The 60,948-nt window shown below is 42.6% G+C and overlaps 2 protein-coding genes across 10 annotated transcripts; one reads left to right on the top strand and one right to left on the bottom strand.

Moving 5' to 3' along the window:
- The first annotated feature begins 500 nt into the window (after positions 1-500).
- Positions 501-19,565, top strand: LOC129860490 (carbohydrate sulfotransferase 11-like). Its single transcript, XM_055930911.1, has 3 exons — positions 501-1,068; positions 16,912-16,994; positions 18,019-19,565. The coding sequence occupies exons 1-3, from the start codon at positions 975-977 to the stop codon at positions 18,862-18,864; spliced, it is 1,023 nt and encodes a 340-aa protein (XP_055786886.1). The 5' UTR covers positions 501-974; the 3' UTR covers positions 18,865-19,565.
- A 10,745-nt stretch (positions 19,566-30,310) lies between these two features.
- Positions 30,311-53,853, bottom strand: LOC129860489 (solute carrier family 41 member 1). 9 transcript variants are annotated; one of them, XM_055930907.1, is made up of 12 exons: positions 53,753-53,804; positions 50,534-50,582; positions 50,020-50,348; positions 46,133-46,240; positions 44,211-44,282; positions 43,780-43,924; positions 43,452-43,598; positions 36,140-36,284; positions 35,821-35,900; positions 32,308-32,439; positions 31,858-32,009; positions 30,311-31,675 (listed from the first exon to the last, which is right to left on the bottom strand). In XM_055930907.1, the coding sequence occupies exons 3-12, from the start codon at positions 50,320-50,322 to the stop codon at positions 31,502-31,504; spliced, it is 1,458 nt and encodes a 485-aa protein (XP_055786882.1). In that variant the 5' UTR covers positions 50,323-50,348; positions 50,534-50,582; positions 53,753-53,804; the 3' UTR covers positions 30,311-31,501. The 9 variants fall into 9 exon arrangements, with proteins under 9 accessions (XP_055786882.1, XP_055786879.1, XP_055786883.1 ...); XM_055930904.1 differs by lacking the exons at positions 50,534-50,582; positions 53,753-53,804 and adding exons at positions 52,413-52,522; positions 53,038-53,262; XM_055930908.1 differs by lacking the exon at positions 53,753-53,804 and adding an exon at positions 51,599-52,391.
- Positions 53,854-60,948: the final 7,095 nt, after the last annotated feature.

The raw sequence follows: 60,948 nt of genomic DNA, 5'->3' as shown, positions 1-60,948 counted from the left end.
TTTAGAATAAGGGTTAGCTAAAATGCTACAGTTGTTTTTAATGCTAAAAGTATCTTAAATAAAATAGGCTATATTAATTTTGGCTACTCCGTTTTGTGTCAACATGCCATGCCTAAAAGATGAAATAATAATAAATAAATAAACTATTACTGTATTTTCATCCAAATATCAGTTTAAAATCGGAATATTTTTCAATTACACCTCATTTTTACAATTGAAGCGTGAGAAATACCAGCGGGACATTTCACTTCCACCACTTTCGGTGTCATAGAAACTTCTTTACAACGTGTAGGCCTAATGGTAGCATGTAGCCTATGTTGTTTGAATAAAAAATAATATGAATGTAACACAAATATTATTTTCATACTAAGTAAAAGCCTAAAACTGTTACTTTGGTCCCCGGTCATCCCTAAGTATAATACATCTTGGAAGTGCTCAGATATACTAATGTCGGTCTATGTTTCGTATATCTCTGAGGCAAAGCTGTGGTGACAGTCACTGTTACAAAGTATTAGGGTTGGGTGTGACGTCAAGGCACAAGTGCCGCCGACCATTTTTCAGGGAATTTTAAGGTTGACAAAATTGAGGAAACAACAACTGTTGAATGATCGGAGAACTCTGACAAAACAATTCTATCATTTGGGGTTGTCAGGACATGTTTGCGATGAGACATTTCAGCGGAGCAGAAAATATAGATTGAATAATGTCATAATTTATCGGAAACACACCAACAAAGACAACCGACATTGTGTTGCACATTCCAATATTTTCGCGGCTGTTTATTTATTGTTGGATATTCATAGGCATAGGCGAATAGACTAATTGCTGAAGAGGCTGACCTAACGGTGCCACTTCCAACTTTTTCCGCATGAAGGTCCGTTCTTTCCCTTCTTTCGCAAAGCTGCATCAGACGAGCTGCCTCGCATGAGCCACCTCGGGGCGAGTGTTCTGCTCTGCCAGCTCGGGGAATCAGGATGAGAAAACCCAAAGTTGGACGAATGTTTCTGGCGACATGCGTTGGGTCACTTTTTATGGTCATATTGTACTTTCAGAACATCACAAGGCCAGGTAAGTTTCGAGCATCACTACACATCAGGGTGCTATGGGATGGTGCCCAAGATGTTCTTATAGGGCGACCGTTTTGGTGTATTACATACACTGAGTGTAGGCTGTTTTTCATTTGGCTAGTCCCACTCATTTATTAAATATTATATTCAATAAATCGTTTATCACAAGCATCATGTCAAACTGAAATTAACTACCATGTCTGTTGCACAATTTCTCCCTAAATTAGCATGTGTTGAGTTGAGACACAATGGAAGGGGTAAATGGCGGGGCATGAGTAAGAGCACTATGAGTGTGAACCATGGAATGTTTTGGTAGCCCCCTCTGAGAGACCCTTATGCATTCCTGGGCCTTTTTGGACTAGTTTACTCAGCTCTCCTGTGCTAGGGCAGAGGAAGAAGAAACATATACCCTTAAGGGATTGAGTGATACTGCGTGACAGAGAAAGATAGGAGGGAAGATAACCTAACCTAGCCTCACTCCCAGGTTATGTCTGAAGTTTTAACATAATGCCTGAAGTTTTAACAATAGAGAGAATGAAATATAAACCATATATTTCTATGCCACAGTATGCTGTTGTTATACCACATATATGGGGAAAGAACTAAGTAATACGTCCAGGTTCGTCATTTTACAGAGCCTCCAAGAGTAAAAGTGAGCAACCAAGGAAGGGACACTCTTACTACGCTATTACATTATGTCGTAGGATACTTTCTATTTAAACATGAAAGTTTTATAAGAATCATCCTTCCTATCCAACCATCTCCCAGGGGCGGTCTTAGTGATTTTGAGCCCCCCCCCCCCCCTCCAAGCGTGTGCACAACATTTCTCAATGGGTTTTAGAGTAAAGATGTAATTTAACTGTAAATATGTATGACCTTTTAATGTGCCATTAACACAGCTAGTCATGATGTTTTCATCTGATTGTCAAAAAATCTCTTTGTTTGGAAAAAAAAAGGTAGGTTACCGGTGCACGTTCATCCAAAATAATTCCAGCATCCGGACAGTGCACTGTGCACCCTCCGACTTTCCTTCACAAGTGGCTGAAACTATCTCACCAGAAAAAGCACCCGAGTGAGTGAAATAGCCGCCCTCTGTCCGACAACACTGTATGTAGTCCATGTACAGTATGTGATGCTGTCTGGCCCAAAAAAGAGTATGACTTGGCATACATGCATCCCTCTACAGTTTAAGGGTCTGTGGCTGGGTTTCCCCTTAATACAATGTTTTTAGTTTTCGAAATATTTAGGACTAACTTATTTCTTGTCACAAATTCCGAAACGGACTGCAGCTCTTTTTGTTAAGTTTTGCAGTGTAGTAGCTGACATGTATTGTTTGAGTCACCTGCATACATAGACACACTGGCTTTACTCAAAGACTAGACAGCTGCCTAGACAGCTGCCCTGGGGAATGCCTGATTCTACCTGGATTATGGTGAGAGGCTTCAATTACAGAACACCCTCTGTGTTCTTTTAGACGGGAAACTCTAACAGGGGCGGCAGGTAGCCTAGTGGTTAGAGCGTTGGGCCAGTAACCGAAAGGTTGCTAGATTGAATCCCCGGGCTGACAAGGTAAACATCTGTTGTTCTGCCCCTGAACAAGGCAGTTAACCCACTGTTCCTAGGCCATCATTGTAAATAGGAATTTGTTATTAACTGACTTGCCTAGAAAAATGATCCACATTATAGCAGGGGTTGTAAAGCCATAACACACACATTTTTCTAGCAGCAGATTATGATCGATAATGTCAAAAGCAGCACTGGAGTCTAACAAAACAGCTCCCACAATCTTTTGATCATCATTTTGTCTCAGTCCTTTGTGTAAGTGCCATGCATGTTGAATGCTCTTCCCTATAAGCGGGCTGAAATTCTGTTGTCAATTGTATCTGGTCAACAGGGCGTGACAATTCTTTTTACAGTCTATGGTGAGGATGGCCGGAAATCACAGATTAAAACCCCATCAACCAACATATGTTGATGTATTTTGGATATGGTCTACAAATCGAATCAAATCAAATGTTATTGGTCACGTACACATATTTTACAGATGTTATCGTGGGTGTAGTGAAATACTTATGTTCCTAGCTCCAACAGTGCAGTAATACCTACTAACAATACAAAACAATTACAAAAATAAAAGGAATTTAGAAATATAGAAATATTAGAAGGAGCAATGTCAAAGTCTGGAACATAAATAAATATGTACAGTATTCCACATTTTGTTGCGTTACAGCCTGCATTCAACATTAATAAAGTAAAACATGTTTTTAGACATTTTAGCAAATTTATTGAAAATGAAATACAGAAATATCTCATCTACATTCTGTGAGTATTCACACCCCTGAGTCAATACTTTGTTGAAGCACCTTTGGCAGCGATTACAGCTGTGAGTACTTCTGGGTAAGTCTCTAAAAGCTTTCCACACCTGGATTGTGCAACATTTGCTCATTATTATATTATAAAATGTTCAAGCTCTTTCAAATTGTTTGTTGGTCATTGCTAGACAACCATTTTCAGGTCTTGCCATATATTTTCAAGTAGATTTAAGTCAAAACGGTAACTCAGCCACTCAGGAACATTCACCGTTTTCTTGGTAAGCAACTCCAATGTAGATTTGGCCTTGTGTTTTATGTTATTGTCTTGCTGAAAGGTGAATTGATCTCCCAGTGTCTGGTTGAAAGCAGACTGAACCAGGTTTTACTCTAGGAGTTTTGCTTGTGCTTAGCATTAAATTTATTTTATTTTTTATCCTGAAAAACTCCCTAGTTTTTGCTGATTACAACTGTAACCGATGTGAAATGGCTAGCTAGTTAGCGGTGGTGCGCGCTAATAGCGTTTCAATCAGTGACGTCACTCGCTCTGAGACCTGAAGTAGTTGTTCCCCTTCCTTTGCAAGGGCCGCGGCTTTTGTGGCGCGATGGGTAACGATGCTTCAAGGGTGGCTGTTGTCGATGTGTGGCGAGGAGAGGGACGGAAGTTAAACTGTTACACAAGCGTACCCATAACATGATTCAGCCACCATTATGCTTAAAAATATGGAGAATGGTACTCAGTAGTATGTTGTAATAGATTTGCCCCAAACATAACGCTTTGTATTCAGGACAAAAAGTTAATTGTTTAGCCACATTTTTTGCAGTATTACGTTAGTGCCTTGTTGCAAACAAGATGCATGTTTTGGAATATCTGTATTCTGTACAGGCATCTTTCTTGTCACTCTGTCAATTAGGTTAGTATTGTGGAGTAACTACAGTGTTGTTGATCCATCCTCAGTTTTCTCCTATCACAGTCATTAAACTCTGTAACTGTTTTAAAGTCACCATTGGCCTCATTGTGAAATCCCTGATCGGTTTCCTTCCTCTCCGGCATATTAGTTAGGAAGGACACCTGTATCTTTGTAGGGACTGGGTGTATTGATACAACATCCAAAGTGTAATTAATAACTTCACCATGCTCAAAGGGATATGCAATGTCTTTAAAAAAAAACTATCAACCAACAGGTGCCCTTCTTTGCGAGGCATTGAAATCCTCCCTGGTCTTTGTGGTTGAATCTGTGTTTGAAATTCACTGCTCAGCTGAGGGACCTTGAAAGATAATTGTATGTGTGGAGTACAGAGATGAGGTAGTCATTCAAAAGTCATGTTAAACACTATTATTGCACACAGAGTCCATGCATCACATTATGTGTAGGCACATTTTTACTCATTACAAAGGGGTTGAATACTTATTTGTTCATTTTTCATTAATTTCTAAATATTTCCAAAAACATAATTCCACTTTAACAGAATGGGGTATTGTGTGTAGGCCAGTGACAAAACATTCTGAATTGAATCGGTTTTAAATTCAGGTTGTAACATAACAAAATGTGGAAAAAGTCAAGGGGTGTGAATAATTTCTGAAGGCGTGTATGATGGTGTGTAGAGACAGTATATGAATAGAAAAGATGTGTACAGCAGTAGTTATATAGGATGAGCCTTGTCTAGAATACAGTATATACATTTGAAGTGGGCCAAACAGTATGCAAACATTATTAAAGTGACCGGTGTTCAATAACTATGTATGTACTGTTGAAGTCGGAAGTTTACATACACTTAGGTTGGAGTCATTAAAACTCATTTTTCAACCACTCCACAAATTTCTTGTTAACAAACTATAGTTTTGTCAAGTCGGTTAGGACATCTACTTTGTGCATGACACAAGTAATTTTTCAACAATTGTTTACAGACAGATTATTTCACTTATAATTCACTGTAGCACAATTCCAGTGGCTCAGAAGTTTACATACACAACATTGACTGTGTCTTTAAACAGCTTGGAAAATTCCAGAAAATTATGTCATGGCTTTAGAAGCTTCTGATAGGCTAATTTACATAATTTGAGTCAATTGGAGGTGTACCTGTGGATGTATTTCAAGGCCTACCAATTTCAAAAAATTGTAGACCTCCACAAGTCTGGTTCATCCTTGGGAGCAATTTCCAAACTCCTGAAGGTACCATGTTCATTGTAGAAACGATAGTACGCAAGTATAAACACCATGGAACCATGCAGCCATCATACCGCTCAGGAAGGAGACGCGTTCTATCTCCTAGAGATGAGCGTACTTTGGTGCGAAAAGTGCTAATCAATCCCAGAACAACAGCAAAGGACCTTGTGAAGATGCTGGAGGAAACAGGTCTGATGAAACAAAAATAGAACTGTTTGGCCATAATGAACATCGTTATGTTTGGAGGAAAAAGGGGGAGGCTTGCAAGCCAAAGAACACCATCCCAACCGTGAAGCACGGGGGTGGCAGCATCATGTTGTGGGTGTGCTTTGCTGCAGGAGGGACTTGTGCACTTCACAAAATAGATGGCATCATGAGCATCATAAGGAAAATTATGTGGATATATTGAAGAAACATCTCAAGACATCAGTTAGGAAGTTAAAGCTTGGTCGCAAATGGGTCTTCCAAATAGACAATGACCCCAAGCATACACCCAAAGTTGTGGCAAAATGGCTTAAGGACAACAAAGTCAAGGTATTTGAGTGGCCATCAGAAAGCCCTGACCTCATCCTATAGAAAATGTGTGGGCAGAACTGAAAAGCGTGTGCGAGCAAGGAGACTTACAAACCTGACTCAGTTACACCAGCTCTGTCATTAGGAATGGGCCACAATTCACCCAACTTATTGCGGGAAGCTTGTGTAAGGCTACCTGAAACGTTTGACCCAAGATAAATAATTTAAAGGCAATGCTACCAAATACTAATTGAGTGTATGCAAACTTCTGACCCACTGGGAATGTGATGAAAGAAATAAAAGCTGAAAGAAATAATTTTCTCTACTATTATTCTGACATTTCACATTCTTAAAATAAAGTGGTGATCCTAACTGACCTAAGACCGGGAATTTTTACTAGGATTAAATGTCAGGAATTGTGAAAAACAGAGTTTAAATCTATTTGGCTGAGGTGTATGTAAACTTCCGACTTCAACTGTACATAGGGCAGCAGTCTCTAAGGTGCAGGGTAGAGAACCAGGTGGTAGCTGGCTAGTAACAGTGACTAAGTTCAGGTCAGGGTACTGGGCGGAGGCCGGCTAGTGGTAATTATTTAACAGTCTGATGGCCTGGCTATAGAAGCAGTTTTTCAGTCTCTCGGTCCCAACTTTGATGCACCTGTACCTTCTCCGCCTTCTAGATGATAGCTCGGTGAGCAGGCCGGGGGTTGGGTATATTTATCTGTAACCACGTTATCATCCACAGGTTTTATGCGAGGCATACTGTACCATATAAAAAAATATCACAACAGCTGTGATGGAATCAGGAAGTTTCTGTACAATTTTATGAATGCTAACAGATAAATCTTTCGTTTGACATGGTGGGATCTTTGTGCCGGTAAAATGTATTATGCGAGAAATGGCGGTGGTAAGGCCTTTATGCGCAAGTATTAATATAATAACCATTATATCGAAGTAAACTTGGAGTCACACGATGATATGTTGTCTGGTACTCACACTACGACTAGGTTAATGCAGTTTATTAGGCTACACATGAAATAAGTTACGATGAACTTCACAGGGTGGTGAAAGTGCACAGGGATCTTGATGCTCCTTTCCAATAAATATTGAGGGTCGGATTCTGGTGACACGATGATCGATGCTTGATGCTCCTTTCAAATAATTATTGAGGGTCTGATTCTGGTGACACGATGATCGATTCTTGATGCTCCTTTCAAATAATTATTGAGGGTCTGATTCTGGTGACATGATGATTGACTGTCATTTGACAAATACAAATATTCTTGCTCTTATCCATAATAATCTCATCATGTAGACTACCAGTATCTGCGAGCTGTTGGCTAGAGTGCATGTCCCAAGACCAGAGACCATTTAAAAAATTTATTCGGTACATGAAAACTTAAGCGAAAAAAGTACAGTTTTTATCTGCAACAAGATAAACATCAGTGCTTGGTGACATAGTGCACACAAAAAGGTGGAAACTAACTTGTTTCAGAATAAACATATCTGTGTATTTCCCTATAGTGAGTGTCTCTCCTCTGTGGGCAGAAGGATTCACACCTCGGACTTAGCAGTACTATGTCCAGTCTGAGAAAGAGCTGACTAAACGTGTGGGTGGGTGTACACACTTGTCAGTTACTGAAAGGTGCTAGATGCGCCAAGCCTCCTTTACAAGTCAGCTCAATGTGACGTGTGAAATGTGAAAAAAATGCATGTGAAAATAGTTCACGTCTACTTTTCAAACAGGACCTTTGAGCCTTCAGATAATATTTGGTTTGTCTATACTCTCTCCTGACAGTCAAAGTCATGACATCCTTTTCGGTTGAGCGTGTCGTGAGCCCTGTACCATGGACTTAAACGCACATGATGATCAAAAGTCTTTCTCAACTCTTTCATATTTAGATTTTTCTCGTCTTGTTCTAAACCTCAAATACTTCACTGTCAGATATCATTTATATTCTAAATTCTTCTTCTTCTGTGAAAAGCTGACATCAGCGTAACTGAGTTACTGAAGTCACAACAGAAAGTAATTTCAAGCAGCAATGTATTCCTTATGAGATAATGATGTTGAAAAAACTGTAAGTATTTTTAGTTAATAAACACATTTTGCTCACTGGGTTGGGCCCACACACACTTCCATTACTATGCTCTTTTACCATCACACACAAGCAACATCTTCCTACGTTGGCATCATGTGGGTCTTGTCTAGTCAACAAACAAGGCTGGCATATGTCCCAATCCCGCCACATGCCCACGGCACCATAGAAGGCTGAATCAGTCAAAAGCCACACCTGCTGGGTGTTTGTTCTTGCTGAATAAGCCATTGAGAGACGTTAAAAAGTAAATTGCTCACTATTTTAACACAAGTGTGGCCTGTTTATTCCATTTCTGGGGTGCTTTTGCTGTGCAGCTGTGGTCTATGGTCTATACAGCTAGTCTATACAGTTATGTTCTATCTATATAGATACAGTTAGTCTATATAGCTATGGTCTATATACAGTGCCTTCGGAAAGTATTCAGTCCCCTTTTTAAATAAAAAAATCCTCAATAATCTACACACAATAATTTTTTTTAGACATTTATTAAAATAGAAAAACATAACTTATTTACATAATTTTCAGACCCTTTGCTATGAGACTCTAAATTGAGCTCAAGTGCATCCTGTTTCCATTGATCATCATTGAGATTTTTCTACAACCTGATTGGAGTCCACCTGTGGTGAATTCAATTGATTGGACATGATTTGGAAAGGCACACACCTGTCTATATAGGGTCCCACAGTTGACAGTGCATGTCAGAGCAAAAACCAAGCCATGAGGTCAAAGGAATTGTCCGTCGAGCTCTGAGACATGATTGTGTCGAGGCACAGATCTGGAGAAGGATACCAAAACATTTCTGCAGCATTGAAGGTCCCAAGAACACTGTGAGGAACCACCAAGACTCTTCCTGGAGCTGGCCGTCCGGCCAAACTGAGCAATCGGGAGAGAAGGGCCTTGGTCAGGGAAGTGACCAAGAACCCGATGGCCGCTCTGACAGAGCACTAGAGTTCCTCTGTGGAGGTGGGAGAACCTTCCAGCAGCACTCCACCAATCAGGCCTTTATGGTAGAGCGGCCAGATGGAAGCCACTCCTCAGTAAAAGGCACATGACAGCACGCTTGGAGTTTGCCAAAAGGCACCTAAAGACTCTCAGACCATGAGAAACAAGATTCTCTGGTCTGATGAAACCAAGATTAAACTCTTTGACCTGAATGCCAAGCGTCACGTCTGGAGGAAATCTGGCACTATCCCTACGGTGAAGCATGGTGGTGGCAGCATCATGCTGTGGGGATGTTTTTCAGCGGCAGAGACTGGGAGACTAGTCAGGATTGAGGCAAAGATTTTTCTTTCTTTCTTTTTATTTCACCTTTATTTAACCAGGCAGGCCAGTTGAAAACAAGTTCTAATTTACAACTGCGACCTGGCCAAGATAAAGCAAAGCAGTGCGACAAAAACAACAACACAGAGTTACACATAAACAAACATACAGTCAATAACACAAAACAGAAGAAAAATAGAAAAATCTATGTACAATGTGTGCAAATGTAGTATATGGGGCTTTGGTGACAAAACAGATGGCACTGTAATGGCCTCCTCCACGTCTCCTGATGTACTGGCCTGTCTCCTGGTAGCGCCTCCATGCTCTGGACACTACGCTGACAGACACAGCAAACCTTTTTGCCACAGCTCGCATTGATGTGCCATCCTGGAAGAACTGCACTACCTGAGCCACTTGTGTGGGTTGTAGACTCCGTCTCATGCTACCACTAGAGTGAGAGCACCGCCAGCATTCAAAAGTGACCAAAACATCAGCCAGGAAGCATTGGAACTGAGAAGTGGTATGTGGTCACCACCTGCAGAATCACTCCTTTTTGAGGGGGTGTCTTGCTAATCGCCTATAATTTCCACCTTTTGTCTATTCCATTTGCACAAGAGCATGTGAAATTTATTGTCAATCAGTGTTGCTTCCTAAGTGGACAGTTTGATTTCACAGAAGTGTGATTGACTTGGAGTTACATTGTGTTGTTTAAGTGTTCCCTTTATTTTTTTGAGCAGTGTATATATAGATACAGCTAGTCCATACAGCTATGGTCTATACAGCTATACAGGGAATAGTGAAACTGTAGCTTGCATCTTGTGATCTCCACATATCCAATGATAGGAGAAGCTAAAAGATGATCTTTTCAAAAAGAAAAATCTTCTGATTTATCTTTGGACTAATGTATAGAGTAGTGATAACCCACTGGGCACAGTTTAATTCAACATCTATTCCATGTTGGTTCAATGTAATTTCTATGAAATGACGTGGAAACAACGTTGATTCAACCAGTGGGTAGGGTTTAATTTGGTACCTTGACGTTGTTTCGCAACACTGAATCTCCCACTTCTCTGTGCACGGTGCATGTGGCTTCCACAAAAGTGGAAGTCATAATCAGTGACGCAGGCTGATGTGTAGAGCAGATGAGAGGACAGAGATGTAGAGGGGGAAGTGTGTTATATCTTCACATGCAAAGTCACATGCTAGTCACAAAAAATACTTGGTCAGTGACACCTTTCCACGTTTTGTTTTGAGTCAAATGTTTTGAGTCAATATGTATTCAACCTCTGTTATGGCAAGCATAAATAAGTTCAGGAGTAAACATTTGTTTAACAATTCACATAAGTGTCATGGACTCTGAGTGCAATAATAGTGTTTAGCAGGATTTTTTAACAACTACCTCGTCTCTGTACCCCACAAATAGAATTAGCTGTAAGGTCTTACAGTCGAGATGTGATTTTCAAACACAGATTCAACAACAAAAACCAGGGAGGTTTTCTAATGCCTCGCAAAGAAGGGCACCTATTGGTAGATACAATTAAAAAAAAAAAGATGTACACATTGCATATCCCTTTGAGCATGGTGAAGTTATTAAGTACACTTTGGATGGTGTATCAATACACGTAGTCACTACAAAGATACAGGCGTTCTTCCTAACTCAGTTGCCGGAGAGGAAGGAAACCGCTCAGGGATTTCACCATGAGGCCAATAGTGACTTTAAAACAATTACAGAGTTATATCGCTGTGATAGTAGAAAACTGAGAATGGATCAGCAACATTGTAGTTACTCCACAATACTAACCTAATTGACAGAGTGAAAAGAAGGAAGCCTGTACAGAATACAGATATTCCAAAAGATGCATCTTGTTTGCAACAAGGCACTTATGTAATACTGCAAAAATTGTGGCAAAGCAATTCACTTTATGTCCTGAACACAAAGTGTTACTGTATGTTTGGGGCAAATCCAATACAACACATTACTGAGTACCACTCTCCATATGTTTAAGCATAGTGGTGGCTGCATCATGTTATGGGTATGCTTGTAATCATTAAGGACTGGGTAGTTTTTCAGGATAAAAAATAAATGGAATGGAGCTAAGCACAGGCAAAATTCTAGAGGAAAACCTGGTTCAGTCTTCTTTCCACCAGACACTGGTAGATTAATTCACATTTCAGCAGGACAATAACCTAAAACAGAAGGCCAAATCTACACTGGAGTAGCTTACCAAGAAGACAGTGAATGTTCCTGAGTGGCCGAGTTATCGTTTTGACTTAAATCTACTTGAAAATCTATGGCAATACCTGCACATGGTTGTCTAGCAATGATCAACAACCAATTTGACAGAGCTTGAAGAATTTTAAAAAGAATAATGGGTAAATGTTGCACAATCCAGGTGTGGAAAGCTCTTAGAAATTTACCCAGAAAGAATCACAGATGTAATCGCAGCTAAAGGTGCTTCTACAAAGTATTGACTCAGGGGTGTGAATACTTATGTAAATGATCAATTGAATCCATTTTGAATTCAGGCTGTAACACAACAAAATGTGTCAAGGGGTATAAATACTTTCTGAAGGCACTGTATACAAGGAGTACCGGTACCAAGTCAATATGCAGGGGTACAAGGTAGCTTTTTATTTTATTTAACCTTTTTTTTAACTAGGCAAGTCAATTAAGAACAGCAGGGATGGGGACTGGGATATAAAACACATGTGAAGTAGGAAAAACCCATCACGACAAGAGAGACACCACAACACTACATAAAGAGAGACCTAAGACAACAACATAGCATGGCAGCAACACATTACAACAGAGCATGGTAGCAACTTAACATGGTCCAAACATTGTTAGGCACAGACAACTGCACAAAGGGCAAAAAGGTAGAGACAACATGACATCACCTGAAGCAGCCACAAGAATCAGAAAGAGTGTCCGTGATTGAGTCTTTGAATGTAGAGATGGAGATAAAACTGTCCAGTTTGAGTGTTTTTAATTCTTGTTCCAGTCGCTAGCTGCGAACTGAAAAGAGGAGCGACCCAGATATATGTGTGCTTTGGGGACCGGGTGTTTTATGTGGAGGATGAGGGATTCAGTAGGTTACTAAGATAAGGGGGAGTGAGGCCTAAGAGGGTTTTATAAATAAGCATCAAACAGTGGGTCTAGTGTCAGGTATTAAGAAATGGACAGTTTACAGAGCAGTATAGAGTGCAATGATGTGTCCTATAAGGAGCATTGGTGACAAGTCTGATGGCCGAATGTTAAAGAACATCTAGCCGTTCGAGAGCGCCCTTACCAGCCGACCTATCAATTATGTCTCTGTATTCTAGCATGGGTAGAATGATCATCTGAATCAGGGTTAGTTTGTCAGCTGGGGTGAAAAAGGAATGATTACTATAGAATAAGGTTAAGGGCAGAGAAAGCTTGTTGGACACTAAGAAAGCTTTGTTGTAGAGCGTTCAACAGAAAATCCGGGGAGGGGCCAGCTGACTGTATAATCTACATATAAATGGATGAGAGAGCTTCCTACTGCCTGAGCTATGTTGTTGATGTAAATTGACGTGCGTGGGGCCTAGGATCGAGCCTTGGGGTACTTCCTTGGTGACAGGCAGTGGCTGAGATAGCATATGTTCTGACTTTACACACTGCACTCTTTGAGAGAGGTAGTTAGCAAACCAGGCCAAATACCCCTCAGAGACACTAATACTCCTTAGCTGACCCACAGGAAAGGAATGGTCTTTGGCCAAGTCAATAAAAATAGCAGCACAACATTTCTTAGAATCAAGGTCAATGGTGACATAAGTTAGAACCACCACCTTTGGAAGATCTGTCTTGTTGAAAAAGGTTATAACCAGAAAGGTTAACATCAGTGTTCAGAACACTCTTTCTTAACCACGTCTCAGTAATGACCAACACATCCGGATTGGAGCTGTGAACCCACACCTTCAATTGATACATTTTAGGTAATAAGCTTCTAGTGTTAATATGCTGAAAACCCAGGCTTTTATGAGAGCAGAAATCAGTGAAGCAGAAACCAGAAGTGCAGATCCACTCACTTAGATTTTTTTATGAAATCAGATGGCAACAAGATCATATTGTACAGCAATTTCATCAGGTAACATGAGTTCACAGCCGGCGAGAGGGGGTTAGGTCCGTGTAACCGATAGAGAGTCAGGGTCGCGAGTGTGGAATCAAGCATTGTCTGTCCCAGGATCAGGTAAACCAGCAAGTTCATAGTCAACAAAGCACGTTGGAGTCATGGAGCAAATGGCACAAAGCACAAGAAAAAAATGGAACAGCTTGGGGCTAGCCATTGTAAGTTCAAAGAGGGAATATGTACATGTAGGTAGGGGTAAAAGTGACGAGGCAATCAGGATAGATAATAAACAGAGTAGCAGCAGCGTATGTGTAGAGTGTGAAAGTGTGTGTGTGTCGCGTCAATGTGCATGTGTGTGTGTTTTGTGTGTGTGTGTCAGTGTAGTGCGTGTGAGTGTGTGGGTAGAGTCCAGTGAGTGTGTGGGTAGAGTCCAGTGAGTGTGCACAGAGCCAGTGCAAGAGAGTTAGTGTAAAAAAAAGGAGTCAATGCAAATAATCCAGGTAGCCGTTTGATTAACTGTTCAGCAGTCATGGCTTGGGGGTAGCAGCTGTTCAGGAGCTTTTTGGTCCTAGACCTTCCTCTGATACCACCTGGTATAGAGGTCCTGGAGGCAGGGAGCTCAGCCCCAGTGGTGTACTGGGCCATACGCACTACCCTCTGTTAGCAACTTGCCAAGCAGTTGCCATACTAGGTGGTGATGCAGCCAGTCAAGATGTTCTCAATGGTGCAGCCAGTCAAGATGTTCTCAATTTTCAGCCTCCTGAGGCGGAGGGGGAGGAGACATTGTCATGCCCTCTTCATGACTGTGTTGGTGTGTTTGGACCATGATAGGTCCTTAGTGATGTGAACACCAAGGAACTTGAAGCTCTTGGCCCGCTCCACTACAGCCCCGTCGATGTGAATGTGGCATGCTCGGCCCTCCGTTTCCTGTTGTCTACGATCAGCTCCTTTGTCTTGCTGATGTTGAGAGAGTGATTGTTGTCCTGGCACCACACTGCCAGGTCTCTGACCTTCTCTCTATAGACTGTCTCATTGTTGTCGGTGATCACGTCTACCACCGCCGTGTCATCGGCAAACTTAATGATGGTGTTGGAGTCGTGCGCGGCCACGCAGTCGTGGGTGAACAGGGCGGCAGGGTAGCCTAGTGGTTAGAGCGTTGGGCTAGTAACCCAAAGGTTGCAAGTTCAAATCACCGAGCTGACAAGGTACAAATCTGTCGTTCTGCCCCTGAACAAGGCAGTTAACCCACTGTTCCTAGGCCGTCATTGAAAATAAGAGTTTGTTCTTAACTGACTTGCCTAGTTAAATAAAGGTTAAATGTAAGTCGCTCTGGATAAGAGCGTCTGCTAAATGACTTAAATGTAAATGTAATGTAAATGTGAACAGGAAGTACAGGAGGGGACTAAGCACACACCCCTGAGGGGCCCCTGTGTTGAGGTTCAGCGTGGCAGATGTGTTGTTGCCTACCTTCACCACCTGGGGGCGGCCTGTCTGGATGTCCAGGATCCAGTTGTCAGTTACCTTGACTTTGTTGTCCTTAAGCCATTTTGCCACAACATTGGAAGCATGCTTGGGGGCATTGTCCATTTGGAAGACCCATTTGCGTCCAAGCTTTAACTTTCTGACTGATGTCTTGAGATGTTTCTTCAATATATCCACATAATTTTCCTTTTGATGCTCATGATGCCATCTATTTTGTGACGTGCACCAGTCCCTCCTGCAGCAAATCACCCCCACAACATGATGCTGCCACCCCCGTGCTTCACGGTTGGGATGGTGTTCTTCGGCTTGCAAGCCTCCCTCTTTTCCCTCCAAACTAAATGATGTTCATTATGGCCAAACAGTTCTATTTTTGTTTCATCAGACCAGAGGACATTTCTGCAAAAAGTACGATCTTTGTCCCCATGTGCAGTTGCAAACGATAGTCTGGCTTTTTTATGGTGGTTTTGGAGCAGTGGCCTCTTCTTCGCTGAGCGGCCTTTCAGTTTATGTTGATATAGGACTCGTTTTACTGTGGATATAGATACTTTTGTACCTGTTTACTCCAGCATCTTCACAAGGTCATTTGCTGTTGTTCTGGGATTGATTTGCACTTTTCACACCAAAGTACGTTCATCCCTAGGAGACATAACGCGTCTCCTTCCTGAGCGGTATGTCGGCTGCGTGGTCCCATGGTGTTTATACTTGTGTACTATTGTTTGTACAATTTTTCTTCTGAGGTCTTGGCTGATTTCTTTTGATTTTCCCATGATGTCAACCAAAGAGGCACTGAGTTTTTCAATTAGCCTATCAGAAGCTTCTAAAGCCATGACATAATTTTCTGGAATTTTCCAAGCTGTTTAAAGGCACAGTCAACTTAGTGTATGTAAACTTCTGACCCACTGGAATTGTGATACAGTGAATTATAAGTGACATAATCTCTGTAAACAATTGCTGGGAAAATTACTTGTCATGCACCAAGTAGATGCCCTAAACGACTTGACAAAACTATAGTTTGTTAACAAAACGGAAATTTGTGGAGTGGTTGAAAAATGAGTTTTAATGACTCCAACCTAAGTGTATGTAAACTTCCGACTTCAACTGTAAACAGGTTACCTTGGCGTTCTTGAGCACAGGGACTGTGGAGGTCTGCTTGATACATGTACATATTACAGACTAGGTCAGGGAGAGGATGAATATGTCAGTGAAGACATGTTATGAGTACACGTCCTGGTAATCCATCTTGCCCTGCGGCCTTGTGAATGTTAACCTGCTTAAAGGGCTGACTCATATTGGCTACGGAGAGCGTGATCACACAGTCACTTGCAAGGTGGATGAGATTTCATCAAGATACGATCCTCTCACACATCATTTTAGAGTTTGTGTTGTGTTGAATCTATGTGATAAGACCTCTTGACCCACTTTCTCATTTCCTTCTATTGTTTCTTTCTCTCTCTCGCTTTCTCTCTATTTCTCACTCTGTCCCTCCCTCCCTCCCTCCCTGTGAGATGTAAAGCAATCCTCTGCATTCAACTGGCACATGTGCAAATCGAATCCGTTTCCTCTCACTAGTGAGGAGGGCCCCAACACTGACATGCCTCCAGCCCTGAGGTGCTGGGGCTCATGTGAGATCATTCACCATAAGGTAAAACATACTGAAATGAGAACTCAATGGGCTACTGTACTACAGTGTGCTATAGCAGCACTGGCCACAGTCAGATTTGCTTGACAAGAGAGTCGGATACTGTTCAGGACAGCGCAACCAGTAAAGAATATGTCTTTTTGTATGCCAAAAGGATGCTCAGTGAGGCCAAAGTTCCTTGAACATCGAGTACCCTTCACTAATCACTAAAGAAAACAGACAATAATGCCCTTTTCAGATGATTCATCTGTTTCGCTTTTTCTCCCTCTCTGTCTTTGTGACTGTAGCTGCGGAGCAGTCTGGGGGGAAGGGCATCGCCCCAGGGAAGACCAGGAGAAGTCCACTACAGACCCTCTACAACGGAGACCAGGTGACTAGCTTTAGAATGGCCCCATTATATCATGCCTTGAATGTATGTGAACACTCACGGTTATGTACTGTTTATTCACCTGATGTTGATGTGTAATTGGTTCCAGATGTGTCACACACAGGAAATTAAATTTGACAAAGCAATGATCTTGGAGAACCACTTTGACACGTTTGATTTCTCAACAAATGGGTAGCCTTTGGTCTCTGAACTGAATTATTGCTGCTACACATTAAATATTGTTACATCATACTACATACCAACCACCTTTGTCTTTAACTTTCCTCAGAGGAAATGGCTCAAGCGTTACTGCAAGACTGAGTTGAGTTCATTTGATTTGCCTTAGAAGTTATGACTCAGGTCCTTAGTGGTTACTATAAAAACAGTACCCCCTCTTCCTCCGAGAGACAAAGGTCTCTTTTTCAGCTCCAATATCCAAAATCTCAGGAATCCAGTGTATGCTGAGTGATACTGCATCTCTCTCTCGCTTTCTCTCTCTTTTTTGCTCTCTCTCTTTTTTGCTCTCTCTCTTTTTTGCTCTCTCTCACACAGAGAGCAGTTAGTTTGGTGCTGCTGATGCAACTAATCTTATGTGTTGTGTTCCTTTTTCTCTTGGACTCCGTCCACCTGGCAACCCCTCTATCTTCTGTTCATTATTCACAGTGGGTCAGCAACACAAAGCACCATACCCATCCTTGATCCTTCTATTGCTTCCTCATTGCTCAAATCAAGCCGCCTCTTTTGCTTCTCTTTATTATAACATTAAACACTTTGTCTACTGCATGTGACTAGTGCCACAGGCTGTCTACTGGGAAACACAGTGGATGGCCTTGATGTTGCGATGCCAATTCCAGTTCATTTTACTAATCCGACAAGATAGATTAAAACACTGACAGATGGCACAATTGTTTTAGTCAGAGAATGTGGCTACATGAAGATGGTATCACTTGGAGAGATGAAATATTTCAAATGACATCTAGATGTGAGTGTTGACCTTGTATGTCCCGTCCTCTCTCTGTGACCGTAGTTGGATTTGTCTGCAGTGCAGACGTCTCTGCGTGGTCGGCGGGAGCTGCTGGAGGAGGCGTGCCTCACCCACACCAAGAAGCGACGGGTGTTGACCCCCGACGACCTCCGCCACCTCATCGTGGACGATAAGCATGGCCTGCTGTACTGCTACGTCCCCAAGGTGGCCTGCACCAACTGGAAACGCGTCTTCATGGTCCTGACGGGGGACGGACGTTACCACGAGCCCCTAGCCATCCCTGCCAACGAGGCCCACGTGGCTGGCAACCTGCGCACACTGTCAGAGTACTCCACCTCTGAGATCAACCGCCGTCTGCGCAGCTACCTGAAGTTCATCTTTGTGCGGGAGCCCTTCGAGAGGCTGGTGTCGGCCTACCGCAACAAGTTCACCCGCAGCTACAACACGGCCTTCCACAAGCGCTACGGCACCAAGATAATCCGCCGGCATCGGCCCCAACCCCAGCCGGATGCGCTGGAGCGGGGCAACGACGTCTCCTTCCAGGAGTTTGTGTACTACCTGGTGGATCCCCGCACACAGAGAGAGGAGCCCTTCAACGAGCACTGGGAGCGGATCCACTCACTGTGCCACCCCTGCCTCGTCCACTACGATGTGGTCGGGAAGTATGAGACTCTGGAGCAGGACTCCCGCTCTGTGCTGCGGCTGGCTGGCGCTGACGGGGAGGTCCGCTTCCCCACCTCAGGCAAGAGCACCAGGACCAACGGGGACATGGCAGCTCAGTTCTTCCACAACATCAGTCCCTTTTACCAGAAGAAGCTGTTCAACCTTTACCGCATGGACTTCCTGCTCTTCAATTACTCCAACCCTGACTACTTGAAGACTAGATGAGGGCGGCTCGCTCCATGTCAACCGGGGATTTAGTAATCAATCTGTTTGGCTCTGTAATTTGTAATTAATCTGGGTGCGTAGAGCTTGTAATTGATGTTCCAGATGTTATTTATACGGGCCTTGCCAGTGGGGGGAATCACTACATTGTCAGATGTAAGAAGTTCATGGGCATAGGTGGCTGACCTTGGAGCCGCTATATTTGCTTTAATCCTCCTCATGTGGCCTAGATAAGAGAGAAGCAGGTTCTTCTTTTACAATTGAATGTGTCGAGGGTTGTAAAAGAACTTGTGTGTATCACAGAATCCCTCGACTACGCCTTCTTCTTTATTTATACAATTGTAAGAGTATTTATTGTGAATATAGACTGAGTCATGGACAGAGCGCATTGGGTGAGGACATTCTAATTCATGCATTTCTTTCTGCTTGCACATACAGCATGTTTCTTTGGCTCTTGCACATCTTCTGTAGCCAAGAATGTTCCTCTGGGGACAAAGGGTGTCATAAAACTTACCTAAACCACCAAACAAAAGAAAGCATAGTCCACAAATAAAGAAAGAAAACCCCCCAATAAAAATAAGCAATTTACTCTCTAATGACAGAAATATGAGGCTTGCACAAACCCAATATGAATTGAACCAGTTTAAATGGTATGTAATGCATGGTAGCATCTTTTTTCTAATAAACAGTGAAGTCCTCATTCATACTGTACCATGTCACAATTTTCCCACATGATAAAATGATTGCCACCTGTTCATTGATGTTACATAAGCCACAGATGATAGTAAATATGTTCTGATAAACAATGTATGCTGGTTATATAAAGCCTGGCAGGCAGATTGCCTGCAGGTAGGGAGTTAATTACAGAAACGGCACATGCTTTGCAGAGTCACCTCTTTATTTAGCTCACGTCAGACTGAGCAAACGGTGCATAGCTGTGGTTTGGGCCAAGGCAGCCCTTCATCAGAGCACTCCTTGTTGAACTGTGGGTAGCCACCTAGGGCTAACTACCTACCTACAGGGGCACTACATGTTAAAACCAGATAGGCCGTCTGGTAAAAAAACAAATATTAAATTACATATATAGCATGCAGTATTTTTCTTGACTATGAGAGCAGTAAATAAAATTAGTTTTCATGACTGTTGATGTTATGCCTCATTGCAACCTTTTGGAACAAAGTTTGTCCATAACAACGGTATACTGTACAGTGCATTCGAAAAGTATTCAGACCGCTTCACTTTTTCCACATTTTGTTACGTTACAGCTTTATTCTGAAATTGATTCAATTGTTTTTTCCCCTCAACAATCTACACACAATACCCCATAATGACAAAGCAAAAACTGGTTTTTAGAAAATTTTCACATTTATATAAGTATTCAGGCCCTTTACTCAGTACTTTGTTGAAGCACCTTTGGCAGCGATTACATTCTTGAGTCTTCTTGGGTATGAAGCCAACAAGCTTGGCATACCTGTATTTGGGGAGTTTCTCCCATTAATCTCTGCAAATCCTCTTAAGCTCTGTCAAGTTGGATGGGGAGCATCGCTGTACAGCTATTTTCAGGTCTCTAGAGATATTCGATCGATCGGGCTCTGGCTGGGCCACTCAAGGACATTCAGATACTTGTCCGAAGCCACTCCTGCGTTGTCTTGGCTGTGTGCTTAGGGTCATTGTCCTGTTGGAAGGTGAACCTTTTACCCCAGTCGGAGGTCCTGAGCGCTCTGGAGCAGGTTTTCATCAAGGATCTCTCTGTACTTGGCTCCGTTCATCTTTCCCTCGATCCTGACTAGTCTCCCAGGCCCTGCCAGTGAAAAACACCCCCACAGCATGATGCTGCCACCACCATGCTTCACTGTAGGGATGGTGCCAGGTTTCCTCCAGACATGACGCTTGGCATTCAGGCCAAAGAGTTCAATCTTGGTTTCATCAGACCAGAGAATCTTGTTTCTCATGGTCTGAGAGTCTTTAGGTGCCTTTTGGCAAATTCCCAGAGGGCTGTCATGTGCCTTTTACTGAGGAGTGGCTTCCGTCTGGCCACTCTACCATAGGCCTGATTGGTGGAGTGCTGCAGAGATGGTTGTCCTTCTGGAAGGTTCTATCAGAGTGACCATCAAGTTCTTGGTCACCTCCCTGACCAAGGCCCTTCTCCCTTGATTGCTCAGTTTGGCCGGGAGGCCAACTCTAGGAAGAGTCTTGGTTGTTCCAAAACTTCTTCCATTTAAGTATGATGGAGGCCACTGTGTTCTTAGGGACCTTCAATGCTGCAGAAATGTGTTGGTACCCATTCCCAGATCTGTGCCTCGACACCTGTCTCGGTGCTCTACAGATAATTCCTTCGATCTCATGGCTTGGTTTTTGCTCTGACATGCACTGTCAACTGTGGAACCTTATATAGACAGGTGTGTGCCTTTCCAAACCATGTCCAATCAATTGAATTTACCACAGGTGGACTCCAATCAAGTTGTAGAAACATCTCAAAGATGATCAATGCACACAGGATGCATCTGATCTCAATTTCGAGTCTCATAGCAAAGGGTTTGAATACTTATGTAAATAAGGTATATATTTTTTGTTGTTGTATCTTAACACTTTTTTCACCCCCCTTTTCTCCCCAACGGGCGCGGGAGGCGAAGGTCGAGTCATGCGTCCTCCGAAACATGACCCGCCAAATCGTGCTTCTTAACACCTGCCCGCTTAACCCTGAAGCCAATTGCACCAATGTGTATTAGGAAACACCGTTCAACTGACGACCGAGGTCAGCCTGCAGGCGCCTGGCCCACCACAAGGAGTCGCTAGAGCGCGATGAGCCAAGTAGAGGAGGGTTTGCCCCCCCCCCGGCCAAACACTCGCCCAACCCGGACGACGCTGGGTCAATTGTGCGCTGCCCTATGGGACTGCCGATCACGGCCGGTTACGATACAGCCCGGGATCGCACCCGGGTCTGTAGTGACGCCTCTAGCACTGCGATGCAGTGCCTTAGACCACTGCGCCACTCGGAAGGCCCTCTGTTTTTTATTTTTAATACATTTGCAAAAATGTCTAAAAACCTGTTTGCTATCGGGTATTAACGGGTATTGTGTGTAGATTGATGAGGTAGCATTGTTATTTAATCAATTTTAGGGCTGTAACTTAATAACATTTGGAACAAGTCAAGGGGTCTGAATACTTGCACTGTATTTACCTTGCTGGCAAATATTGCAAACAGCATTTATTTGCATCAACGCAAGCTATAGGTTATGTGTTGAGGTAGCAGTGGTGTGGAGGACATGTTCCTATGTTGGAAATAAATTTGCTGACTTGAAATAGAAATAGCCTCTCCTAAGAGTTTCCCGTTTTAAAGTGTATTTGTCACATGCATAGGATATAGCAGGTGTAAAACAGTACAGTTAAATGCTTACTTGTATGTTAGCTCTTTCCTAACAATGCAGTATGCAGTATCAAGGTGAGTGGAAATAATATAAAGGAATAATATACAGTACAAATATAAAGTAAGAAAACACATGAGAAGTATGGAAAAACTACATAAAAAACATGAGAATGCAAGTCATATACAGGTTCAGTGCTAGTACCGTAATGACAATGTGCAGGAGTACTAGAGTAATTGAGGTAGATACTGTATGTACATGTAAACAGCGGTAAAAAGTGACTGATGGCAGTATAATTAATAATCCATATAGCAGCAGTGTAAGTGGTGAGGGGTGTGTGCATGGTGATATGTGTGGCGTCTGTGAGTGTGAGTATGCGACATGGAGTGCATGTCTATGACTTATAATCATATCATTTAACCTATCGGATTTGTTTGTTTCCTTGTTGAAGTGCCGGTGTGCATTACACATTTCGCAAATTAGTCTACGAGTCATCGGAAAAATGTATTGGTTGACGAGAATAAGCAGTCATGGAACAAGTTATTGAAGTGTGTGTTTATGGAAAACTGTTGTTTATCATATATGTCCATGGGAAATTACACGTTTATGGTAGAAATGTGTTTTGGGGCTATCATGATGGAACATTCCTAGTTGGAGGGAGTTCCTGGAAGGAGTACCTAGGTGCTCAGTTGGCCTTTGCCTGGGGGAGAGCAGGCTGGGCAGGTAACAGGTTGGCTAGAGTAGAGTTATACCTGGGGGAGAGCAGGCTGGGCAGGTAACAGGTTGGCTAGAGTAGAGCCATACCTGGGGAGAGCAGGCTGGGCAGGTAACAGGTTGGCTAGAGTAGAGCCACACCTGAGTTTGGTTACAGGCAAAGCGTTGTTGCCAGAATAGTTTACACTGAGAATATCTTAGATTTATTCAACTCTTTGTTAACCTCCTGTTTGTTATTTTCTGTACAAAGTTTATTTGCCAATTAGTCCTGCACCTGTTACTATTGTAAATAAAATTCTCTAAGAGAGGTGAGCACCAGAACATCCTGTCTGTCTCCTCACTGTCCGATCCGGTTTCTGCTTCACATATGGTGGCAGCGGTGGGATCCCATGCCATGGACAGTGAAGAACTGACCACAACGCTACCAAACTGGTGCGACAAGAAGGAGGCCAACTACCTGTGGGGGTGGCTACACAATCAACGCTACTGGGACGACGCCACTCTTCTGGTAGAGTAACTACAAGGCTGTTTCCCTGACGACTGGCAAAGGTGGGCGAAGCTGTGTCCAGCAAAGGCCCTGGATGAAGGGTTCTTCGGAGCCCAACGGTTTTTGCTGACGCTGTTGGAGTTTGACCTTCCAGTTGATGAGCCCTGCAGCTGTCATCTACAGTGCACAGACCATCACTACTGCAATTACTGCCTGACCACAACTGGGCCAGCTGGCCTGAAGGCATGACCTTTCTACATGTGTGTTCCATCAGATGTGGGCTGAGACAGAGAGTCCATGATCCATATGCAGGCCGAGCCCATCACAGAGCTGCTGGAGCCCTGGGTGGTCCTGTTCCATCTGAGGGGATGCAGGCTACTGATATCGCTACTGCTGCCATAGGTACAGAGGAGCTGCCTGTTGGTGAAGTGGCACTGGAGGAATCTGGCCTATCGGGATCAGAGCCTGGGTCACCAGAGCAGTTTTCCAAATCTGAAGTCACAATGTTCCCTGATGCATATCCTGAGTGTGTTGGAGAGGCGGACACCTCTCCAGTGTTTTCTGGCCCTGAGATATGGCCTACTACACCGCTGCCTGCTGAGAGCTGTGCTGCTGCAACACATCTGACCAAACCTTCCATGCCCCATGCTACCCTTACCCTGAGCCCATACGGCAGCCTGGGTACATTGTCGTGTATCACCTGCCACTGTGGGTGGTGCTATTTCCCTATGAAGATGGCCAATCTTTTCCACTGTTCTTGATGCTGGTTCCATAAGGTTGCTGGTCATTTAAAGGGGGTGGAACTGACTACTACTGTACTTACTGTACCTGCTAAAGACACTTGGTGATGCACCTTGTGCGTCATGGAGAAGATGGAAGGTATGTCATGGAGCGCATGTCTGTGACAATGACACTGAAATAAATGATTGGTTGGAGAAGGACTCTTTGTTGTATCTCTTCAAGGTATAGCCAATAATCCTCATGAGGGAACATTCCTTTGGCAATTTTCATGCCTTCCTCAATACCACCTGGTTTGAATGTCCTGAATGGCTGGAAGCTCACCCCCAGTGATGTGCTGGGACCACCGCACCACCCTTTGTAGGGCCTAGCGATTGAGGGCGGTGCAGTTGCCATACCAGTCAAGATGCGCTCGATGGTGCACCTGTAAAAGTCCTTCAGGATCTGAAGGGCCATGCCAAATCTCTTCAGCCCTCCCCCTTTCCTGTAGTCCATGATCAGCTTCTTAGTCTTGCTGACGTTGAGGGAAGAGATTGTTGTGCTGGCACCACATTGTCAGGTCTCTGACCTCCTCTCTGTAGGCTGTCTCATCACCGTCGGTGGTCAGGCCCACCACTGTCGTGTCGTCAGCAAACTTGATGATGGCGTTGGAGTCGTGCGTGGCCATGCAGTCGTGGGTAAATGGAGTACAGGAGGGGGCTAAACACACCCCCCTGGGGGGGGCCCCGTGTTGAGGGTCAGCGTGGCGGAGTTGTTGTTGCCTTCCCTAACCACCTGGGGTCGGCCTGTCAAGATCCAATTACAGAGGAAGGTGTTCAGTCCAAGGGGTCCCAATCTTAGGGACAAGCTTGGAGTGGACTATGGTGTTGAACACTGAGCTGTAGTCAATGAACAGCATTCTCACATAGGTATTCCTCTTGTCTAGGTGTGAGAGGGCTGTGTGGAGTGCAATTGAGATTGTGTCATCCGTGGATCTGTCGAGGCGGAATGCACATTTTAGTGATACAGGGTGTCTGGAATGATGGAGTGGATGTGTGCCATGACCAGCCTTTCAAAGCACTTCATGATTACAGATGTGAGTGCGACAGGGCAGTAGTCATTGAGGCAGGTTACTTTAGAATGAATTTGCGAAGCTCCCTGAGTGTTAAGGAGCCACCATCAAGTTATGTACAGACAGCCTGTTTCAGACTAACACCCGTAGACTGTGAATAATGTCTGGAGAGAACAGAGGTCGCACTCAGTAGAGTTGCATCATTCATGAACTCCTACGCTGGGAAGTGACACAACATTTGACTGTTGTTGACAAGTGGTCTGTAAAACCTGGTATTTTCTGCTACCAATTTAGCCTACAGAGAAATGAGCAGGTAGTTACACTATTTATTATACCAGTATTACACAGTTGTCTTGGTGTTTTAACTGTACATGTTGTCTAATGTTAGAGCCCTCTATGTTCACTTTGCAAGTGGCAAATTGTATTTTATAGTAACAATATCCACCATTCAATATAAATTATACTTTCACACACAAATTTCTCAACATCCAAGCACACAGTAGTAGAAAGTGATGACATCTTGTATTGTCATTACCGGTTATCAACCATCATAAGACCATCATAGGATCAACCATCATAGGATACCTTTTTCCACGTCCTTATTTTCCATTATGAATGACTGTTGTTCTGTGACAGAAATATATTTTGAGGCTATGAAACTCCACTTTTGAAAAGTCCAAAAACCCAATCTGCAATTTCCGCATGACTCATTAATTGGAGAACATTTTGCACAGGCTTTAAAAACGACTTTATGTGCTCATCGTGTGTTACCAACAAACTGTGAATTTAATACCAATGTACACTAACTGATACAGACCAGTGGTCAGTTGTGTTACCAACAAACTGTGAATTTAATACCAATGTACACTAACTGATACAGACCAGTGGTCAGTTGTGTTACCAACAAACTGTGAATTTAATACCAATGTACACTAACTGATACAGACCAGTGGTCAGTTGTGTTACCAACAAACTGTGAATTTAATACCAATGTACACTAACTGATACAGACCAGTGGTCAGTTGTGTTACCAACAAACTGTGAATTTAATACCAATGTACACTAACTGATACAGACCAGTGGTCAGTTGTGTTACCAACAAACTGTGAATTTAATACCAATGTACACTAACTGATACAGACCAGTGGTCAGTTGTGTTACCAACAAACTGTGAATTTAATACCAATGTACACTAACTGATACAGACCAGTGGTCAGTTGTGTTACCAACAAACTGTGAATTTAATACCAATGTACACTAACTGATACAGACCAGTGGTCAGTTGTGTTACCAACAAACTGTGAATTTAATACCAATGTACACTAACTGATACAGACCAGTGGTCAGTTGTGTTACCAACAAACTGAATTTAATACCAATGTACACTAACTGATACAGACCAGTGGTCAGTTGTGTTACCAACAAACTGAATTTAATACCAATGTACACTAACTGATACAGACCAGTGGTCAGTTATGTTACCAACAAACTGAATTTAATACCAATGTACACTAACTGATACAGACCAGTGGTCAGTTATGTTACCAACAAACTGAATTTAATACCAATGTACACTAACTGATACAGACCAGTGGTCAGTTGTGTTACCAACAAACTGAATTTAATACCAATGTACACTAACTGATACAGACCAGTGGTCAGTTATGTTAAACCAATGGGACTGACTGACTGGAGCACATGGAGAGCTGAGAGAGAAAGATTACAGGTTATGATGTCACATACTGTTCAGTGTTTTTTATTACAATGCGACTGACCAGAGCCACAGACCACAGAAAACATATTGATGCTTGTTGTACATTTATGAAGTATTTGATACCATAATTTGAAATGTCTATGAAAGGTAATTTAAATAATATGATAGTTCTGCAATTGTGTAGAAAAAGGCATGTTAAGGCCAGGCACCACATCCTATCACAATCAACTTTTTCCAGTTACATGTAGACACAAATATAATACTTTTTCGTATTACAATATTTCTGAAATATTGTCTAAAACATGCTAATTATGTGTTCGCATTAAATTTGCACATATTTTCATATACCACAAAATCAATTTTTTTCTGGATGAAGTCAGCCCAAATATTTTGGTTTCATTTTGTTAAGACACTCCAGGACCGGATTTACTTAGACCAGATTATAGATAAATAATGTTTTCATCTTTCTATCTGTAAAATATTAAAAGACATGTACAGGTAACTGCCAAAATAAATTAAACATCAACATAACATGTCTTAATAGGGCGTTGGGCCACTACGAGCCAGAACAGCTTCAATGCACCTTGGCATAGATTCTACAAATGTCTGGAACATTCATGTGAATGATGGCATAATGGGTGGACTGGCGGCCATTGTGAGTGTACCCATAAGAGCAAAGAAGGAAGTAAAAGCAGGAAGTCCAACCATCAGTCTGTGCTATGTTTAGTTGATTCAATTCAAATGACATTTTAAAAAATGAATTCCATTGCATGAGCCAGTTAGCATCATCTGAATGAACATTATACATTACCATGGAAATTATTACATCACAGGTTCCAAGCCCGTTCTATTCATTCTTATTTCTATGTGGAAAACGCTGTCTCAAGCGCTGCTCCAGAATTGCCCATAAGTGTTCAAGTGGGTTGAGATCAAAGTGGTATACACTAAGCTAGATCTACTCAGTTATTTTTTACAGCTATCCAGCTTCAGTTAGCTTCACATTCCAGCTCAGGCTTCATCCGTACTATGACTGTGGATATTGCTCATCTGCCTGCCGCTAACTCTAGCAGGCTTGTAACTATGCCTGGCTAGTGAAATGCGTGACTATTCATTGAGCCAATGCTTAAACATCAATCCATGGGCGTGTCAGTGCCACATTTACATTTTTGCCAAAATCAGCACGAAAGAAAAGTTATCTTGCCAATTCAGCAGGCTATGCTGTGAAATGGGCTATTACAAGTGGCATTTTTATGTTATTACGTGCTTATCAATGCACAGGCACCTTTTCCCCCCATCTATTGATAAAATAATTTTATAAAGTCCTACAAAAGTTTTACTGTGCGTGAACTTTCAAATGCATCCTGTCATTACTAAATGTGATGGGTACTTTAACAAAACATTTGATTAATAAAATATCAGTCATCTTCCTCAAATGAAGGGGATGATGACACAATCTTTGCAACAGGGAGGGAAGCTGATTTTTGTTGGTCCTCAACTCGTGGCTCAGTCACTTCATTTAGGGTAAGTATGGACCCTGGGCTAAGCTAAGGACCCTGGGACAAGCTAAGGACCCTGGGACAAGCTAAGGACCCTGGGACAAGCTAAGGACCCTGGGACTAAACATCTTTTTCTGCAACTGGATCCTGGTAGCCAACAACACCTCTGCTACACTGATCCTCAACATGGGGTCCCTCAGGGGTGTGTGCTTAGTCTCCTCCTGTACTCCCCGTTCACCCACGACTGCATGGTCAAGCGCGCCTCCAACAACATCATTAAGTTTGCTGACGACACAACAGTGGTAGGCCTGATCACCGACAACGATGAGACAGCCTATAGGGAGGAGGTCAGAGACCTGGCAGTGTGGTGCCAGGACAACAACCTCTCCCTCAACGTGAGCAAGACAAAGGTGATGATCGTGGACTAACAGGAAAAGGAGGGCCGAACACGCCCCATTCACATCGATGTGGCTGTAGTGGAGTGGGTCGAGAGTTTCAAGTTCCTTGGTGTCCACATCACCAACAAACTATCAAACACACCAAGAAAGTCGTGAAGAGGGCACGACAACGCCTTTTCTCCCTCAGGAGACTTGGAGATTTGGCATGGGTCCCCAGATTCTCAAAATGTTCTACAGCTGCAGTATTGAGAGCATCCTGACCGGTTGCATCACCGCCTGGTATGGCAACTGCTCGGCATCCAACCGTAAGGCGCTACAGAGGGTAGTGCGTACAGCCCTATACATAACTGGGGCAAAGCTTCCTGCCATCCAGGACCTAAATACTAGGCGGTGTCAGAGGAAGGCCCAATAATGACTCCAGTCACCCAAGTTATAGACTGTTCTCTCTGCTACCACACGGCAAGCGGTACCAAGTCGAGGTCCAAAAGGCTCAACAGCTTCTACCCCCAAGCCATAAGACTGCTGAACAATTAATCCAATGGCAACCCGGACTATTTGCTGCTACTCACTGTTTATTATCTATGCATAGTCACTTTACCCCTACCTACTTGTACAAATTACCTCGACTAACCTGTACCCCCACACATTGACTCAGTACCGGTACACCCTGTATATAGCCTCACCATTGTTATTTTGTTACTTTTTACTCTAGTTCATTTAGAAATATTTTCTTAACTTTAGTTTCTTAAAAATGTATTGTTGGTTAAGTAAGTAAGTCCTTAACCTGTTGTATTCGGCCATGGTATATGGTTTTAGTGTTTTCATGCTCATCAACCATTCAGGGACCACTCATGCCCTGTGGATGAGGGCATTGTCATCCTATGGGGGCATAGCCATGGTAGCCAAAATAAGGACCCTAGGCATGATGGGACGTTAATTTCGTAATTAACTCAGGAACCACACCTGTGTGGAAGCATCTGCTTTCCATATACTTTGTATCCCTCATTTACTCAAGTGTTTCCATTATTTTGGCAGTTACCTGTACATAAAAAGCATTTTTGGAAAATTTGTAATGTAGTCTATAATAAATACGTGACAAATCAACAATTCCCTCTGAGTAATTCCGGAGAATATATCTAAGGATAACCACACACACTTTGGTGAATTTAGATGCTTCTGAAGCTGAGAAAAATGAGTTGGACAGTGAAAAGAGTCAGACTTTTGGAAAATGGCAGTTAAAGACAGGTACACTGAATTTTGCCTATCAATCGCCAAATGCCTATTTTGACCCAACGACCATCTCTTCAAAAGTAAGTTACTAGATACAGTATAGTCCAGATTGTAACATTCTCTATGAAATGAGCTTTACAATGTGTGATTCAATGTAGTGAACTTTGAAATTATGGATGTATGTACATTTTAAAGTGATTCAAATTCATGAAATGTTGATGACGGTAGGATAAACAAAATAAAGAATACATTTACATGAGTTTGTTTCATTTTTATGTTTACTTATTCAAGCCCCTTAACCATGAGCTGGCAGTGAGGGCACTACAGTTGTAACGTACAGAAGGCATGTGAATGGGGACATTGCAATGTTTTAAATAAAGCTACCTTCTCTTGAAATAGACATGTGATTTTACAAAACACACCCGACATGTAACATTCATGATACATGGACTTGACAGATACTGTGTACTTTAAGGTTTTGTTTTTGCATTTAAGATTACTGCTGAACATTAAGATGTGTAAAACATTAGTAACACTTTGCTATGATACCGTTTTCCGTCCTGTCATACGTGACAAGATGCCTACACCGTGACCAGATTTGAGAACAGTTTCAATGTTTCCCTTACCCCATCTCACATTACTGATGACATGCCAATGGTAACTTAATTATGGTTTAAGACTTGCCTTCCTTAAAAGTTTCATTTGCAGATATTTAATTTAACACTGTGATAGTAAGCTGCTCATAGAAAAATCACAAAATAATACTGATATCCTTCAAATATGTTCGATCCTTGATACATTCACAGGTCCAGTTCTCTCCCACACCCTAGTTTCAATTTCAATGGGTGCAGTAGTTTCAAGCTAAGCATTGGTGACGTATGAAGATGATTCTACTTCGATCTACAACAGAATGTTCCTGTTGTTACCAGTCAAGTAAGGTTTTTTGAGTTATGTCTATAATGAAAGGGATGTTGCCAAGCCCCACTCGGCATTCTACATCTAGAAATACTGTAAACAAGTTAAAATTAATTTTCATACACCAACATACAATGCACCCATTATCGATCAATAACCGTTCTCTAATTTCAGAAAAAGTTCAATTTAGTGTGTTGATTTTTCCATTGTCTCACATTCACAGGTGACATGTGGGGTGTGTGAAATAGGACCTGGATGAGTTTGCTGAGTTTGTTGAGTTTGTTGATGAGTCCCATCAACCCATACTTTCTGAGGTTTTAAATGACCCACACCTCCTGATGAACTGTAAGCTGAGTGAGTGAGTGTGCGTGCAGTCCGTCAGTCAGTCACACTGCCATCCCCACGCCCAGCAGAGTAACTCCCTCCAGTGGTGAAGGCAGAGGAGAGGCAGGGCAGGGAGATGATACAGACCCCTGGTCTGGGAAGGCACAGCACAGAGAGGCCTGTAGCAGACCCATGACCTCCCTCCCTTTCAGAGTCCCAGCCCCTCCATGAGTGAGACGGAGCGGAAGACCAAAGCCAGGAAGCCGGTCCCCAGCAGGTCTCCCAGGGCTGTCAGGTAGGGGATGGAAAAGTTGTCTGGGTCCAGACTCCTCCTCCACATCAGACGGACTATCAGGTCAGCCACATAGAGCAGGATGCCCACCTGGAGGAACATCCCATACAGACAGACAAATCCATCACACAGCAGATCTGAATGAGAAGTCCAGAAGTCCTTATACTTCAATAACTATATAATGAAAGTCCTTACAAGTCTGTATGAGACTTTACCAAACTCCATCAGTGTACCAGTGACTGAGGGGTAGCAGGCGAGGGGATAGGGCGTACCTGGAGAAGGGCGGCACACAGGTAGCAGACGATGAATGTGACAGTGAGGGCAGTGTGGCCGCCTTGGAGCAGAGAGATGGTATAGAGGAACACCAGGTGGCCCGGAACCACCAGTAGGAACAACACCCTCGCTGACTTGGAGTTCACACCTGGAGAGACAAAGGCAACTAATGAATACTGTAGGTAGCTTTCTTATCTACTTAGTTACTGTGGAAGCTGTCTGAATTACACTGTCTGAATTGTAAATCTGTTCAAATACTATGACAAAGAGAGGATAAATATAACAGGAATGGCAAGAGGGGTTCCAAATAGTAAAGTTCTTATATGCTAAATCACAAACAGAGAGGAATTAACTGGCATATATTCTCCTTGTTTTTTTGTTTGTTACAAACATATCTACATGCAATCCATGACCCTCTATAGAAAGACAGAGTGGAGGAGCCTTTCCTGAGGTGAAGAAGGTAGTAAAGGGGCTGGGCCAGTGCTGTCTCATCTTATAGGGCAAGACTCCAGGCATGCTCCAGAAGTGAAGGTAGGTTGAGATCCGACTGGCCTGGATGGCCACCAAGTTTCCTCCGACACCTGAGGGGAAGCACCGAGCATGGAAAGAATATCAACCACACAAGTCTCCTATTATATAGTCACCTGCTTTTCCCATTGAAATATGACTCTCTATATGTAAAACACATGTTGCCCACCACATGCTTTTGACTTCATGAGGATATACTCTTAGGAATTGTTGATTTATTTCATTTCTTATTTGATTCATCAATTCCACATGGACAGATCCCTGCCTGTAGAGGTCTGCACGGGACTGATTTCTGCATCCTGCACCCTTCATCCTGCAGCTTTTCATACCGCACCTGCCCGCTCCCGCTGGCTTTCTGTCGGACTCTCATCTGCTCCCTGGTCTTGAACCCAACTGTAGTCCTGCAATGTTATTTCAGGCAGCTCGCTTGACAGCCATGGTTCCAGCAAGTGTGCACCCTATACTATAGGTAATATCAAAATGCTCTAAAATAACCTAAGAAATAGGTTAGGTTAAATGACCAGAGATTTTCACGTAGCCCCTTATATTAAGCTATCGGTATTACTGGGCTGTGTCAGCCAATATGCTAGACTAGACATAGTTTGAAGAGAGCAGAGTTGGAGCGCGGACACTTGCACTTTCTCTTGAGCTACGTTTAGCATAGTCTTAATAGCCTACCTTTTAGGAGAGGGATGAATTTCAGATGGACACAAATATGGGTGATCAATATTTATTTCTAGGCAATGGAGTAAACTATAAACTATTATGATTAGGCTATAGTTTACTACATTGCCTAGAAATAAATATTGATTACTAAACGTAGCTCAAGAGAAAGTGCAAGTGTCCTCTCTCTCTCTCTCTCTCTCTCTCTCTCTTTCTTCAAACTACGTTATTTAGGAAGTTCATTTCCTTGGAAAGATATCTGCCCTTGCTTCTGCATAGGATATAGCCTCATACTCTATTTAATTGAGACCACAAGCACACCTGATATCGCACGCCCAACTAGGAGAGGTATCGCTACTGCACATGAAGCTGCAAGAATAATGAGATCGGACACTTGCACTTTCTCACGAGCTATGTTTTGCATATAGGATATAGCCTACCTTTTAAGAGCGGGACGATTTGCAGACCTCGACTCTTGTTGGTTGAGGGCCCTCCAATTCTTTCCATTATCAATATTTATTTACCGACACTGTAAACTATATAGCCTAATAATATTTAAGTTATTTCCTTGAAAAGATACAATACATCACCAAAAGTATGTGGACACCCCTTCAAATAAGTGGATTCGGCTATTTCAGCCACATCCGTTGTTGACAGGTGTATAAAATCGAGCATTGGCAGTAAAACGGCCTTATTGAAGATCTCAGTGACTTAAAAAGGATGCCACCTTTCCAACAAGTCAGTTGTCAAATTCCTGTTCTGTTAGAGCTGCCCCGGTCAACTGTAAGTGCTGTTATTTTGAAGTGGAAATGTCTGGGATCAATAATGGCTCAGCCACCAAGTGGTAGGCCACACAAGCTCACAGAACGGGACCGCCGAGTGCTCAAGTGCGTAAAAATCGTCTGTCCTCGGTTGCAACACTCACTACAGAGTTCCAAACTGCCTCTGGAAGCAACATCAGCACAAGAACTGTTCGTCGGGAGCTTCCTGAAATGAGTTTCCATGGCCGAGCAGCCGCACAAAAGCCTAAGATCACCATGCGCAATGCCAAGCGTCGGCTGGAGTGGTGTAAAGCTCGCTGCCATTGGACTCTAGAGCAGTGGAAACGCGTTCTCTGGATAGACAATCTTGGTTTCGCAGATGCTAGGAGAACACTACCTGCCCCAATGCATAGTGCCAACTGTAAAGTTTGGTGGAGGAAGAATAATAGTCTGGGGCTGTTTTTCATGGTTTGGGCTAGGCCCCTTAGTTCCAGTGAAGGAAAATCTAAACGCTACAGCATACAATGACATTCTAGACGATTCTGTGCTTCCAACTTTGTGGCAACAGTTTGGGAAAGGCCCTTCCTTGTCTCAGACAACGCCCCTGTGCACAGGTCCATACAGAAATGGTTTGTCGAGATCAGTGTGGAAGAACTTGACTGGCCTCCACAGAGGCCTTACCTCAACCTTTGGGATGAATTGGAATGCCGACAGAGCCAGGTCTAATCGCCCAACATCAGTGTCCCGACCTCACTAATGCTCGTGGCTGAATGGAAGCAAGTCCACGCAGCAATGTTCAAACATCTAGTGGAAAGCCTTCCCAGAAGAGTGGAGGCTGTTTTAGCAGCAAAGGGGGACCAACTCCATATTAATGCCCATGATTTTGAGATGTTCGACGAGCAGGTGTCCACATACTTTTGTCACGCAGTGTGACTGCCACACTATTCTCCACCCATCCATAGGCAGTCTACTCTATTTTATTGAGACCACACATATTGTAGCAATCTTTGCTATATGATCCACGTTACAATTTCCACCAAGAGGGTTAACCCTATTGGTGCGATGCGTAGGACCAGGGTTAGCTTCCTGCCCCCTAAGTTTGCTACAGTGGTGTCAGAAGTGGGATAGTGGCTGTGAGGCCATCAGAACGCACAAGAAGTGTGAAGGGGCTTAAGTGCACATAAGTGCTTTTAATATGCCTTTAATAGGTAGGCACATGCATACGATGCAGAAAGACGACCGCTTGCAAATAATCTGCGGGACAAAAAACCCTTTTCATCCCAAAGTTGTCTGTCTGGATCCAAAGGTGCAGCCCTCTACCTGCTTGAGGTCGTGCCACGGTTGCCACCAAGTGGAGTAACAAATTGCTATTGATAAAGTTGTCTTACTTATTTTTATGTAAAAATATTACCTTTATTTAACCAGGCAAGTCAATTAAGAACAAATTATTATTTACAATGACGGCCTGGCAATCCTGTGTGTACAGGGGCTACTGTTAACAGCACAAATGCAACAGCAAACAAACAGTAGATGTGTGTTTGTGTGCGTACAGGCATGTGTGTGACGTGATTCTATGGTAACATCTACTAAAATACTGTTTTTGTCATATCCTAATCAAACACCAATACAGATGTGTTTCTCAGACTTGAAAAGACTTGAGGGGACATTGGTAAAACACAAAGTGCGGGGTAATAGTCATAGTATCAGGAGGGGGAAATTCTAACCACGATATTTAACTGAGGTCCAAAGGCTATCCAATACTCAGCGTCAGGCAGCCAATATCAGCCTGGGACACTGCCATTTGTGGGTAAGAACATCTGGCCGTGTGCTCTTAAACACTCTCATTTGAAAGGATCTCTCAGCATGTGTCATTTATAGACAGCTAACTGACTGAGCCAGGCACATGAATGTCCCATGGTAGTTAATAACTCAACTCTCCCCTTTCCATCCTTGTATAATGTGTTCAGAGACCACTTTCTAGTTTCATTTAACCAAGATGAGTCCACTCACCATTCATGACGGGTGTAAAGACGGCCATCCCCTCAAAGTTAGGGTCGCTAACAGTCTTGTCCAATATGAGTCCCCCAAAACTGGAAAACGTCATAAAGAAAACATCTACTGATCAGATACATGTTTTTAAAAATGTTTAATAAAAATAATAATAATATATGCCATTTATCAGACACTTTTATCCAAAGCGACATACAGTCATGCGTGCATACATTTTACGTATGGGTGGCCCCGGGAATCGAACCCACAATCTTGGCGTTGCAAGCTCTATCACCTGAGTCATACAGGACCATATGATAAGGTGTCATGTGTGTCTTACCTGCTGATAGACATGGCTACGATGACAGGCTGCCAGCCAGAGACGAGGACCTCCTTGATTTGAGGACTCTTCCGGGCCACCACAACCCACAGAGGGATCAGAGCCAGGAAGAACACACACAACAGGGGAGACAGGTACCAGACGTCTACACAACAGAGAAAACACGTTAGAATAGTGTCCACAATGCACTGCTCCCACACACATAGAACACAATTCATCTGACATAAGAGCACCTCCAAAATTGTTAGAAATTGTCTGATATTTAAACATTAACGCCATGTTTAAATTAGGCTTTGTAAAAGTAGCTAACTGTACAGTTAGTGCAGACCACAGGCAACAGATGAGTGGGAACTTACACTGAACAAAATAATTAATGCAACATGGTACAATTTAAACGATTTCACTGAGTTAAGGAAATCAGTGAATTGAAATAAATTCATTAGACCCTAATCTATGGATTTCACATGACTGTGAATACAGATATGCATCTGTTGGTCACAGATACCTTTAATAAAAAAGTAGGGGCATGGATCAGAAAACCAGTCAGTATCTGGTGTGACCTCCATTCGCCGCATAGAGTTGATCAGGCTGTTGATTGTGGCCTGTGGAATGTTGTCCCACTCCTCTTCAAAGGCTGAGCGAAGTTGCTTATTGGCGGTAACTGGAACATGCAGTCGTACACATCGATTTAGAGCATCCCAAACATGCTCAATGGGTGACATGACTGATGACTATGCAGGCCATGGAAGAACTGGGACATTTTCAGCTTCCAGGAATTGTGTACAGATCCTTGCGACACTTGGCTATACATTATCATGCTGAAACATGAGGTGATGGCGGCGGATGAATGGCACGACAATGGGCCTCAGTATCTCATCACGTTATCTCTGTGCACTCAAATTGCCATCGTAGCTTGTCTGCCCATACCATAACCCCACCACCACCATGGGGCACTCTGTTCCCAACGTTGACATCAGCAAACCGCTCGCCCACGCCACGCCCTACATGCTGTCTGCCATCTGCCCGGTACAGCTGAAACCGGGATTCATATGTGAAGAGCACACTTCTCCAGCGTGCCAGTGGCCATCGAAGGTGAGCATTTGCCTACTGAAGTCAGTTACAATACCGAACTGCAATCAGGTCAAGACCCTGGTGAGTTCGACGAGCACGCAGATGAGCTTCTCTGAGACGGTTTCTGACCTGTTTGTGCAGAAATTCTTTGGTTGTGCAAACACACTGCAAACCCACCCTCATCAGCTGTCCAGGTGGCTGGTCTCAGATGATCCTGCAGGTGCAGAAGTCGGATGTGGAGGTCCTGGGCTGGCGTGGTTACACGTGGTCTGCGGTTTTGAGGCCGGTTAGACGTACTGCCAAATCCTCTAAAACTACGTTGAAGGCGACTTTCGGTAAAGAACTTAACATTCAATTCTCTGGCCTTCATCCTCTGTTCTGGCTCCCTCATCGGTGGCTTCTAACTTGGTTTCAGATCTTCAGAACTCCCCCCCTCATCGGACCGTGAGGGTGTCAGACTCCGGGCCCTCCATCAGCCACAATGGATTCTACAGCTGGCTCGGGTCCATCGGGCCTCACCGCCTATCAATCCTTGGGGGGTCTGCGAGGCCACTCGTGGTGAAAGAGCGGCCGCACCTCCTCAGCTTTTGTACCAGCTGTGGTCCACAGGAAATAACCCTGTGCTAACGAGTACTGGACATTACAAGGCTTCTTCCTACCATTCTACAACAGATGTCGGGGGAAAGATGATCGGAGCAAAGTACAGAGAGATCATTGATGAAAACCTGCTCCAGAGCACTCAGGACCTCAGACTGGGACGAAGATGCACCTTCCAATAGAACAACGACCCTAAGCACACAGCCAAGAAAATGCAGGTGTGGCTTCGGGACAAGTCTCTGAATGTCCTTGAGTGGCCCAGCCAGAGTCACTTGAACCCAATCGAAAATCTCTGGAGAGACCTGAAAATAGCTGTGCAGCAATGCTCCCCATCAAACCTGACAGAGCTTGAGAGGATCTGCAGAGAAGAATGTGAGAAATTTCCAAATACAGGTGTGCCAAGGTTCTAGCATCATACCCAAGAAGACTCGAGGCTGTAATCGCTGCCAAAGGTGCTTCAACAAAGTACTGAGTAAAGAGTCTAAATACTTCTGAAATATCACATTTACATAAATTATAAATGTACAACAATTTACAAAAAACTGTTTTTGCTTTGTCATTATGGGGTGTTGTGTGTAGATTGATGAGGGGGGGGGGGGAACTATTTAAAATGTAGGAAGCTGCTATAGACCACCAAGTGCTAATAGTCAGTATCTGGATAATATGTGTGAAATGCTTGATAATGTATATGTGATATCAACAGAGAGGTATATTTTCTGGGTGACCTAAATATTGACTGGCTTTCATCAAGCTGCCCACTCAAGAAAAAGCGTCAAACTGTAACCAGTACCAGCAACATGGTTCAGGTTATCAATCAAGCTAACAGGGTATTTACAAACAGCACAGGAATGAAATACACATGTATTGATCACATATTTACTAATGCTACAGAACTCTCCTGTAAAGCAGTAGCCACATCCATTGGATAGAGTTATCACAATATGGTAGCCATATCTAGGAAAACCAAAGTTCCAAATTCTGGACCTAATATTGTGTATAAGAGCTCCTAGAATTAGGTTTTGTAGTGATTCCTATGTTGATGATGTATGTAAATAATATGTGTGTAATGATGAGCATTCAGACACTACACATGACACATTTGTGAAATTGCTTACTCCAGTTACTAATAAGCATGCACCCATTAAGAAAATGACTGTAAAAACTGTTAAATCCCCATGGATTAATGAGGAATTGAAACATTTTATGGTTGAGAGGGATGAGGCAAAAGGAATGGCAAATATGTCTGGCTGCATAACCGATTGGCAAATCTATTGCAAATTGAGAAATCATGTCACTAAACAGAAACAAAAAAGAAGCAGAAACTATACTATGAAACAAAGACAAATTATATAAAGAATTATAGTAAAAAGCTTTGGAGCACCTTAATTAAATAAAATGTTGGGCAAAAAGGCAAACTCAGCTCCATCCTTCACTGAATCAGATGGCTCATTTATCACAAAACCCTCTGATACTGCCAACAACTTCAAAACATTTTTAATTGGCAAGATTAGCAAATTTAGGCATGACATGCCAGCAACAAATGCCGAAACCTACGCATCCAAGTATAACTGACCAAATTATGAAAGACAAGCATTGTAATTTTGAATTCCGTAAAGTAAGTGTGGAAGAGGTGAAAAAAATATTGTTGTCAACCAACAATGATAAGCCACTTGGGTCTGACAACTTGGATGGAAAATTACTGAGGATGATATTTCCACTCCTATTTGCCATCTCTTCAATCTAAGTTTACCAAAAATTGTGTGCCCTCAGGCCTGGAGGAAACAAAAGTAATTCTGCTACCCAAGAATAGTAAAGCACCCTTTTCTGGCTCAAATAGCTGACCAATCAGCCTGTTACCAACCCTTAGTAAACTTTTGGAAAACATTTTGTTTGACCAGATACAATGCTATTTCACTGTAAACAAACAAACTATAGACTTTCAGCACTCTGGTAGGGAAGGACATTCAACAAGCACAGCACTTGACAAATGACTGATAGAAGTTGATTATAAAAATATTGTGGGAGCTGTTTTGTTAGACTTTAGTGCGGCTTTTGACGTTATTGATCATAGTCTGCTGCTGGAAAAACATGTGTTATGGCTTTACACCCCTCGCTATAATGTGGATAAAGAGTTACCTGTCTAACAGAACACTGAGGGCGTTCTTTAATGGTAGCCTCTCCAACATAACTGTGGTAAAATCAGGCATTCCACAGGGAAGCTGTCTAGGCCCCCTTTTTCAGTATTTACTAACGCCTCGCCACTGGGTCCGAGTAAAGCCTGTGTGTCTATGTATGCGGATGACTCAACACTATACACGTCAGCTACTAGAGAGTGAAATCACTGCAACACTTCACAAAGAGTAACAGTCAGTTTCAGAATGGGTGGCAAGAAATCCGTTAGTCCTAGCATTGTATTTGGGACAAATCATTCACTAAACCCTAAACCTCAACTAAATATTGTAATGAATAATGTGGAAATTGAGCAAATTGAGGAGACTAAACTGCTTTGAGTAACGCTGGATTGTAAACTGTTATGGTCAAAACATATTGATGCAACAGTAGCTAAAAATAGGAGAGGTTTGTCCATAATAAAGTGCTACTCTGCCTTCTTAACAACAATATCAACAGGGCAAGTCCTACAGGCCCTAGTTCTCACACCTGTATTACTGCCCAGTCTTGTTGTCAGGTGCCACAAAGAGGGACTTGGGAAAATTACAACTGGCCCAAAACACTGCAACACGTCTGGCCCTTTAATGTACATGTAGAGCAAACATTAATAATATGCATGTCAATCTCTCATGGCTCAAAGTAGAGGAGAAATTGACTTCATCACTACTTGTTTTTGTAAGAAGTATTGACATGTTGAATGCACCGAGCTGTCTGTTTAAACTACTAGCACACAGCTCGGACACTCATGCATACCCCCCACTATTCTACATCAAGTAACTTAAGCAAGCAGTAAAATCTGATTTAAACTGATAAAAATACACCTTATGGAACAGCGAGGACTATGAAGTGTCACACAAAAGGTACAAACACACACATACAAAAACACAAATAACATGCACAATATAGACACACGTACACCTGGATTGTGTGTTCAAGTAGAGTTGTGGCCTGAGGGCCCCCTCTAATGTATTGTGCAATCTGTTGTAAAAACATTTTTTTAATGTTTAAAAATTGTAATATAATGTATATTACTGCCTTCATTTTTGCTGGACTCCAGGAAGAGTAGCTGCTGCCTTGGCAGATCCATAATAAATACAACTACAAACTGCTACAAACAAGCCTTAGAAAGTTGGTTGCAATTTCAGTTTAATCCACCTGAAAGGACGGAACAAATAGTACAACAAATCTTGTGGTTAAATTCAAATATAGTAATTGATAAAAAAAACTGTATTTATCGAAGAAATGTTTAAAAAAGGTATAATTTCTGTGAATGATATCATAAATAGGACTGGTGGAGTAATGTCACACATGCAGCTAACAGACATATGGAAATGTCTGCTCTACCCAAAATTACAACCAATTAATTGCAGCATTACCACAAAAATGGAAGAGGCAGGTGGAAGGGGATAAAAGTAAGGAACTTGTATGTCGGCCTTATATTAAAGAACATAAATGGTTAAAGAAAAGTGTGATAAATAAAAACATATACCAATTTCATTTAAGGACCAAAAAACTTACAGCTGTGCCATATAAATTGCAAAATAGTTGGGAAGAGATTTTTGATGTACCCATTCCATGGCACATGGTTTATGAATTGATACGCAAAACAACGCCGGATTCAAAACTTCGAATTTTTCAATATAAATTATTGTACAAAATTCTTGCAACTAATAGAATGTTATATATATATATGGGGGATACAATCTTCCCAGCTCTGTAGATTCTGCTGTGAGGAGGCAGAGTCATTAGACCATTTATTTTGGTATTGTCCGCATGTAGCTCGTTTTTGGTCACAGGTCCAGGAATGGTTGAAGAATTGCAACATTTGCGTAGAACTAACGCTACAGATAGCAATACTGGGGGATCTGAAAAGCCATAGTCAATCAATCAATAATATAATAATTATTTTAGCAAAAATGTTTATTTTTAATTTACAATCCGTGGAAGCTATGAGAATAGGAAGATTCAAATCTTTTGTGAAGCATCACAGCACAGTTGAAAAATATATGGAAAATAAAAATCCGAAATGGATGATGTTGGAAGATAGATGGGAAAGGTTGAGTGGAGCTGAAGGGTGGGACTAATAACAAGATAAACAATGTAGGGCATACGGGATCTGTGAAATGTGTATAGGTGCGGAGCTATTGTGAAATAGCACAGTTACAAGTGGAAATCAAACTGGATGGACAACAGAAATAGAGGAAGGACTAAGAACAAACAAGAGAGAACTATTATAAAGTAGACTGTGTCTGTAAAATGTGTATAAGATGTATAAATTGAAGGTAAAAACAGAAATGTTTATCAGTTTACTCCAATTGGGGGATCGGTGGTAGGGTTTGCGGGGAATAATAACAAAGGTATACTCTTTAAAAAAATTATGTATGTCTATGTAGGTATGTGTATGTATATATGTGTATATGTATGCATACGTGAATGGATATATATATTTACCCCAAAAAATATGGGGGATTGGAAATGATGCAGACAATTACATTGGAAGCAACATTCTTTCCGCAATATTAAGCTGATCCACCAGCCCCCCCAAAAAAAAAAAAAAAAAAAAATACAAACTGCTCTGGTGGACACTCAGCATGCCAATTGCACGCTCCCTCAACTTGAGACATCTGTGGCATTGTGTTGTGTGACAAAACTGTCCTTTTATTGTCCCAGCACAAGGTGCACCTGTGTAATGATCATGCTGTTTTAATCAGCTTCTTGATATGTCACACCTGTCAGGTGGATGGATTATCTAGGCAAATGAGAAATGCTCACTAAAAGAGATAAACAAATATGCATAACATTTCAGAGAAATTATATTTTTGAGTGTATGAAAAATGTCTGGGATCTTTTATTTTTGCTTATGAAACATGGAACTAACACTTAACATGTTACATTTATATGTTTGTTCAGTGAAACCTCTGACCTCTGCTGGTTCTGAATAATACTACCACAATGTGTAGAAGGTCTTAATTTGCTTAAATAGTTATTTACCCAGATACATGCACTCTACTGACTCTTAATTGTTTAATTATTGCTATCTTTTAAAAAATGTATTATTATGGTCATTTTTACCCTCATTTCATGATTACAGTCTTCTTTCATCGCTGCAACTACCCAACGGGCTCGGGAGAGACGAAGGTCGAGTCATGCGTCCTCCGAAACATGACCCGCCAAACCGAGCTTCTTAACACCCACTCGCTTAACCCTAAAGCTGCACCAAAGTGTCGGCGGAAACACCGTTCAACTGACGACCTAAGTCAGCCTGCAGGCACCCAAGTAAAGCCCCCCCGGCCAAACCCTCCCCTAACCCGGATGACACTGGGCCAATTGTACCTGGGATCAAACCCCAGTCTGTAGTGACGCCGCAACACTGCGATGCAGTACCTTAGACCGCTGCACCACTCGGGAGGCCCTAATTACTGATTTCTAATTAAAAGTTGAATTAAACCCTTCATCCATTATTATAAAGCCATACCTCGGTACTGGTAGAGTATAGTACTGACTCCAGCCAGCAGGGACAGTGTGATTAGATCTCCCAGACTGGCAGCGATGGGTGTGGCCACATTGTCTGGGTTGATGCCCACTTTCCTGGCGCCAATGATCACCCCAATCATTACCAGACCTATGGAGGGAGGGAGGGAGAGAGAGGGATGGAGGGAAGGAAGGAGAGAGGGGGAGGTAGGTAGAGCGAGGGATGGAGAAGTGAGAGAGAGGGGGTGACTGTGAGCACAACTGTTAACAGATACTACGATCAAGACATTTGGAATCTCAATCCAATAAAGACACCCTGAGGGTCAACTCACCGAGAGACAGTGCTGCCACGAATGCAGTGATGATGCTGCTGGCACAGAGCACAGCAGCTTGGTCCAGCTCCACCCCACCTCTAGACATGGCCCCCAGTGATATGGCTGCCACGGCAGCCAGGAAGCCCACCACCGTGGCCTGAACCTGTGGAGAGAATCGATCTTCACATCCCCTGGGTCCATCCATCACATCTAACATACCTTATGGGCTTAGGCTACCTTCATTATTATGCCTTGGATAAGGGCTATCTTGACCTCTTCCTAACCTCAGCTGTTTTTATGGTGATCCTGTTCTCGAGGTCAAGTTAGCCTCAGGCTACAGTTACTGTGCCTGTCTTTCAGAATTGGATATAAAAGGCCAAGTAGTGCCGTGGAAGACTTATGTCCATCTTCCTGTCGGCCTGTATCCCAATAAATCAATTGGAGATTACCTGAATGAGAGCCAGGTTGCTGCACACCATCGTCCACTGATGCTTGGGGTCATCCAGCTGTCCAGTGTTAGCCTAAACAAGACAGCTCATCATCAGTACAGCATACACCAACATCAAACTTTGGCTTTTCAACAAGAGCTATGCATGTGATTATGTGTGGGGAAATGTGTGTTTATTTACACTTTGACACTAGCCCCTAGGAGTTAGCAAGAGAGCATAAAGAGACCAGGCCACTTTGCCATCCTACTTTGGCTAATACTACGTACTATATACAATAGGATGCGGTCCTATATAGGTCAGTAGCTGGTAGAGCATGGTGCTTCGAACGCCAGGATAGTGGGTTCGATTCCGTATGTAAAACGTATACAAGTATGACTATTAGGATTAAAGCATATTCTAAATGGTATATATTTTTTATATATTAGGATGCTTAAGATGTTGCTGAAGATGTTGACCTCATCCTGTCAGTAGAGGATGCCTGGTTATTCTTTAAAAAGTTCCTTCCTCACCATCTTAAATAAGCACGATCCATTCAAAAAAAATGTAGAACCAGGAATAGACATAGCCCTTGGTTCACTCCAGATCTGTTTGCCCTTGACCAGCACAAAAACATCCTGTGGCATGCTGCATTAGCACCGAATAGCCCCCGTGATATGTAACTTTTATGGGAAGTTAGGAACCAATATACACAGGTAGTTAGGAAAGCTAAGGCTAGCTTTTTCAAACAGATATTTGCATCCTGTAGTAAAAACTCAAAAAAGTTAATGGAGAATAACAGCAACTCCTTTCAGCTGCCCACTGCACTGAGGCTAGGAAACACTCACTACCAATAAATCCACTATAATTGAGAATTTCAATAAGCATTTCTCTACGGCTGGCCATGCTTTCCACCTGGCTGCCCCTAACCCGGTCAACTGCCCGGCACCCTCCACAGCAACCCACCCAAGCCCCCACCATTTCTCGTTCACCTAAATCCAGACAGCTGATGTTCTGAAAGAGCCGCAACATCTGGACCCCTACAAATCAGCCGGGCTAGAAAATCTGGACCCTCTCTTTCTAAAATGATCTGCCAAAATTGTTGCAACCCCTATTACTAGCCTGTTCAAACTCTCTTTCGTATCGTCTGAGATTCCCAAAGATTGGAAAGCTGCCGCGGTCATCCCCCTCCTCAAAGGGGAAGACACTCTAGACCCAAACTGCTACAGACCTATATCCATCCTACCCTGCTTTTCTAAGGTCTTCGAAAGCCAAGTTAACAAAACAGATTACCGAACATTTCGAATCCCACCGTACCTTCTCCGCTATGCAATCTGGTTTCAGAGCTGGTCATGGGTGCACCTCAGCCACGCTCAAGGTCCTAAACAATATCATAACTGCCATCGATAAGAGACATTACTGTGCAGCCGTATTCATTCATCGACCTGGCCAAGGCTTTCGACTCTGTCAATCAAATCAAATGACTGCCTCGCCTGGTTCACCAACTACTTCTCTGACAGAGTTCAGTGTGTCAAACCGGAGGGCCTGTTGTCCGTACCTCTGGCAATCTCTATGGGGGTGCCACAGGGTTCAATTCTTGGGCCAACTCTCTTCTCTGTATACATCAGTGATGTCGCTCTTGCTGCTGGTGATTCTCTGATCCACCTCTACGCAGACGACACCATTCTGTATACATATTTATTGCCTTACCTCCCTTTTCTTACCTCATTTGCACACACTGTATATAGATTTTCTTCAACTGTATTATTGACTGTATGTTTTGTTTATTCCATGTGTAACTCTGTGTTGTTGTATGTGTCAAACTGCTTTGCTTTATTCTTGGCCAGGTCGCAGTTGTAAATGAGAACTTGTTCTCAACTTGCCTACCTGGCTAAATAAAGGTGAAATAAATAAAAATATATATTTTTTTTAAAATGTGGACTCACTGCGGTGGAGAGGCGAGCAGCCAGGGTCATCTCCAGGTTGCCCTTCAGTCCAACCAGAGCTGGAACCAGGATGAAAATCTCTGTGATGACCTTAAACACCTCCCAGTGCTGAAACACACAGACATCATCATCAACTGTGTTCTTTCAGCTGGACCCCGACAGGGATAAACACTTATATTGTCCTTAAATACAACCATCATCCCAACGCTAAAACAATCATTCAACACCAGCAGCCCTTCTTTTATTTGTAAACTGTGATCTTCAAAATTAAATATTAGTCTCAAATCCTACATGAGTTTAATCTCAGTGATATATTGGCAACTATTTTGTCAGACAGAAAATTAAAATAGCTTAATTGAGTGTCTAAGAGTTCCGCTTGACAACGTGTCTACAAACCCCCTACTGAAGATCTAAAAATAGAGGCATGTATAAATAAACAGATAAGTCAGCGTTTGCCAGGATGGGGGTGGGGTCGGTTATTTTTAAACGCCGCTCTCAAGTTCTTCTCGAATGTCGACTAAAGGCTGTCACATTCGGGCCCTATCTTGGGAAGTGTCCCAGTTCCTTTTGCCTCCACTGGTCGGCGGTCCAGAGCCCTAGCTCCAGCTCAGAGCTCCTACTCTGTCTGTGACCAAAATGGCACCCTATCCCTTATATAGTGCACTACATAGGGAATAGGGTGCCATTTGGGGAGGCACACCGCTGTCTCTCTCACTCCCAGTCTGATTAATCAGTCCTCCCTCAGTCAGCCAACCGCCCACTCTCTCTCTCTATTCAATGAAAGCCTCCCCAGACCAACCTTTCCCACCTCCACATCTGATTTGTATGGCAATGGAAGGTGGAGAAAGAGTTCAAAACTGACATCCAAAATAGAGAGAGGATATAAACAGAAACCCAGTTTGGATTATCATGAAAAACTGATAAGCAAATCATAGGCATGATGACTCCTCTGTTTTAAGTCATTTTCCATCTTTCTGGTGACCCTGTGACTAAAATGCATCGCTATTTCCCAGAGGGGTTACAACAGGAGGGAAACCATTCTCAAAACAATTATCTCAGATGTTCTAAAAGACAGTGCTGTAAGTGGTCCCATCCCTGCTGGCCTTTAATGACCTGACCATTTTGATTCCTATCAAACCACATAAAAATAGGACTATAATAGGTTACGCACACACACACACACACACACACACACACACACACACACACACACACACACACACACACACACACACACACACACACACACACACACACACACACACACACACACACACGATTATACAGTAGTAGAAGGAGATAGGAAGCCCATCACATGGATCCATACTTGAACAATATCCATGATGATGCCAGCGGAGACCATTCCCAGTCCAGCCACCAGGTATGGCAGCAGCACCTGGGCTGCGATCTGCCAGGAGCTCTCAGGCAGGAAGCCGTGGGCAGAGCGGGTCAGCTTACAGGTGAAACCGCGCAACTTCTTCCCCTGGTAGCACAGCTCCAGTTCCAGCCGAGTCACCACCATGATTGTACACACTTACCCCATTACTCAAACACTTGACTGGTAGGGAGAAAGGGCCGGGGGGTGGACAGTGACAGCCTGAGATCCACAGACGAGTACTTTGTTCTTTCGCCAGTAAGCACCACAAGCTAGTGTCTCTGCCGCTTACCTCACAGGTGGGATCTTGACTTCACTGCAATGTTGCTTTCTGTGATTCATGAAAGGTCATGACAAAGCTGGTGACTATGAAGTAGTAACAATGGACCCTGAAAAGTGGGTGAACTTGATTAAAGTCCTCTTAAAGTTAGACGCTGCTCTTGTTCTGTCCTCGCCATGTTCTTGACCTTAGAATACTCCTTTACCCCAGAAGAAATGAGAGAGAATGGAACAAACTCAGAAAACCCCAACAGTCTAGTCCTTTGATGCGTCAGTCCTGGTGAGGGGTCCAGACATCACTAGAGTGATCACTCTCTCCATCATATGATACACCAACAGCTTGCAGGCTCCATCTCACTACCTCACAAACAAACAATTAACCTATACCAAGAGCCTTTCACTCAATCCCCGGTCCTTGAAAGAGAAGAGAAAGAGGCAGCAGGTGCAGTTGATCCTTCTGACCCATTAGATGCTCCTGTTCCATTTGTTAGATTTTTCGATGGCCCTTTGCTGGCTCACTGACAGGAGAAGTGTTCTCTGTGCCCTCTGAGAAAACAGCAACGCAGTAGGTTCCTGGAGACTCATTCACCACCAAGGGAGGCCTCTGCAGGGGGAGGGCTGTCTGTCTGCGCCACAGTCATTCAGGAGGATGACCGGCTTACAGACTGAAACACACTCTCTCTATTCCTCCCTCTCTCGCTCTAGTGTCGTGACTCACTCCATGCTCCCTCTCCCTCTTAAACGCACAGTTTATCCCCCCCTCCGACTTCCCTCTCTTTATTCTAGCACACAGAGTCTCTTTCCTCTTCGGTTGTAGTAACAGATTTAAGTCCTGTCAGAAACATATGTCAGGGACCTGCTCTTTACTCTAACTGGTGGGCTGGCTTTGCTCCTCTCTGGGTTTAGTGTCACCCCTTTTCATGTGACCACTTGGTATCTGCCCCTCTCTTATCCTCCCTCAGTCCTTATTTTCATGCCCCTCTGCTCAGGCTGCCTCTGTCTATCCCTCTGCATGCTGTGACTGTCTCTTTATGTTAGGGCATCCTACCACTTCCCCCTCTGCCGTATACGTAGAGCTGATCTCACGGCTGTGTTTCCCCTAAACCACATGCACGATGCGGAGGGACGGAAAGAGAAGGAGACAGAGAGGGAGAGAGCGGAAGAGAGAGCCAGCATCTGATTACTCACCGGTGGGTAAGCCGGCTGCCAAATGCCAGGGACGACGGGCAGAGTAGAGGACAAAGCCAGCACCATGCAGCATCAGAGCAGTGATTCAGCGAAAGAGACATGCAATGAGCCATACTTCAGCAGCATACCAACCCTCTCCTGTTGACGCTTCTCTGTACTCGTCTAATCAAATAATGTTGAAATCATGGAATGCTGCAATCTAATAAAATACACATTACATTCGCAACCATCCTGAATACAAGATATATTGCCCAGCCCAACTTTAAGGACACAATGCATAACCTAAACCTAAAGTATGCCAACTTCTTGCATACTAACAATATGTTTTGTCCCTGAATCCCATGAATTTCAAAACAACACCTAGCACCTAGCCACTGACTGTCATTCGCTTTTGAGCACTTTGGAGCTTTAGGGCACTAGATGGTAGCCTCGTACAAACCATCCTGATCTCGCAAGCTTACAGTCTGTTTCGCTAGCGAACATATATGTAAGCTCGCGAGATCAGGCGGCTTTGCCAGTCTAACTAGATGACACAATTGGGGTGGGCATCTTGTACCTTTGAATAAATTAGTTGAAAATGCATTTCCCCAAAGGTAGCAAGGAACTAGAAAAAGGATTTGAAACTAAAGCTGTAAGGCCGTCATCCAAACACTGTCAAAAACAGTCAAAAACCTAATGCATATTTAGCAAGGTCTTGAAGGGTTAAACACATTTCGAGCTGGATCTACTTTGGACTGATGAAAGCATTATAGCAAAACAAATGACTTATTTTAACCAATTTGAGTGGCATGTATGGAAGGTAATTTATGTTTTAAGAATCAATATTGAAGTGTCAATTCACTTTTATTCCTTTGGAAGTATGAATTATGTCCTCAAATACTGATAAGATTAGACACACCAAGATGTTGGCATTTTTATTTGATAGATGATCCAACAGAGTAAGCGTCAGTGACTGCCTACTGTATATACTTCATAGTCATGTGATGCATTCACTCGACCATGAGAAGGCTGGATATCGGGGTTCAAGACAACATGGAGCACTCACCTGGACACTGTCCAGCACCATCCCAGCCATCACCATCCCCATCCCAGCCAGCAGGTAGGGGAACACCACCTGGAGACCGATGAAAATGGACGACTCTTCTTCCACCTTGGCCACGGCCACCTTGGCCACCTTCTCCTCCACAGCCTTCTTGACGGGCTGGATGGAGGGCAATAATGGCAGCTCATCTTGCCCATCTAAGGTTCCCGCCTTGGGGCTGGCACTGCCACCTTGGCCTTTCCCCTTGCCCTTTGACTTGGACTTCTTGGACTTCCCCTTCCTCTGGTGTACCTCCCCTTCTGGCATGGTGGTGGTGGATGTGATGTCTTACACTGAAGAGAGATAACACGTTCCACACAAAGGTAATCAATAGTCTTACATATCATGCACCAAACCTGCTTGCTAGATACAGTGACATATGGCAAATTGTAATATGTCTTGCATTGGCACTGGCATGCTCTGGCATGACGGCAACATTGCAGAAACATCCCAGTAAGCAAACTCATGATGAAAATACCTATTTTAGACGTCTTTTCCTGCCATTGACGTCATGTGCATTTTAGTGGCTGAAAGAAAGGTGAAAATAAAGACTTTTCTGGATGTCGAAAATATATATTCTCTGAACATCGAAAATACGTATTTTCCCAGACTTTAAAAATATGCATTTTTAGAACATTGAAAAGATGTCTATTTCGCATGTTGAAAAAACGTATTTTCGGGACGTTCAAAATACGTAATTTACAGATGAAAATAAGTAATTTCGGTCATTGATTTTTATGGCCAAATTTCAACTGCACATAATTAGTAAGCATTATATCACAATAATATTTATCAAGCCTCTTAATATATAGGAAAGAAGATGTCAACTGAAGAATACACCAGAATATTTATTATTGCTCCCATCTACCACATGCACTACTGTAAGTTTGGGGTCACTTAGAAATGTCCTTGTTTTTGAAAGAAAAGCACATTTTTTCTCCAGTAAAATAACATCAAATTGATAAGAAATATAATGTAGACATTGTTTATGTTGTAAATGACTATTGTAGCTGGAAACAGCAGATTTTTTTATGGAATATAGGCATACAGAGGCCCATTATCAGCAACCATCACTACTGTGTTCCAATGGCACCTTGTGTTATCTAATCCAAGTTTATCATTTTAAAAGGCTAATTGATCATTAGAAAACCATTTTGCAATTATGTTAGCACAGCTGAAAACTGTTGTTCTTATTAAAGAAGTAATAAAACTGGCCTTCTTTAGATTAGTTGAGTATCTGGAGCATCAGCATTTGTGGGTTTGATTACAGGTTCAAAATGGCCAGAAACAAATAACTTTCCTCTGAAACTCAGTCTATTCTTGATCTGAGAAAGTAAGGCTATTCCATGCGAGAAATTGCCAAGAAACTGAAGATCTCGTACAACGCTGTGTACTACTCCCTTCACAGAACAGCACAAATTGCCTCTAACCAGAATAGAAAGAGGAGTGGGAGGCCCTGGTACACAACTGAGCAAGAGGACAAGTACATTACAGTGTCTAGTTTGAGAAACTGACGCCTCACAAGTCCTTCATTAAATAGTACCTGCAAAACACCAGTCTCAACGTCAACAGTGAAGAGGCGACTCCGGGATGCTGGCCTTCTAGGTAGAGTCCATCTGTCCAGTGTCTGTGTTCTTTTGCCCATCTTAATCTTTTCTTTTTACCTGCCAGTCTGAGATATGGCTTTTTCTTTGCAACTCTGCCTATTATAAGTCCAAAAATGAATGTAGCAACTACAGATTGCCCCTTTAAGTCTATCAAAAGTGTACGAGTTTGAGCATGTGTCCATTAGGTTTATGGATTAGTTTTTTTTTAACCAGCATGAATTAGATTGAGCAAAACAAGCCTCACTTTTATTCCATAGGCTGGGATCCACACTATGCAGCTTTTGCAAGAGCGCATTTGTCACTTGGTGTTTCATCATAGTGGTCTCTGATTTATGGTCAGACTCGCTTACGTTGAATACATTTAAACTTGCTGCGTTTTTCAATGCTGGTTTGAATGTCATTGAGAAAACATAAGTATCAAAAACATTTTTCGCAAACATCCTTTCTGAATTTAAAACTAAACCTCGAAGTAATCATCTAATCTGATTACAATATTTTTGCCTGTAACGGACTACAGTTACCGTTTTTGTAATCCTTAATTACTCCCCAACCACGCTCCTAACTTTTGACACACATGAATGTAGCCTACTGCCGACTCGTGATTGGCCAACAACAAACTACACGTGCCACTCTCATAAAAAGCAAGAGCAGCAGCATTAATTATACAATTTATCCCCCTCCCTCCACTGCAGCAATCATTTTCGGATCTGTATGGGCACTACCGGACAAGACAATTCAAATTACACATACCTCAGACTCGTGACAATCATATCAGATCTGACCCATGACATTAGTTGGAATTATCGGGTATTCAGGTGCTGGTGGATCCGTGAAGATGTCTAGTCCAGACCTGACAAAATCTGAACCAAACATCAACGACGTTGAAATAAAAGCCAGTCTGGACTGCACCAAAAAAAGATGTCCAAAACACGTTGCTATCCTTAAAAGCTTAGTGGGATAAAACCTGACCCCTTGCCTTTTTGACAATGTAGTAGAGGCTCTTTAGTAGAAAGTACGCCAAGACCTTGCCAACGAATGATAATTGACTTATGTTTGATAGCATGCATAAACAAAAACGGTTGGCTGATGACAACCATAGATTTATGCATGACAATGACCTACTACTCCTGCCTTGAACCATTCATTATACTGTCAACAACGTCACCCCCTGGGGTGTAATCATTACCCTAAACAGTTGCAAAACGTCCTGTTTTGCTACGAAAACTAGCGTTTCTATTGGACATAATTAGGTAGGTACCTCCCTGTTTACTAAAGCTGTCCAATAGAAACGCTTGTTTTCGTTGCAAATTTTGGAGTAATGATTACTTACACCCCTGATTCAACAGACAGCTATGTAGCAATCAAAAACGATTACCCCACTGCTCTGACGTTATGTCCAGGTATTCCCGCTGACTCTTTGCATTCATTTTCCCTTTGATAAAGCAAGTCCCGATTGTGAAGACGAAACCTCTGAAAGCGTGTTAAAATTAATTCATAAAGTAGTAAGAAGCTTTAGCTTAGCGAAAATGTTGACGTAGTTGCAGGGAATACCATTGTACAGGAAGCTGACGTGCACATCCCATAATGCTTGTGAATTGGTAACCATTGGTTACACCAGCAAAAGAGTCTGATTGGATCAGAATTGGAGTAGAGGAGTAGAGTAATGCATAACCCCGCCCATTAGAGAAAGTGAACAGTGGTGTGTGATGGTGTGACGGAAAGTGAAGTTAAATTCCATCCATATTGGAGCTCTGGAAGCAACGACGACAGCAGTAGCCTAAGGCATTATATATGTATCCATTACAAACAAGATAGGCTATATCATTGATGACTGATGCATTAATTGAGGAGCATACTATATTCTATTATAGTCTTCAATTTCATTTAATAATAAGCAAAACAATAACTTGTAACATCAGAACTATAATGAATCTATTACATTCAGATGAATGTACTTTGTAATTTGTTCTTTACAATAGCAAGTTTATACATGTTCTCATTATCTGACCTGTTGTTTCAATGCTGTGGATCTGGATGCAGTCATTCTAAACACAACACTCCTATGCAACGGTCATATTCAATGTTCTTACCTGTTGTTGCAGAAGCTCTTAAAGAAGAGCATATGAGGCCGAGATAGTGCTCCAGAAAAATATGGTCACAAAGTTCAGTAGACACCAAGAATAACTGATCTATGGAGTGGGGGCTCCAGAACTGGTGGCTTAAAGAGGGGGTCGTCTTAAATTTCAGCCCGGTTGGCAAATTAAGATACCACCCACCCGCCTGTCTGACCTCATCTGCCTTAGAGGATGGCGACAGCAGCAGCCAGCAAGCACTTTCCCTCAGATACCAAACAAACACTCAAATCACTACATTTGTTTGTGTGTATACTACAAGTACCATAGTAAGCAACGTGACTGAACAGAAATGAATATTGCAATGGTTGCACACACACCAGAGGAATTCGTTTTGAGTTTACCCAGCATCAGTGCCAAGTCATTTACTCAAGTGCTCCTATGGTCAGTGGCAACTATTTTTTTTAAAGACCCAGTGCAGTCAAAAATTAGATTTGCTTGTATTTTATATATATTTTTGCCTTATGAGGTTGGAATAATACTGTTAAATTGTGTAAATGCTGATAATGCCCTTTTAGGGTAAGAGCTGTTTGAAAAGGTCACCTGAAATTTCACCCTGTTTTGTTGGGATGGAGCTATGGCCTGCCTGGTGATATATTCGTTTTATTTTATTGATTTCTTTTACCCTTATTTTACCAATAAGTTGACTGAGAAAACATTCTTATTTACAGCAACAACCTGGGGAATAGTTACAGGGGAGAGGGGGGATGAATGAGCCAATTGGAAGCTAGGGATGAATGGGGGGCCATGACGTTATGAGGGCCAGATTGGGAATTTAGCCATGACACCGGCTAGACCAATAAGAAAGAGATTTCCAATCCTCTCTGCCAATAACAGCTAGTTTTCAGTTTTCCCCTCCCAACTCGGACCACTCTCAGAGAGTCCTAGCAAAATTCTTGCTTGAGAAATTGATCTTTGCTAAGAAGCTATTTTTGTTTCTTTCTGACCATTTTAATTGAAAACGATCATAGTAAGGTACTTAATTGTTACCCAGAAATTATTTGATAGAGATAAAAACAGCTACATTGGACGTTTAAAGGAGAGTGATATCCAACCCTCTTTTCATATTTTATTGAGCTTTGGGATTTCAAACACTGTAGCCTGTACTGTACCTATATGCTTAGTGTAAGGAGTGTTGAAACTCAACTATACAGAGGCATATAGTGACATCCCATTTAAGACACTTTAAAATGTCATACACTGAACCAGCCCAATCAGAAATGGAACAAGGTAAGAAACCAGTGCGGTAGTGGTGCCTGGAGAAGTGGGTATACTCTAATATAGCAACAACAAAAAAATCCCAAACGGCCTGCCTGGCGAAGTAAAGCTGCCCTATGAGAAACAGTGACAAGTACTCTGAATGAACTAAAATTATAAATGCCATGTTGGTCTTTCTCAGTCAGGCCAACCCAGGCTGTACTAATAAATGAGGCTGTCAACTAAGTCAGAAATTCAAAATTTTTAGGTTGTCGCTCTCAAAGGCACACTTTTTAAATAGAAAAACAACCAAATTGGACATTCTGAATCCACAACAATGCCACATCAGGAGATCACTTTTGAGGTCTGGAGAATTTAGATTTTTTGTGTAGTTACCCTTTAATTCAAGCAAGCAGGCACCTAATACTGTTTTTTTTGGTTAGCCGTGTTTCTTACGAGATAGAGTTTGCAAATCAAATGGCAACTGGATTGATGCAAAGAATCATGATATAATTCTTCCGGGCAGGTAGAGGCTACTTTGTAGCTAGTTTGTAGCTAACATTTAATTGAGAAGATTTTTGGGAAAGCGTTTCCTTCTACGGTCTACCAGAAGATGTTTAGGCCTGTCATTAGCATCCTCATATTTTTCCAGTTCCTTAATTGTTTTAAACCTGGATGTTTTACTTCTTCATGTTATGAGGCATGTCTTACTTTGCTTCAAAGTAGCCAAGTCAAAATTCGACAAATAGAAATGTTGATGGAAATATTTTTAAAACACTTTTATCAACATATGTGCTCTCCTGTTCTATTGGTTTGCAAATCAACTTTCTTCCATTCTCTAGCAGCCAAAGGCATTATCCTAGTCATATTAGCAACCCATGATAGCTGTTGCATCTTTAGATCTCCCCTCTTTCTAAATTTCTAATGGATATTTCCATCTCTTTCCATGAAACTGCTTTCATGTGCAGTGCACATTTTAGAAAAGTGTTTTCCCACAAAATGCATTGTGTAACATTCATGCGTAGGCCTACAGTGCACATTTTAGAAAAGTGTTTTCCCACAAAATGCATTGTGTAACATTCATGCGTAGGCCTACCGTGCACATTTTAGAAAAGTGTTTTCCCACAAAATGCATTTTGTAACATTCATGCGTAGGCCTACAGTGCACATTGCTACACTTCAAATGTGAAGAAATAGTTGATCAACATTTGAAGGGAAACATTCTGATCCGTTCCATCAGCCTTATTGATGTATATGGCGTATACTTCCAGTAAACTACTTTGATACACATCAGTGGGGATTAAAACCTCTTAAATGTAACTAAATGTAATCAACAATGTAATCTACATAATCCCCAAAAGTAATTATTTATCATGAGAGGGCCATAAACAATAACTAGCAATGATGCGTACTCCAATAAAGGCTCAAATATCACCTTTCTGGTAAAAAATAGTTATACATTGCTGAGGTGTAGTCACTTTTGAGGACACAAGCTCAAGTACACAGTACAAATATGATAAAAATATGAAAATATAAATATTTTACAAAAGTAGTGCACTGGGCCTTTACTAGTCCTGTATTAGTGGACCGATATAGCCATCTGTAGCGCAGGCTAATGTTTATTTATTTGTTATTGTTTTTTTAACAAAAGTAGTGCACTGGGCCATTACATGACTAGTAAAGGCCCAGTGCACTACTTTTGTGAAAAAAGAAAACATTTGCCTGCGCTACAGACGGCTGTATCGGTCCGCTAATACAGGACTAGTAATCAGTGGTGTTTATTCATGAATGCCAAGAGAAACCAGGCTTCCCTCAAAAATTGACCAATAAAAAAATATATATAACATAAAATTATTTATCTTTCATCTCTCTGTTCTCCTAATTTTCCTTTGATTCGCAAAAGGCTAAATGTATCTCACAGGAGAAAGCGTCCGAGCGAGTGAAACAGCGCCCCTCTGTCTCTCTACGTGTAGGTCATCTATATGATTCTATCTGATCCAATGAGTACAGTATGACATTGTTGCCGCCCGTAGAGAAAGCAAGGGAAGGAAGCCAGCGAGCATCTGTCCTCCCTTGACAAAAAAGTATACATTTTTGCCAATCAGCCTTGAGCTAAACTTTGTGAGGAAAGCCAGCTTGGATTTGGCATCACTCCTATCAAATCACATTAAGAGCATACGTCATTGACAGAAAAACTTGCATTGATTTATCTCGTTGTGTTGTTGTCCTCTGGTGGCTAGCTAGCCAGCTAGCTAAAATTGCCCCTTTCCTAAATTAGCAATGGATGGAGATAGGGATTTGGACTTGTGGTTAGTATAAATCCCCCCGCACAGTCCCCGCAGCCGGACAACTTTCTCATGTTTTCTGGAGGGAAATGCTGTAGGAATGCTCAACTGGTGTCGCTCATTCAGCCGACAGAAACTTTCAACCGGTTTTCCCCATTAAGTAGCGAGTCAGAGTCTGAGGCCGAGTCTTCTCTTGTCTCTACTCCTCCCATTACGGGGTCTGAGACGCCGAAGGCTCCCACCATTAGCTCTGACAAATTGAAAACCCTAGTCATTGGCGACTCCATTACCCGCAGTATTAGACTTAAAACGAATCACCCAGCGATCATACACTGTTTACCAGGGGGCAAGGCTACCGACGTTAAGGCTAATCTGAAGATGGTGCTGGCTAAAGCTAAAACTGGTGAGTGTAGAGAGTATAGAGATATTGTTATCCACGTCGGCACCAACGATGTTAGGATGAAACAGTCAGAGGTCACCAAGCGCAACATAGCTTCAGCGTGTAAATCAGCTAGAAAGATGTGTCGGCATCGAGTAATTGTCTCTGGCCCCCTCCCAGTTAGGGGGAGTGACGAGCTCTACAGCAGAGTCTCACAACTCAATCGCTGGTTGAAAACTGTTTCTGCCCCTCCCAAAAGATAGAATTTGTAGATAATTGGCCCTCTTTCTGGGACTCACCCACAAACAGGACCAAGCCTGACCTGCTGAGGAGTGACGGACTCCATCCTAGCTGGAGGGGTGCTCTCATCTTATCTACCAACATAGACAGGGCTATAACTCCACAATGAAATAGGGTGCAGGCCAGGCAGCAGGCTGTTAGCCAACCTGCCAGCTTAGTGGAGTCTGCCACTAGCATAGTCAGTGTAGTCAGCTTAGCCATCCCCATTGAGACTGTGTCTGTGCCTCGACCTAGGTTGGGCAAAACTAAACATGGCGGTGTTCGCCTTAGCAATCTCATTAGGATAAAGACCTCCTCTATTCCTGCCATTATTGAAACAGATCGTGATACCTCACATCTCAAAATAGGGTTACTTAATGTTAGATCCCTCACTTCAAAGGCAGTTATAGTCAATGAACTAATCACTGATCACAATCTTGATGTGATTGGCCTGACTGAAACATGGCTTAAGCCTGATGAATTTACTGTGTTAAATGAGGCCTCACCTCCTGGTTACACTAGTGACCATATCCCCCGTGCATCCCGCAAAGGCGGAGGTGTTGCTAACATTTACGAAAGCAAATTTCAATTTACAAAAAAGAAAATGACGTTTTTGTCTTTTGAGCTTCTAGTCATGAAATCTATGCAGCCTACTCAATCACTTTTTATAGCTACTGTTTACAGGCCTCCTGGCCCATATACAGCGTTCCTCTCTGAGTTCCCTGAATTCCTATCGGACCTTGTAGTCATAGCAGATAATATTCTAATTTTTGGTGATTTTAATATTCATATGGAAAAGTCCACAGACCCACTCCAAAAGGCTTTCGGAGCCATCATCGACTCAGTGGGTTTTGTCCAACATGTCTCTGGACCTACTCACTGCCACAGTCATACTCTGGACCTAGTTTTGTCCCATGGAATAAATGTTGTAGATCTGAATGTTTTTCCTCATAATCCTGGACTATCGGACCACCATTTTATTACGTTTGAAATCGCAACAAATAATCTGCTCAGACTCCAACCAAGGAGCATCAAAAGTCGTGCTATAAATTCTCAGACAACACAAAAATTCCTTGATGCCCTTCCAGACTCCTTCTGCCTACCCAAGGACGTCAGAGGACAAAAATCAGTTAACCACCTAACTGAGGATCTCAATTTAACCTGTGGCAATACCCTAGAGGCAGTTGCACCCCTAAAAACGATAAACATTTGTCATAAGAAACTAGCTCCCTGGTATACAGAAAATACCCGAGCTCTGAAGCAAGCTTCCAGAAAATTGGAACGGAAATGGCGCCACACCAAACTGGAAGTCTTCCGACTAGCTTGGAAAGACAGTACCGTGCAGTATCGAAGAGCCCTCACTGCTGCTCGATCATCCTACTTTTCCAACTTAATTGAGGAAAATAAGAACAATCCAAAATGTATTTTTGATACTGTTGCAAAGCTAACTAAAAAGCAGCATTCCCCAAGAGAGGATGGCTTTCACTTCAGCAGTAATAAATTCATGAACTTCTTTGAGGAAAAGATCATGATCATTAGAAAGCAAATTACGGACTCCTCTTTAAATCTGCGTATTCCTCCAGGGCATAGCTGTCCTGGATCTGCACAGCTCTGCCAGGGCCTGGGATCGGGAGAGACACTTAAGTGTTTTAGTACTATATCTCTTGACACAATGATGAAAATAATCATGGCCTCTAAACCTTCAAGCTGCATACTGGATCCTAATCCTACTAAACTACTGAAAGAGCTGCTTCCTGTGTTTGGCCCTCCTATGTTGAACATAATAAACGGCTCTCTATCCACCGGATGTGTACCAAACTCACTAAAAGTGGCAGTAATAAAGCCTCTCTTGAAAAAGCCAAACCTTGACCCGGAAAATATAAAAAACTATCGGCCTATATCGAATCTTCCATTCCTCTCAAAGAATTTAGAAAAAGCTGATGCGCAGCAACTCACTGCCTTCCTGAAGACAAACAATGTATACGAAATACTTCAGTCTGGTTTCAGACCCCATCATAGCACTGAGACTGCACTTGTGAAGGTGGTAAATTACCTTTTAATGGCGTCAGACCGAGGCTCTGCATCTGTCCTCGTGCTACAAGACCTTAGTGCTGCCTTTGACACCATCGATCACCACATTCTTTTGGAGAGACTGGAAACCCAAATTGGTCTACACGGACAAGTTCTGGCCTGGTTTAGATATATCTGTCGGAAAGATATCAGTTTGTCTCTGTGAATGATTTGTCCTCTGACAAATCAACTGTACATTTCGGTGTTCCTCAAGGTTCCGTTTTAGGACCACTATTGTTTTCACTATATATTTTACCTCTTGGGGATGTTATTCGAAAACATAATGTTAACTTTCACTGCTATGCGGATGACACACAGCTGTACATTTCAATGAAACATGGTGAAGCCCCAAAATTGCCCTCGCTAGAAGCCTGTGTTTCAGACATAAGGAAGTGGATGGCTGAAAACTTTCTACTTTTAAACTCGGACAAAACAGAGATGCTTGTTCTAGGTCCCAAGAAACAAAGAGATCTCCTGTTAAATCTGACAATTAATCTTGATGGTTGTAAAGTCGTCTCAAATAAAACTGTGAAGGACCTCGGCGTTACTCTTGACCCTGATCTCTCTTTTGACGAACATATCAAGACTGTTTCAAGGACAGCTTTTTTCCATCTACGTAACATTGCAAAAATCAGAAATTTTCTGTCCAAAAATGATGCAGAAAAATTAATCCATGCAGTTAGTGCTAAATACGGCTGCTAGAATCCTGACTAGAACCAAGAAATTTGATCATATTACTCCAGTGCTAGCTTCCCTACACTGGCTTCCTGTTAAGGCAAGGGCTGATTTCAAGGTTTTACTGTTAACCTATAAAGCGTTACATGGGCTTGCTCCTACCTATCTTTCCGAGTTGGTCCTGCCGTACATACCTACGGTCACAAGACGCAGGCCTCCTAATTGTCCCTAGAATTTCTAAGCAAACAGCTGGAGGCAGGGCTTTCTCC

This window comes from Salvelinus fontinalis, chromosome 8, assembly GCF_029448725.1.
Source record: "Salvelinus fontinalis isolate EN_2023a chromosome 8, ASM2944872v1, whole genome shotgun sequence".
NCBI classification, from domain to species: domain Eukaryota; kingdom Metazoa; phylum Chordata; class Actinopteri; order Salmoniformes; family Salmonidae; genus Salvelinus; species Salvelinus fontinalis.
This window is presented reverse-complemented; position numbering and strand designations above follow the sequence as displayed.

What these genes read in the sequence shown, in the direction of transcription:
- LOC129860489 (XM_055930906.1), bottom strand. Translation starts at nt 50,322, where the DNA reads ATGCCAGAAGGGGAGGTACACCAGAGGAAGGGGAAGTCCAAGAAGTCC. An exon ending in CTGCTCGCCTCTCCACCGCA is followed by an intron (nt 44,283 to 46,132) that starts GTGAGTCCACAT and finishes TGTCTTGTTTAG; the next exon opens with GCTAACACTGGACAGCTGGA. An exon ending in GTAGCCATGTCTATCAGCAG is followed by an intron (nt 35,901 to 36,139) that starts GTAAGACACACA and finishes GACGTTTTCCAG; the next exon opens with TTTTGGGGGACTCATATTGG.
- LOC129860490 (XM_055930911.1), top strand. Translation starts at nt 975, where the DNA reads ATGAGAAAACCCAAAGTTGGACGAATGTTTCTGGCGACATGCGTTGGG. An exon ending in TCAGAACATCACAAGGCCAG is followed by an intron (nt 1,069 to 16,911) that starts GTAAGTTTCGAG and finishes TTGTGACTGTAG; the next exon opens with CTGCGGAGCAGTCTGGGGGG. An exon ending in CCCTCTACAACGGAGACCAG is followed by an intron (nt 16,995 to 18,018) that starts GTGACTAGCTTT and finishes CTGTGACCGTAG; the next exon opens with TTGGATTTGTCTGCAGTGCA.